The sequence below is a fragment of the Gymnogyps californianus genome, chromosome Z (genome assembly GCF_018139145.2).
Source record: "Gymnogyps californianus isolate 813 chromosome Z, ASM1813914v2, whole genome shotgun sequence".
In the NCBI taxonomy this organism is placed as follows: domain Eukaryota; kingdom Metazoa; phylum Chordata; class Aves; order Accipitriformes; family Cathartidae; genus Gymnogyps; species Gymnogyps californianus.
Genome location: NC_059500.1, coordinates 74995341 through 75067429, shown reverse-complemented (window position 1 = coordinate 75067429; position 72089 = coordinate 74995341). Strand labels below are relative to the sequence as shown.

The following is a 72089-nucleotide window of genomic DNA, read 5'->3' as shown; positions in this document are numbered from 1 at the left end:
CTGGGCAATCACCAACCATGTGAAATTTAACAAGAGCAAGTGCCGGATTCTCCACCTGGGACGGGGTAATCCTGGGTATATGTACAAATTGGGGGAGGAGAGGCTGGAGAACAGCCCCGCGGAAAGAGATCTGGGGGTTTGGGTTGATGGCAAGTTGAATATATGAGTCAACAGTGTGCTCTGGCAGCCAAAAGGGCCAACTGTGTCCTGGGGTGCACCAAGCACAGCATAGCTAGCCAGTCGAGGGAGGTGATTGTCCCACTCTACACTGCACTGGTGTGGCCCCACCTCGAGTACTGTGTGCAGTTTTGGGTGCCTCAATATAAGAAGGCCATCAAACTATTAGAGTGTGTCCAGAGGAGGGCAACCAAGATGATGAAAGGTCTCGAGGGCAAGATTTAGGAGGAGCAGCTGAGGTCACTTGGCTTGTTCAGCTTGGAGAAGAGAAGGCTGAGGGGTGACCTCATCGCAGTCTACAACTTCCTCAAGGGGGGCAGCAGAGGGGAAGGTGCTGATCTCCTCTCTCTGGTGACCAGTGATAGGACATGAGGAAATGGAATGAAGCTGTGTCAGGGGAAGTTCAGATTGGACATTAGGAAAAGGTTCTTCACTGAGAGGGTGGTTGGTCACTGGAACAGGCTCCCCAGGGAAGTGGTCATGGCACCAAGCCTGTCAGAGTTCAAGGAGCGTCTGGATGATGCTCTTAGTCATATGGTTTAGTGTTAGGTAGTCCTGCAAGGAGCAGGGAGTTGGACTCGATGATCCTTATGGGTCCCTTCCAACTTGAGATATTCTATGATTCTATGATTCTATGATATGAATTGTTCTCTTGACACATTCTGTTAATAGATGAATGATTTATCCAGTTCAAGTAAAGTACCAGAAACTGTACAGCGGACAACAATGACCAAAGTACAAATAACAAGAGACCGTATTTGTTGCTGTCATAGTTCTACATCAGTTGATTCTGATACTTCAGAGATTCTGGGCTTAACTGGGTGATGATACAAAGGAAACAGTTGCTTTTCCTCTACCAAAATACCAGTGTGAGAATGATAAAGAAAAGATGGGCAAAATATTGCTGAATATGATATTGAGCAGAATGGAGCAAATGCTACCTTATAGGTTCATACACAGCTTTATATACCTTACAAAAAGAGTGCACTTATATACAGGTTCCCTCAGCTAACAGCTACAGGAAGTTTACTGGATGTAAAACAAAGCAAGTGAACTTACAGCAGGAAGTAAAGTCATCCCAGAAAGCAATTGTCATTGCTTTGTAGTTCCAACAATGTTGCTGGCAGGAGAATTGTGTTTATACTGTAAATCCTCACAGTCTACTTTTATTTTATGTTCCTTTTTAACTTTGTGCTTTCGGATTGCTTTATTGCAGAGGGGATTATGTCATATTTTACCAACTTTGAAGGTATAAACTAATAGCTAGGAATGTGCTTAATTTAAATGTTTCTGTTTAATGCAAGGAAGCAGATATTACACATTTCAATAACGCTTCTCCTCAGTGATGCTTGCTTTCCTCACTTTTTAATGCTGAACATCCATTATTTTTTGAACCTTCAGGGTTTGGTTCAGAAGAAAAGTACTTTGCTTTATAGACTTGAACTCTACTCTTTCTACAGGCAGCCCTTTCTAAATCTGATTCAGCTCTCATTTACCTTATTTTTACAATGATTTCATTAACCTCCATATAGATGTTATAGATTTAGGCCTGAAGGCTGTCACTGCATTATGAAAACCCATTGATGACTGTTCTGGCATTGTTCACACTAAAACACCTATAAATCTTTTTTGTTTCTTTTCACATATGCATACATGCAGGGTATTATTTCATACAACAAATGACCGGAAACAAAGGCTTTCACACTTTCTGGCCTTCATCATGCAACCACACATAATTCTTCATCTTATCTGGCCTACTTAAATTAGATGATCAAAATAAAATGCTATTGCATTCAGCAAGCTGGAAAACTCTATATGATAATGCAATAAAAAGGTGACTTGATGAGGTAATATATCTGGTAATTTACCACTGAAAATCAGAAGCTGGGGTTGGGGAAGAGGAGTGATAATTGAGCCTTTCCCTCCCATTAGCCACCCCACACCTTATTACACCTCCCTCGCATAAAACCTGCCTTTTGGAACAGCTTTGAGACATGAATTAGACATTTTGTAATTTGGGAGTAAAGGACATGACTTTTTCCCTCAAAGCAGAATTTCTACTCTGTTCACATCCAAACTGCATTGCTTATTAAAACAGGAGGGAGAAGCTGAGTGAAGATGGCACTTTTTAAACACCCTTCTTTGGGGGCAATGCAATCCTGTTCTTGGTTTCATCCCAGCCTCCTTCCTTCACGCTGCCCCAGCCCCAGCAGTAATCTAGTCCCCACAGGGCTGCTGCAGGCCCAGGATTCACTCCCTGACTGCAGCAGTGACCTGGGCCCTGTGTCACTTACCCCAGTCTTGAACAGGCCTTGCAAAAACCCCTATGGAGATGCTACCTTGCTGGGAAGGTGACCTCACTTGTTTGCCCGAATCACACCATCGCTCCTGAGGGAACTCAGCACTGTTACAGCCTCTAACATCACAGCTAAAGGCACCATGGAGGGATAGTCCACACCATGATCCTGACAGGGGGGCGGGATGGGACTGGGACTGAGGCCCCAGCACAGCGAGCTCAGCCAGGGCCTCCTGAGGTCACACACAAGGGTCACACCTTGGCTGTCCCTCGTTTCAGAAACTCATGGAGTGGGTGGCCTTCTCAGAGACCCCTTGGAAAGCCAGCTGCACTGGGCAGGAAGACAACGTCAAGTATGAACCATGTTGCCTTGCTACCTTTGCTTAGCAGCCATTGACCCTGGAATCACAGAGGACTTCCAGACACCTCCATGAATTATTTGGGAAAGCAGATGTCACACCTGCACTGGAAAAATGCCTAGCATTACTTTTTTCCACACCTGTCTGTAAGGGTATGTGGAAGGAGAGTGTCTTCTCCTTTAAGGGTATCTGGTCAAGGTCCTTTTCAATGCAAAAAGGAATAATAAGAAAAGGAGGAAGACATAAACAAGAACATACAGGGACACAAACCTGATGGACAAATGATAAGGGAGGCAGTGATGAGAACCAAACCTGGTCACTCGCACTAATTGGTAAGGATATGTGGAGTGTGAGAATGTTTATTTTTCATAATATTATTTGACTAAGGACCTTGTCAAATTGGAATGATAAGGAAAGAGAGAGACAAACACACAGAGACATAAAACCTCACCAATTATCATTAACAAAGACAATAACCAGCAACAAGCCTCTCCAGTCACACTAACTGATGGGCTATCAAGAAAAGTACATAGAAAAGCCTTACACTTTTTCTGCAACTGGGGATCTGGTACATATTTTGAGGGTTTCTCCTGGGTGTTGCTGCTAAGAAATTTCCCTTTGGCGAAAGATTGAGAAGAACATTTTGCTTTGGAAAGGTGACTGCAAAGCTGCATCTTTGGCCCTGGAAGCCTCTGACATTTTAAGAAACCACACCAACATGGTAGTGGTAAAAAATTGTAGGGACACGTCCTTGTATATGAATTATTACAGAGCCCAGGCCAGCAATGGTCTTCCTGGTTTTCAAGGTGTTCCTTTGGGTGTCAGAGGGATATTCGGTAGCCTGTTTAGAAAGGCTGTCCTGCTTATGAAAAAGGGGTTGGAAATTGTTAAGCCACACGTTAAAAGCACTGGTCAAGATATTGTAAAAAAAGTGTTTGGACATGTTTCCAAGGTTGTCATGGACAAGTTGGAAACACCATCAAATCAGGAGGACTTGGGACCTGTGTATATTCAAAGAAAAAGCCTTAAAAGAAAGCAAGCCATGTCACACCCCTGGAGGGAAGGCCCCCCCCAGGCCTTTAAAAGAAAAAGGAAGGGGGGCACCAGACAACAGTCTGACCAGGACAAGAAGAAAAAGAACAACAAGCCAGGCCAAACAGTGCAAAAGAAAGAGAAAACCCAGAGAAAGAGGTCCTGTTCTACCACTAGAAAAGGAAATCTATTTTAAAAGGGATGGCTTTCGTTCATGGCTGCTCAGAAGAATGTACCAAATCTGAGCTGGATTTGTTTGAAATGTCCCCAACACAGACCGGCATTGAGAAAAGCCTGTTTATTGAGGTACCTCCACTTCCCACTATTGCACGGTTTGCACCTCTGGACTTTTTCATAGATGAGAATGGGGAAGATTCCATAGATCTGAACAACAGCCTGCTGTACCTTTGCTGCAAGATTGTAAAAGCTGACGGGTCCAACCTTGGTGCCTGTGAGGCCGTGGGCCTCATGAATTACCCACTGGCCTCTATTTCTAGCCAGCTAGACATTACGCTGGGGGACCGACTGATAAGCCAGAGCCACAACTGCTATTCCCTACCAAGCCTTCATTGAGTTGCTTCTCAAGTACAGCTGTGACACGCTGTCCACGCACTTCTCCACTGGGCTGTTCTACAAAGACACAGCTGGGCAGCAGGAAGCGGTCATGCTGGATGTTTTCTGTAATCAGAGGTTCAGGCAACGCTCAGCTCTGACAGCCCAGAGTAGCAGGATTGAACTATTAGGATGCCTCCACAGTGATCTGTTCTTTCGAGACAAGCTTTTATTGAACGGTGTGGATGTAAAAATTAAGCTGATGCACAGCAAAGACAGCTTTTGTTTTATGAGCTCCCTGGCAGCAGGAGCCTACAAATTGGTTATTACCTATGCTTTGTTGTTTGTGAAGAAAGTGTGGGTGGCACCTGGGCTGGGTTTGGGATACGCTGAGGCATTACTTATGGCCAGCACTAAATACCCAGTGGATTGAGTGTCATGGAAGTGTTCAGCATACTGGCTGGCAGCTGTGTGAGCAACCAGGAAAATTTGTTTCTGGGACAGCTACCCAAGCTTGTTGTTATCGGGTTCATAGAGAACAATGCTTTTAGTGGCATATATGCTAAGAACCCTTCAGATTTAAACATTATGAAATAAATTTTTTGGCCCTCTGTGGATGGTGAACAAATGCCAGCGAAACTGCTGCAGCCTGATTTTGAGAGTGGTTGCTGTGTGAGAGAATACATGCATTGGCAGACATATGAAAGACCATTCACTGCTGGTTGACAGGGAAAAGTTTGCCCCTGGCTGTACTCTGTTTGCCTTTGACCTGTCTCCAGGCCAAGAATGTGCTGATCGCTATTCCCTGATTAAAACAGGAAACCTGAGAGCAGAAGTATGCTTTGCAGGGGCCTTGACCACCACTGTTAATATGATCACGTACAGTGTATTTGGCAACGTGATAAACTGGTGAAGAAATGTGCTCTTCAACTACATGTGAGGATGGACACTGAACAGCTCTCTTGGGTTTTTTTCAGCAGACCCCTATACCAGGGAAATATTTCTAGACATGTACCCTGGCAACTGGCTCCCTAGGGCCCATGTTTCTCCAAGGCCAGTGAGCATAGTTGTGAATACACATACACATAACCAGCCTGGAGACCACTGGCTAGCAATTTTCCTGGCAGATCAGAAACGCACAGTTTTTGACTTGCATGCTGTGGTGGGTTGACCTTGGCTGGCCACCAGGTGCCCACCAAGCCGCTCTATCATCCCCTCTCCTCAGCAGGACAGGGGGGAGAAAATAAGATTAAAAACTCGTGGGTAGAGATAAAGGCAGTTTAATAAAGAAAAACAAAGGCCACACGTGGAAGCAAAGGAAACAAAAAAAAATTATTCTCTACTTCCCATCAGCAGGCGATGTTCAGCCACTTCCTGGGAAGTAGGGCCTCAGTACGTGTAGCAGTTGCTTCGGAAGACAAATGCCTTAATAACAAATGCCCCTACCTCCTCCTCCTTTCTCTTATTCCAAACAACGCTGTTGGGTAGGTTGGATCTCTGTCAGCATTTTCCCCCACAGAGAATTTAAACACAGTTTTGCAATTTGATGTTTGACAGGGTTTTTCTTAATATGTTCAGGCTGCAAAATGACATCTTCTTTCTGCCTGTAAACTTCAACATATTTAGCTTTTTGGTCATCATCTGTGCACCAGGCTGGGTAGCCTGAAGCTTCCTGCTTCTGGCGGAGGTGGAGCTTTATATAATCTGAGAAAAGACTGCTAGCTCTCTGTTCAAAATGCCAAACCTCATAGATTTCACAAACCCTATAGCCCTTCTCCAGAACCTTGTTCAGTTCAATGGAACACCAGGTACCCACAAGGGCTCTTTCTTCATCACTGTGGGTGCAGAGGGCCTGGCAGGTTTCAGCACAAGTGTGGCACAAGGGAAACAATAGCTTGCCATTTACCCTCACGGGAAGCACAGGGAAAAAGAGCCCATGAGGCGGGTACACCTTTACTTTGACCATCCCGAAGTAGGCCGTCAGGGTGTCAACAGTCTCAAAAATAACTTTGGGGTGCCCAAGAGGATATTGTTTTGTTTTGGTTTGTTTTGTTGATGAAGGGATAGAGGCTAGTAAAATCATAGTAATATATCTTTTCATCAGGGGCTGCTTTGTAATACAGACAAATGGCATTTGTCCTGCCACCAGAAAACGCATCTCTTTGGGGATCAGTGGCGTGGGCAGTTTGATCTTGGCTAAGAACTCTGCAAGCTCCCCATCTGATTTTGTCATAGCGACCCACTCATGCTTGATGCCTGTAAATGTGGAATTTTCCACTTACTAGAATTGTTGTGGCTGGACCAAATTGGATTTTTACTGTTTTGGGGAAGTCAGGAAGGCTCTAAGATAAGAGGCTCCTAAAGAATGTCACTAGGACAGTTCGACCTTAGAGAAAACAGTTGCGCGAAACCATAACGATAAAGAAATTTTAAAACAAGCGCCTCAACCAAAACAGACTACCCTTGAAGGACATGATATACATGATCTCAGAACTGAGTATGCGCAAAAACAGAGGTCAGCCAGCGGACACAGTGAGGAAGAGTATATCCTTCATCCAGACACCCCTGATGACCACCCAGAGACATAAACAGACATGTGCAAGAGACATTTGCATATGATAATGAGTTCCTGGAAATCTGATGAATATGTATATATAAGCTTGTGTCCTGGTTTCGGCTGGGATAGAGTTAACTTTCTTTTTAGTAGCTGGTACAGTGCTGGGTTTTGGATTTAGTGTGAGAATGATGTTGATAACACTCTGATGTTTTAGTTGTTGCTAAGTAGCACTTATCTTAAGCCAAGGACTTTTCAGTTTCCCATGCTCTGCCAGCAAGCAGGTGTGCAAGAAGCTGGGAGGGAGCATAGCCAGGGCAGCTGACCTGAACTAGCCAAAGGGGTATTCCATACCATGGAATGTCATGCCCAGTATATAAACAGGGGGGAGTTGGCCGGGAGGCGCGGATCGCGGCTCAGGAACTAACTGGGCATCGGTCAGCAGGTGGTGAGCAATTGCATTGTGCATCACTGGTTTTTTCCTTCCCCCCCCTCCTTTTTTTGTTATATTCCTTTTCATTACTATTATTATATTTCATTATTACTATTGTTAGTATTATATTTTACTTTAGTTATTAAACTGTTCTTATCTCAACCCACGAGTTTTACTTTTTTTTTCCTTTGCTTTCCTCCTCCTCACCCCACTGGGAGGGGGAGGGGGAAGCGGCTGCGTGGTGCTGAGTTGCTGACTGGGGTTAAACCACGACAGCTTGTATATAAACTATGCAATTAACCTGACCGGACACACACAATAGGAGGAGATATCCCCTGTGTGTCCAGCGCTGCAATAAAGAATACCTACTTAATAGTCCCTAGACTATTGAGTCTTTGATTTCAGCCTTTCACGGCAACAGTTCTGGCGACCCAGATGGGACCTGCTCTGCTCGGCTGCAGGACCCGCTGAGAACAGGACTCCCTAGGGTACCCCCGGGATTTCCCAGAGGGACTCCTCGCCTCAATCGGATCACTGCGGGAGCAGACAAGGACCATCTAACATCTAAAGGAGTAAAGGTATTCTTTAAATCTTTTGGTTATCTGTTTTGGAATTTGGGACCGGTCATTTGGAAGGTTCTCATAAGTCGTAGGAGACATCCTACGCTGAGCACCGTATACCAGGCTACTAGTGCCTGAGGGTATACATTTGGTATTTTGGTACGTTGGTACAGGCACGGGTTAAGCTTTGTACTTTTGCAATAACGTACTTTCGGTATTGGTGCACTTATGTAACCCGCATAAGTTTTGTACTTTTGGCAATACAGATTTATTGGTACTGAACTTGGATATTGGCTTATTGATATTGAATTTGAACATACCCGTCAGACATTGTAAAATTGGTAATTGAGTATGAATGAGCTGAGCTGAGTTAACTCTGATGCGACTGGTGAGTGAATGAGTGATTGAGGTACAGTACGGTTGCAAAGTGAGTGTGAAAAACCTGGAGAACTGTGCATTTCACCATGAAAATGAATGTGAATTTTTTTTCTTGTGAATTGTTTTATTTGTGATCAGAATTTGTGGGTAAAATTTGGATGGGATATTAATTGTGACATTTGTGGAACGTGGTCGGAGTGGGACGAAAAGGAGCGACAGGCTGAGGTTATTAAAGTAATCTGTGGGAGAATAACGGAAGTACAGAATCAGTAAGGTAGAATGGGGGGACAGCAAAGTGGTGGTATTGTAAGGAAAAGCCCCCTAGGATGCATCCTAGCACATTGGAAAGATATAGGGGGAACCACCAAGTGGGAGTGTGAATAAGAAAACATTGATCAAATATTGTAACCAGTGGTGGCCACTGGATCTTTGAATTATAATACTATATTACAGTTAATGTTGTTTTTACGGAGAGAAGGAAAATGGGATGAGGCTATATAAGCAGATATGTTTTTCACTTTGCGGAATCATCCGGAGTGGCAGAAGGATTGTGGTATTAATATCCCACCACAAGATCCCCTAGTTTTATCCTTAGAAAAGGAAAAGAGAAGTGAGGAAAAGGAACAAGGGAAAATGAGGAGGTGCTGCTCAGCGTGTAGTATTGGACAGAGGTGTTTAAAAGTGAAAGACCCCAGAAAGAAAAGAGAGGAGGTAGAGGATCAGCCTGAAGACTTGGGATTACCCCCTTCATTACAGAACCTGCCTCCTCCGCTTCCGCCATTACCATCCGAAACAGATAATAGTAGTGAGGAGGAAGGAGCGGCAAGTAATTTTACTCTGGTTACTGCACGGACTCGGAGTAAGACTCAGAAAGCTCCTCAACTCCTGGCCCCATTGCGGGAGGTAATGGGGGTGGGAGGCCCAGCTAGAGTAAAAGTTCCCTTCTCCACTGCCGATTTAGATGCTTGGAAAGAGGTAGCTAAGGGATACCGAGACGACCCCTCTAGGGTGGCAAAACGATTTGAATTAATAGTAAAGAACCAGGATCCCGATTGGACAGATGTAGATTTGATTCTAGGGGAAATGACGGAAACAGAAAAGCAATTAGTATTAAAAACTGCACAAACTCATGTGCAGGCCCAAATTACTGGGGGAACCTTACAAGGGAATGTGGATGATTACATTCCCCTGTCCGACCCACATTGGGACCCCAATGACGGGCGTGAATATAGATTATTAAGAAGATATCGAGAATGGATAAAACTGGGATTAGAGAATGCGATTCCAAAAGCTGTAAATTGGTCAGCATTATATGCTATCAAGCAGGGGCAAAGAGAGACCCCTACTGAATTTTTGGATCAATTAAGAAATGCTATGAGAAAATATACTACCCTAGATCCCTCCTCGGATGTGGGACAGCAACAGCTTGTCTCTTTATTTTTGGGACAATCATCTACGGATATAAGAAAGAAGTTACAGAAACTAAAAGAACCGGAAATAAGAAACTTAGAGAAATTGCTTGAGGAGGCATGGAGAGTTTTTAGGAATCGGGAGGATGTGGATAGGGAAAAATTGACAAAAGTAATGGCAACAGCTACGGTGGTAGCTCTGGAACAGAGAGGAATGATACATAAAAGAGGATTTAGAGGACGAGGAAGAGGACTGGGGAATGTAGTGAGAAAAAAATCAATGTGTGTATTGTCGAGAGGAAGGACATTGGAAGAACGAATGTCCAAAACTTAAAGGAACCTCGCAAACCTTGATAGTTGAAGCAGGGGCTAATTGACGAGGACCTGGGGAATCTACCCTAGCAGATCCACTGGTTAAGATAAGGCTAGGGAGACAGGAGAGAGAAGTAGAATTCTTAGTAGACACGGGAGCCTCTTTCTCTGTTTTGAATCAAGAATTGGTACCTGTGAGTAAAGACTTTGTGACTGTAGTGGGAGCTACTGGCCAACAGGAAAAGGCGTTCTTTCTAAAACCCCTCAATTTTAAATTAGGAAAACAGGTTGGTATACATCGATTTTTATACTTACCAAATTCCCCAAAACCACTGTTGGGTAGAGACCTATTGGAACGATTGGAAGCAGAAATAGTTTTTAAACAAGGAATCATGGAATTAAAGGTGAAAGAAAACCAATTGATTGAAATTCTAAGTTTAGCCCTAATGGACCCTGAATGGTCAGCCACATCTACACCAGAAAGGGAAGAGATTACTAATCAGGTATATCCAGGAGTATGGGCTACAGGAATCCCAGGAAGAGCAAAGCATGCCATTCCCATAGTAGTAGAACTTAAAGAAGGGGTAAGCTCAGTGCGACAAAGGCAATATCCCTTGAGGTTAGAAGATCAGAAAGGAATAGAAGGACCAATTAATAACTTTTTACAGCATGGACTATTAGTGGAATGTGAATCAGAATATAATACCCCCATATTACCGGTGAAAAGCCGGACGGAACTTATCAGGTACAGGATTTAAGAGAAGTCAATAAAATTGTTAAGGACCTACACCCTGTGGTAGTCAATCCTTATACTTTACTTAGTAAATTACGAGATAATCAAGTATGGTTTACGGTATTAGATTTGAAAGATGCATTCTTCTGTTTGCCTTTAGCCAAAAAAAAGTCAAAACTTATTGGCATTTGAATGGGAAAGTCCTACCGCTGGTAGGAAAACCCAGCTTACCTGGACAGTGTTACCCCAAGGTTTTAAGAATAGTCCAACAATCTTTGGAAATCAATTAGCACGAGAACTTGAAACATGGGATCCTCCCTCCGGAGATGGAATCCTTTTACAGTATGTGGATGACTTATTAATAGCAACTGAAACAAAACCTGACTGTATACAGTGGACTATCAGCTTGTTGAACTTTTGGGGACTAAATGGGTATCGAGTCTCTCAACAGAAAGCTCAGATGGTGCGGCAACGGGTAACCTACCTTGGATACGAACTATCTGGAGGACAAAGAGAATTAGGAACAGAACGAAAAGAGGCCATCTGCAGGACTCCCCTCCCTCAGACGGTAAAAGAACTCAGGACTTTTCTGGGAATGACAGGTTGGTGCCGGTTATGGATTTATAATTACGGAATAATAGTAAAACCTTTGTATGAGCTTTTGAAAAATAACCCCACTCGATTGATTTGGTCTAAAGAAGCTCAAAATGCATTTGAGACACTTAAGAAAGAACTAATGAAGGCCCCGGCCCTGGGTCTACCTGACGTTACTAAACCCTTCTGGCTGTTCTCCCATGAAAGACAAGGTATAGCTCTGGGAGTCCTGGCTCAACAACTAGGACCCTACAAAAGAGCTGTGGCCTATTTTTCTAAACAGCTTGACGAAGTAAGCAAAGGATGGCCAGGATGTCTGGGAGCTGTGGCGGCTGTGGTCTTGAATATTCAGGAAGCCTGAAAATTTACCTTGGGCCAAAAGATCACAGTGCTGGTTTCGCACACAGTATCAGCTGTACTGGAACAGAAAGGGAATTACTGGCTTTCCCTGTCCTGATTTTTGCAATATCAGGCTATTCTGATTGAACCGGATGATGTTAATATTGAAGTAACTAATGTTATGAACCCAGCTTCTTTTCTCAGTGGGGTGACTTCTGAACCGTTGACACATGATTGCTTAGAAACCATAGAGACTGTGTACTCCAGCAGACCAGATTTGAAAGAAGAACCCCTGGAAAATGCACAGGACTCCTGATTCACGGATGGAAGTAGCTTCATCTGACAAGGTATTTGAAAGGCCGGATACGCGGTGACAACAGTAAACAAAGTAATTGAATCTTAATCACTACCTGCTGGAACATCAGCTCTGATGAGGCTGAAATTATTGCCCTGACTAGGGCCCTGGAGTTAGCAAAAGGGAAAAAGATAAATATATGGACAGATTCCAAATATGCTTTTGGAGTTGTCCACGCTCATGGAATAATTTGGAAGGAACGAGGACTATTAACTGCACAAAAGAAACAGATTAAGTATGCTGAGGAAATCCTTCGTCTGTTAGAAGCAGTCCGACTACCAGCCAAAGTTGCCATCATGCACTGCCGAGGACACCTGAAGGGTAACACTGACCAGGAAAAAGGTAATAGGTTGGCCGATTATGAGGCTAAACAGGCAGCAGAGAGAATGCAAAAGATTTTAACCTTAATTCCAGATAATAGAAGTAGGAACCTAGATGACCAAGAAAATATTGAATATTCTAAGGCTGATAAAGAACTGATAGAGAAAATAGGAGGGCAGGTTCCCTCCAGAGGATGGGTCCACTCGAGTGATGGCAGAATAATAATTCCTGCCAAACAAATATGGGGAGTAGTTAAAGAAGAACACAATAGGACACATTGAGGAGCGGACTCCCTGTATAAATTTTAAATCAGAAGTTAATAGGGAAAAATTTGTATACTACAGTCCGGTAGGTGACCCAGCAATGTGAAATATGTTTAAAAAATAACCCCAATACAGGTAACCGGGTACAATTAGGAAGTATTGGGAAAGGAAGTGTACCGGGAGACCATTGGCAAATTGATTTCTCTGAACTTCCAAGACAAGGAGGGTACAGGTATTTATTGGTATTTACAGACACCTTTTCAGGATGGCCAGAAGCGTTTTCTTGTAGGACTAACAAAGCAAGAGAGGTAACTAAGGTATTATTAAATGAAATAATACCTCGATTTGGGGTACCAATAATCATTTCATCAGACAGGGGAACACATTTTTGTGCAGAAGTAGTGCAACAGGTCAGCAAACTATTAGGAATCGATTGGCAATTACATACACCCTACAGACCACAAGCCAGTGGGCAAGTAGAAAAAATGAACCACACGGTAAAACAACAGATAGCGAAAATATGTCAAGAAGCAATAATACTTGGCCTGAATTTTGGAAAAGACCAGATGGGGGATACTGTGACTACGACAATTCAAGTTATGAGACTGGATTGAGATTTGACCTACAAATACTAGATAATAACACCCAGATTCTGGTTAGCAATAATAGTTGCCTATGGAAGGCAAGATCCAACACTTGTTCGTGCCGCCTCCCCACTATACACACAAAAATTGTACCTGCAGGGATGGGTGGAATGATTATTGAATCAATAAAACCACGGTGGAAGTAGGGACCTGGGATTTGATAGGGATAAATGTGACATATATTGATTTTTGTAATAGAACTCAATTAGAAACCTATAGCTCCTCGAACTGGGATTATTTTAGGAATGTATCAACTGGCTGGGTAAACCACGGATCATTTTATGGAGCTAACCTCACGGCCACTGACGGGCCCTGCAAACTACCCGATGGGTATTGGTGGCTATGTGGCGACGGTGTTAGCAGAAAACGACTCCCTGCAGGATGGAAGGGAATGTGTACCATAGGTCATCTAGTTAGTCAGGACCAAATATATAACCAGTCCCAAATACCTAGAGGCATACTGAGAACATCATGGAAACGGGCTAAACGAGAAGATAACCCACTTGTAATTAGAGGAACAAAATTTCATAGCTTTGTCAGATGGTTCTTACCGTGGCTGGGAGTAAGTAAGTGAGCTAGAAAAGGCCATAGTAAATATTCCTGCAGTTTTAGAGAAGACGGAGAGTCTAACAATAGATATTATGAAAAATTTACAGACAGAAGTATCATCCCTTAATAAAGTCATGTTACAAAATCGAACGGCATTAGATTTATTGACTGCCAAGGAAGGAGGGGTATGTATGATCATTAATACCAGTTGCTGTGCATATATCAATAAAGATAATCAGATAGAAGCAGATTTGAATACACTCTGGGAGAAAACACAAGTATTCCATGAAATATCTTTGGCTGATACTTCTTTGGGGTTTCGAGATTTTTGGGATAAATTAACCTCTTGGCTTCCCAATTTAGGATGGTTGAAACAATTATTCGTTGGATTGATTGCTCTGATGGTTTTAGGAATATTTGTTTGTATATTTCTCAAATGTTTTCTTTGGCGTTGCTGGAATTCAGCTGAGACGTACAGTGATTGGAAAACAAACAAGGTTAGACATCAAGTGGAAACAGGAAAATATTTCACTCGGACCCTTGAAAAGGATGCGCTATTATAAATTTAGTAAACATGAAATAATTAAGGATACCTTCTCTAGGTCTGAAGAAATTTGAGAGTAATACATGACAATTCAATACTGTAACTAACTAATTATTGTAACCTGTTGCATGATACAATATATACCACTTTACAGGCATTTTACCGTGGTTTTGCATGTAAGTGTAATGATCATTAAGACATAACAACAAGATATTGTAGTGAGGATTCATAGCTTCCTAGCTACGAATCCTCAAAAGAAAAGGAGGGATTGATGCCTGTAAATGTGGAATTTTCCACTTACTAGAATTGTTGTGGCTGGACCAAATTGGATTTTTACTGTTTTGGGGAAGTCAGGAAGGCTCTAAGATAAGAGGCTCCTAAAGAATGTCACTAGGACAGTTCGACCTTAGAGAAAACAGTTGCGCGAAACCATAACGATAAAGAAATTTTAAAACAAGCGCCTCAACCAAAACAGACTACCCTTGAAGGACATGATATACATGATCTCAGAACTGAGTATGCGCAAAAACAGAGGTCAGCCAGCGGACACAGTGAGGAAGAGTATATCCTTCATCCAGACACCCCTGATGACCACCCGGAGACATAAACAGACATGCGCAAAAGACATTTGCATATGATAATGAGTTCCCGGAAATCTGGTGAATATGTATAATGAGTTCCTGGAAATCTGATGAATATGTATGTATAAGCTTGTATATAAACTATGCAATTAACCTGACTGGACACACACAATAGGAGGAGATATCCCCTGTGTGTCCAGCGCTGCAATAAAGAATACCTACTTAATAGTCCCTAGACTACTGAGTCTTTGATTTCAGCCTTTCACGGCAACAAAAGGATAGGAAAAAATTCCAATAAGACATATGTCAATGGGAAGGAACCTATGAGCAGATTTGGAACATTTTGAAGCCTCCCAGAGACTGAAGTTTTAGAATGAAAATATCTAAGTGAGACTTATTTTAAATAAGAACTATATATCTAAGTCTCAAAGGTGGGATTTGTTGGAGATATGCGAGAAACAAAAATAAAGGATGCTATTTAGTTAACGAGGCGTGACCTTGAGAAGAGAAATATGATGACACCATAAGTCAGCGGGTAAAGAAATAGCAAGATAAGCACAGGGGCAACCAAAGAGCTACTTGAACTTTGAGTGAACTATCCTAATTAACATACTAGAAACCCCACCCTTAGGTAGGGAGAGCCCCCTACCAACAGAAGCCCCTTCCTCACAGAACATGCGCAGTAAAAAAGCAGGACGCTGTGACTTTAAGTGGAGATGAGACTTGCGAGAACCAATAGGAACGAGGGTAACTAAGAGAAACTGTAAAAATAGTGATAACTGTTGCTCAAAAGGTATAAAATGCTTTACCGTGTGTTAATCAGGTGTGCTAGCTTTGTGGAGTTACCACCTAGCACCCATCTCTGCGCAGACATGAAATAAACAAATATCTCGACTCTGTGTGTTAATCGGCATTTTTTGCACACCGGGTGAAAGAATCCTGATTTTTGGGACAACGCCACCACCAACCCTCTCTGTGTGACTCTTACCTCGAAATCCAGTTTGTAGTTCATGGGCCCATTGGCCGGTTCTTCTGGTTTGCATGGTCCTTTTCAGGAATCCCTTAGGGTCTTTTTCTTGTCGTCCCCGCTCACATGTTCTTCTCAAGTTGGCATTTTGTTCTGGTTTTTAATTTTCGCAGCCAGTGTTGCCTGTGTCTTGCAGCACTGTGCAAAGCCCAAATCCTGCATGGTCATCCTGTTGGGCTGGGGCCGGATGCAGGGGCCTCTCAGTCCATCTCAAAGGATTGACCTCTTCTTTGCACGTGACAGGGTTTGTGCAGGTGGCTTCTTAGTGGGCCTCCTAGGAGGGGTCCGTAGCCCTTCCCATAGGCATGCTCCAAGTTGGCCATGCTCCCTCACTCTTTTGTCACTCCTCCACCCTCTTGAAGTTCACCCCCCCCCACCCCAGACATGTCAGGGCTTGTCCTGCAGCCTGGTAAAGTAGGGGTCTCCAAACCTGCCTTTTACTTTTGTTTAATTCCTTTCTATTCACATTTAAACTTTAATTATTCATCCCACTAGCTCTTATTAAAGAATGTTTAATCCATTTTATATGTATGCTTTTACCAGGATATATATATTTAATTTCTATAGCTTTATAAATGTATATACATATAAATATATACACACATATAGAAGTATATATAAAAATAGTGTACCAATGTATAAATAAATAAAATATATATTTATACATATTTGTACACTCCTTTATATATATTTCTATATACATATATATTGTATTGAAATGTATATAGTTTATATCTGAGCACTTCCTGGTCCAAAGGAAACAGGCAGCCAATCACAGGGCTGCCTGAGAACACATGGGTAAGATGGAGTCAAGAAATGGCCGTCAGCAAATCACAGAGCAGTATGACATTTAACAAAATGGCAGCTCCCTGCCATAAAATGGCCTGAGCCCTGTCATAAAATGGTGGCCAAAACAAAATGGTGCCCTACTGTGTATGTAGGGGAATGACCTTCCTGGTCTGATGTACTTCAGGGTAAACCAGAAGTGGGGGATGCTGTTTCCATCAGCCAATCACAACAGAGGATGTGATCGGAAGAGGGGACTTGTGGTGCAAATGGCCCCTGAGGCTTCTGGGAGGAGGTGGGACTTCCACCAGAAGCTGGGGGCATGGCATCTGTCACTTTCTATTTTGTGAATCTGTGGTGGGTTAACCTTGGCTGGCCGCCAGGTGCCCACCAAGCCACTCTATCACTCCTGCTCAGTGGGACGGGGGGAGAAAAAATACGAAGAAAAGCTTGTGGGTTGAGATAAAGGTAGTTTAATAAAGAAAAGCAAAGGCTGCGTGTAAAAGCAAAGGAAAACAAACAAAAAGATTTATTCTCTACTTCCCATCAGCAGGCAATGTCCAGCCACTTCCTGGGAAGTAAGGCCTCAGTACATGTAGCAGTTGCCTCAGAAGACAAATGCCTTAATAACGAATGCCCCCCCTCCTCCTTTCTCTTAGCTTTTATTGCTGAGCACGATGTCATATGGTATGGAATGTCCTTTTGGTCACTTTGGGTCAGCTGTCCTGGCTGTGTCCCCTCCCAACCTCTTGCCCACCCACAGCCTACTGGCCTTTGGGTGAGTGAAGGTTGGAGAGACAGCCTTATGCTGTGGGAGCACTGCTCAGCAGTAGCCAAAACATTGGTATGTTATCAACACCATTCTAGCTACAAATACAAAGCACAGCACTATGAGGGCTGCTATGGGGGAAAGTTAACTCCATCCCAGCCAGGCCCAATACAGTATCAGTGGTACCTATAATACTGCCATGCAGATTATCTCCCATACTGGCACAGTGAAGTTCTAGGGGATCACTGCGATATGGCTCCATCCACCTGATTTTTACACCGGCCATAAACTCTTGAATAGAGTCACAGATCACATGCTCCTGACATCTGCATAATGTCAAACCACAATGTTTTTGAGTACTTCTAATTTAATTTCTGGTTTGAAAACAGTGAGGAGAGACAATGCAGGGTTCTTTCTGGAGCTCAATAAGAACTGTCTAACAACAACTGGCTTAATAAAATAGTTGTTTTAATAAGACAGAATAAAAAGAGGAATATAGGTAGTGAATATATCTTATATCCCTTCAGATGCTGGAAATCCTGTGTTCGTGCTGCATCGGACAGAAACCGGATGAATTTTCCCACAGCGTGTTGCACAGATTCTGTCCGTGGAGAGGTTTTCCCTTTTTGGTCCTTCGAGGTATTATAGGATTTTCTTACAAGAAAATCAACCGTATTCATAATTTCTACTGTCAAACAGGAAGGATGTTCCCATGAGAACTTGTTGCTGCACTTTTAGATAAAGGCAAGGTCACACAGGTGGCGCAATTGCCCGTACCAAGTGGGAGCTGCCTGCAGGCTCCTCTGTTAAAACGAGCTGGCTGAGTTTATCCTGCGGCAAAGGGATATGTGCAACACAACACAGGCCTGAAGTCCACGCTGTGCTTGCACCACAGTGCAGCACAGCACAGGCCTGGGCCTCCTCAGGTTAACTGTATTGCGGATCACGAACTTCTCGATGTACAATGGTCTTCTCGTCAGGATCCTTGTATCCAAGGAAGGAAAGAGAACATCTCATCTCTCAGAGAGAAAAGAGATTATGAAGTGATATTTACATAATAGACTCTTTGTGCTCTCTTGCAGAACCACAGTTGGGTCACATTTGGCAAAGATATGGTTGTATTATATTCCAGATGTGGGGTGCTGATCACCACATTTTTGATAGGATTTTTTTCTTACTGCTTCTGGCAACCTATAGTTCACAAATAGCTAGTATTTACACATGGCATAACAATTATAATTTAACAGTTTAGTCTGTGTCCTCACTAAATTGGGTTTGGGTGGCTATCACCAATGCTGTGTAGTTTAAATTGACTGAAAGAACAACCATTACGCATCAACTGTTGCTGTTTCTTATTAAGCTTACTTTGTATTATGGTTAAGCATCATTACATACATAGAATCATAGAATGGTTTGGGTTGGAAGGGACCTTTAAAGATCATCTAGTCCAACTCCCCTGCCATGGGCCAGGGACATCTTTCACTAGATCAGGTTGCTCAGAGCCCCATCCAACCAGACCTTGAACACTTCCAATGATGGGGCATCCACAGCTTCTCTGGGCAACCTGTTCCAGTGTCTCACCACCCTCATCATAAAGAATTTCTTCCTTATATCCAATCTAAATCTACCCTCTTTCAGTTTAAAACCGTTGCCCCTTGTCCTGTCACTAGAGGCCCTGGTAAAAAGTCTCTCTCTGTCATTCTTATAAGCCCCCCTCTATATATTGAAAGGCTGCAATAAGGTCTTCCCAGAGCCTTCTCTTCTCCAGGCTAAACAACCCCAACTCTCTCAGCCTTTCTTCAGAGGAGAGGTGTTCCAGCCCTCTGACCATTTTCATGGCCCTCTGGACCCGCTCTAACAGGTCCATGTCTTTCTTGTACTGAGGGCCCCAGAACTGGACGCAGTACTCCAGGTGGGGTCTCACCAGAGCAGAGTAGAGGGAGAGAATTACCTCCCTTGACCTGCTGGCCACGCTTTTTTTTATGCAGCCCAGGATTCATACTGTGGTGCAAGAGGCCTGTAATTTTTTAGGTATTGATAAATTCTGGGATCTTGATTAGCTAATCTGCTGATGACACAAAACTGGGAGGAGTAGCTGATATGCCAGAGAGCCATGCTGCCATCCAGAGGGAACTTGACAGGCTGGAGAAATGAGCTGGTGGACACCAGGTTGAACATGAGCCAGCAATGTGCCCTTGCAGCAAAGAAGGCTAATGGTATCCTGGGCTGCATTAGGAGGAGTGTTGCCAGCAGGTCGAGGGAGGTGACCCTTCCCCTCTACTCAGCACTGGTGAGGCCACACCTGGAGTCCTGTGTCCAGTTCTGGGCTCCCCAGCATAAGCAAGACATGGATGTACTGGAGGGAGTCCAATGAAGGGCCACAAAGATGATGAAAGGACTGGAGCATCTCTCCTATGAGGAAAGGCTGAGAGAGCTGGGACTGTTTAACCTGGAGAAGAGAAGGCTCAGGGGAGATCTCATCAATGTATATAAATACCTGAAGGGAGGGTGCAAAGAAGATGGAGCCAGGCTCTTGCCAGTGGTGCCCAGTGACAGGACCAGAGGCAACTGGCACAAACTGAAACACAGGAGGTTCTTGTCTGATCATAAGGAAAGACTTTTTCACTGGGAGGGTGACTGAGCACTGGAACAGGTTGCCCAGGGAGCTTGTGGAGTCTCCCTCCTTGGAGATGTTCAAAAGGCGTCTGCACGTGGTCCCGGGCAACTGGCTCTAGGTGGCCCTGCTTGAGCAGGGGTGTTGGACCAGATAACCCCCAGAGGTCCCTTCCAACCTCAACCATTCTGTGACTCTGTGATAACTTCATCCCAGCAGATCCAGTACAATTCTTATTAAACACTAATCTTTCATTAATGGTTGGAAGTTCATATAAGCCAGTATCTCATGTATGGCAGCATTGCACAATTGAATGAATAAACCATTGACATATGATGCTAAGCAAGAGGGAAATATCTCTTCTGAAACATCAGTGATGCAAAATTGTGAGGGCCTTGAATGCCAGGGGGAAGTTGTTCTATAATGATAATAGCAAATGCATTTATTTGTCCACGTTGTCATTTGTTGCACTCACCCAGCAGTAACTGCGTCGAAAGATGAAATGGGAGCAATAGTTTAATGCTTGGTAGGTATGACAAAAGTTGCTGGGAGCTTAAAGCTTAAAATTAGATTATATTGAAAATCTGATCAATCACATTGCATTTGCCAAACTACTGAGCAAAGGTGTTGCAAAATTGTGGCATCTATCAGATACTTCTAGGTATTTATAATATAAAAAGTACTATTTCACTAAAACCCTTTTATTGATAAAGTGTCTAGCACTTCTTGTTAGCCTTCAGGCAGTGGTAGCAAATCTACATTAGGAAGAAAGAGACACAAAACTGAACTTGGTGTGCATTATAATACTAATTTTCATTTCCAGTCAAATGCTTTGAATGTTAGAAGTGATTGTTTCAAATACATTTTATAAACATTTTTGAACTAACTTGTTTTGTTTCTAGGACAGGATTCCCTGGCTTTGTGCATTGCATGATATATTGAAGAGGTAAGAGAACCTCTATCTTTAATGAGGTCTGGCTAAAGACAAAAAATCTCAAGTATTTTCCCCACTGCATTCCAAAACAGAAATGTATGTAGTAGTATAATATTCTGCAGCTAGTAAAGCCATTATGTTTTCACTAATCTAAGATATCATAATAATTGCTAAGGGTAAGCTAACCCCTGAATAATAGTGTAGGGAAAAATGCTGCAAATGATAGTTGTTTTTCTACTGTCTGTATAAAGATTATTTCAAGGATCCAGTTCAGTAATAAACCTAACATTAGCTACTTCCAGACAGCATAACCACAGAATATACTGATAATGACTACAATATAATGTTTTCTAAAATATTAGTTTCAGTAAGGTGCAGTCCAAAATGATTAGGCATTTGGTAATCATGATTGAATCTCTTTAGAAATGTTTTTTAAAAATTTAAATCAGCTGACCAACTCATCATTCAACCTTGAATTTTATTTATTACATATTTCCTAAGCTCAGATAGTTCTACTTCAACTGTTCAGACACAAGCAAAGATAATTCAAAGGAAGTTTTTTGAAACTTGAAAGTAATAGCAAAATACATAGCTTTAAACTTAAATATTTTATTTTTCACTCTGCTTTAATTTAGTACGTTATACTAAACACCTAACAAGCCTTCTCTGTAAAGAGGAATCAGAAACAAGTTTCAAAGAGCTCTAGAATGCTCAAAATGCTGAATTTGTGTTATCCATCCTTGGCCACGTCTTTTTAGATTATCTCCAATATTAGCTTTCCTCTTGATGTTTCAGTAGGGTGGGAGACAGAAGAATAGATTTTGTGAGCTTCATGTGGCAGGAATATGCTGAACTACTGGGACTCAGCCCTTGGGGGAATTTGATTTCTATTCAGAAGTGTCTAGGATTTGAAAGTCAGATAGAGAAGGGGGAAGACTGACTGACAAGATACCTACTGAAAGCCATGGAAATTGGCACTTGACACAGCTAGCTAGAACTAAGACTCATCCATGATGTTTCTCTGGTCACAACTACATTTCTGTGATGCTTCATTTCACTTGTTTGTACCTTTACTGCAAATAGAAAGAGGAGTATTACAGCCAGACACTGCCCTTTCCTTTTAGCCTGCTACAAGCATGCTGTGTCACTTCTTGGATCCTGGGATCCATTTTTGGGGGGTAGATGGAAGGGGAAGTAAACCACCTATCCTGCATACCATCAGCCACTTATCTCCCATAGTGTATGGGGCTACCCTGCTTACATAAATAATCTTAAAAGTTATTCTACCAAAACTTCATGTCTAGCCCATTGTGGTGGGTTGACCTTGGCTAGCTGCCAGGTGCCCACCAAGCTGCTCTATCACTCCCCTCCCTCAACAGGACAGGAGGAGAAAATAACATGAAAAAAAAGCTCATGGCTTGAGATAAAGACAGGGAGATCACTCACCAATTGCTGTCACGGGCAAAACAGACTTGACTTGGGGAAAATTAATTCAAATTATTGCCAATTAAAAATAGAGTAGGACAGCAAGACACAAAAACAAAACTAAAAACATCTTCCCCCCACCCCTCCCTTCTTCCCAGGCTCATTCATTCCCAACTCTTCTACCTCCCCCTCCCCGAGCAGTGCAGGGGGATGGGGAATGGGGGTTGCTGTTCATAACACTTCATCTCTGCCTCTCCTTTCTCACACTTTTTCTCCTGCTCCAGTGTGGGGTCCCTCCCACGGGAGACAGTCCTCCATGAACTTCTCCAACATGGGTCCTTCCCACAGGCTGCAGTTCTTCACGGACTGCTCCAGCATAGGTCCTTTCCACAGGGTGCAGTCCTTCAGGAACAGACTGCTTCAGCCTGGGTCCCCCACAGGGTCACAGGTCCTGACAGAAAACCTGCTCCAGCCTGGGCTCTCCATGGGGTCACAGCTTCCTTCAGGGCATATCCACCTGCTCTGGCACAGGCTCTCCACAGGCTGCAGTGTGGATATCTGCTCCAACATGGTCCTCCATGGGCTGCAGGGGGACAACCTGCTTCACCATTGGCTGCAGGGGAATCTCTGCTCTGGCACCTGGAACACCTCCTCCCCCTCCTTCTTCTCTAACCTTGGTGTCTGCAGGGTGGTTTCCTCTCACATTTTTTTCCTCATTCCTCCCTCTCACAGCTGCTGCACAGCTTTTTTTTTTTTTCTTTTTTTTTTTTTTCCCTTTTTTTAACCCTTTCTTAAACATTATCACAGAGGCACCACCAATTTCACTGATGGGCTCAGCTTTAGCCAGCAGCAGGTCCATCTTTGAGTCAGCTGAAACTGGCTCTGTTCAACACATCCAGAAGCCACCCCTGCAGCTACTACCAAAACCTTGCCCTGTAAACCCAATAGACCCAGCTTTCTCTGCGTCTCTTGCTCCCCAAAGCTCTCCTTAGTCTGGCTTCACACCACAGCTGTTGCACGTGTGCATCAGGTGATCATACCCTGGTGGAGTGTGGGTTAATTTACTGAGAAATTTAGATTGTTATGTTGGAACATGATCCATTGCTTCTTGTGACATGCCTGCCCAAGGTCACTGCCCAGCTCCAGAAACTTTGCAAAAATCAAGTATACATTAACAGTGCCTAATTACAAGGTTTAATTACTAGCACTGATAAGTAGCTGAGGTTGACATTGGCTCACCTAGATGATAACACTAATTATGACAAGTTCTCATTTCCTTGTGAACCAAAATGTGAGAAATGTGTCATGGTTTTTGAATAGGTTTATACCTAATTTTAATTTGACTACAGACATTTCTGTCACTGATTTATGATGACAACTAATTCTGGATTTGCTTTTTGGTGTAACACACACATCCACAGTTTAATGCTTTTATTTCTTTATTTTAGGAAACCTTGCCAGTAAAAAAAAATAAATATATATGCACAGGCAATTAGTTTAACTACATCCAATCCCTTGCATAACTTGAAGTGAGCACATGTGCAGTACTGCCACTGCGCAGGATTACAGCAGACATAACAAACATGACATTTAACATTACAGTTAAATCTGAAAACAGGTGTTGAAAGTACACCTTTAATAACAGAACTCTACTCTAGACAGATCAATATAATAATCTTATAGATGATGGATCAGAGTTTCTAAAGATATTCAGTTGCTGCTGTTCTCGGGAATTAAGGAAGTGCTCATGGCACTTCCTTATGCTATATTAGAATTTAATTGGAGTGAAAGAATGGTGGCTAATATAGAAACTCTCTAAGATAGAGATTTTAGCAGGAGACAGGCTAGCTTGACTTCACTTTCAAATCACATCCTTACCTGCATTATAAATTTGATTTCAAAAGTCTGTCAAAAAAAAGATACTTTTTTCCCCTGCTGTCAGTCTAGAAAAAGTCTTAATGAAATAATGCTTATTTTCTTAAGTTAATCAAAATAACTTATTTTTCACAATATTTAAATGGATTACAATATTAAGAGCTGATTTATTACTCTTAATATTTCTATCATGATTGTAAAAGGACATGTAAGATGAAATTTTCAAAAACCATCACCATTGTTTAAACACTTCTCCCTATGAGGTTAAAATTGCCATTAGTATGGGTCAAAGGGAAGCTATCTGAGCCCAGCCTGCTTTTGAAAATCCCATCAAGAGTCACACAGGAATTGAAATTCTTAGTTTTAATTTTCATTCTGTCAAACATGGAGAGGGGCACAGTGATGGAATATTTTACAGCTTTGTAAAAAGCAATATATTTCTTTTTCTACAAGTATAAAAGGCAGGAACTTGAATGATGAAGTTCTGTTCCTGACACTACTGCTGGCTCACTGACAGATTTTGAACAAGTTGTAGCTTCTGTATTTGTGTCCTTGCCAACCTCACCAGGGTGCTAAGACTTCATGAACTTTTGTTATATGCACTGAACATCAAGCTGGAAAAAGGGGGGGGGAAAAGTGGTGGTGGGGAGACAATATACAAAATACAACTCTCTGGAAAGCTCGGAGATAAAGTGTAAGGGGCATCATATTGGCTTTGAATTAGCATCTTTCACATGTAAAGCGTACCCATCGATGAAATGCAGTGGAGAGCAAATCAGCCAGTACAAGACTGATGGATATTTCCCTCTTTAAAACAAACAAACAAACAAAACCACACAAAAACCCCCACAACACAAAACAAACTCATTCTCATTCTTTTCAGAGTTGGACCTTCTCCTTTACTTCCCTTTTCTGGCTTTCTTTACTCTTCCATCTCAGCCTATACTCAGTCCAATATATGCTTATGGATAGGTTTTCATACAGCTGCTTTAAAACCTAAGATCAAACAACTTTGAATATATATTTCAACTTTTTTGTGATCAGAAAATTCTGAATATAGTCAGTTACATAACTCACAGAATTTAAGGTTAAAATCCTCTTTTCAATTGCCAAAATGTTTTGGTTTTTTAAAAGTCCTTGTTACACAAGAGATGCCTCTTTAGCTTAACTTCATGAAAACTCTGCAGATAGATAGTTTCTGTAAGATTCTACAAGTCAGACCTGAGTAGAATCATCCCCATATACAGTTACACATGGATTATTATTTTTAACGTTGCCATGCAAATTTAGTCACTATGAAAATTAAAGAAATGGCACCCTCTTGTGGTACCTTTGCTTTTAATGAAGTCTTCATATTTTCCCAGTATACCATTTTACAAGCAAAGAGCTTTTCTAATATACCCACTATTAAATGCAAATTTATGCTTACTTTTTTTCAGACACAATAAAACTAAATAATTCAGGAAACTACACAGTGATAGGAAAGCAGCTGCGTGACATATTACCAAGCAGTAATATTAAATTTCAAACCCTTATAATCAAAAATCAATTGGACATTTTCAAAAGTGAGTGCCTAAAAGGCTAGAGAGAGAGTGGCGAGAGAGTGTGCAAACAAAGATTCTATTATGCCATTAAACCAAACAAGTGTACCTTTTATTATTAAAGACAAATTTTTACCCCTACTACAAACTTTGTTCCGCCTACTGCCACTTTTAACAATTAAGGTTGTCTTCAACAAAACCAAAACCAAAATTCCTCCTACACTAAAGATGTCTCAGTGTTTTACCACTACTCAGTTACTAATTGTTATTACTAGTTGACAATAGTTACATAGTTAAATTAATTATTAATTGTACCTCAAGTAGTAAACTTAGCTCAACGGTTCATTGTACAGTTTAGGTTAAATTCTACTTTTTCTTAAATCTAACAGAATTTGACTTCAAATATTGCATCTCTGTTTTACTTACATAGGTGAACTGGATCTTGTCTCAAAAGAATGTTCATGGAGTTCAGATTCAGTGCTTTAGTATCTTAGTAAAGCTTGGCAAAAATCACTCCCCTCCCTACTTCAGCTTTGCCCTTTCCATTTGACAGTGGCCTTTTTGCAAGTTATGGATTGTATTCTTAGAAGGATATACCTTCTGAATGACTGGAGATCTCACTTTTTTAAAGCAAAGTTCCTATAAGGCATACTATAAGGTCAACTCAAATTAGTTACTTTGAAGATCCTAAGAGTAATTGTGAAAGTAATTGTGAAAAAGTAGCGATTATTCTACAGAAACTACTTGCTATCACTTCCCTATCACAGTCTCATACTCAGTGCAGTGAAAGCTACCTACCCAAAACAGAAGGCACTATGAAGGTCTAGTCCCTTGCAGGTTTACTATCTTTGGCTAGGAAACAAAAGTAATAATAATTTCCTACCGAAACTTTAAGTATTTTAAAAGGCTTTGATCATATAAAACTCAAATCACCAGGAGATTCTATTTTAATTGATTTGTTTGTTTAATACTCTATGTTGCTGTATCTATGAGACTTTGATCCAGAGGCAGAGAGGCCTGCCAACCAAGAGATTTTCTTGAACTTTACCCAGTACTGTGCATCAGAAGTATTTGATCTATTCACTTACTGCTGAAGTAAGAGACAAGATTACTGGACAGCAAAAACTTCTGAGAAGAATACAACTGTATTCTGTACAGAATACTCCCTGTAAAATCTGCATGCTTGGCTTTGCCAAGAGTTTTATTAATTTCATTGTATGTAAAAGAAAGTGTGCTCAACACCCTCCTTTATATCCCATTATAAATTTGTTTCATTTAACTTATTAACAATTTTGAGTCAAGGTTGGTAAGTTTAAATCATTTGCAAGCAACAGTTTTTAGAGCAAACTGGCTTTATATTTGTACCAAAAGAAAAGATTGTTCAGATGAAGTGTTTAATGCAATACAGGAATTAAATCAGAATGTTCACAATTACACTGACACCAAAGACCGATAAAAAGCAAATGCTATTCAGTAACACACAGCGGAATGCTTTATTTCACCACTTTCACTTTATCTAAATAGTCTTCAAGTATCGTATGACTCTTCCTCTCTGTCCTCCACTTTATACTCCAAGTATTGTTTGCTAATCTTAGCCCAAAGTCTGTAAATAGTCCCAGAGCTAACACTGAAAGGTCAGTCATCTTGAATGCTGGATAATCACCAATTGCAAACACACTGAAACAAGATGCTTAAATACTTTTTAATTCATTTATTACCTGTGCACAAGAGGTAACTACCAATAAAAACTCAAGAGATATACAGTATTTTTTTACACGGTGGTTAAAAGTAATTAGAATATCACATGACAATGGCTGAAAGTAATGCTTCCAATTACAAATCATAATGCATGTTAGAATCTCAATGGAACAAGCCAAAATGCCTTAGAAACAGTTTCAGAGCACAAGGCAGTGCTCCTTTAATTTGCACAAAAGTAATTTACAGTTAATCTGTAACAATGTTACAATGAGACAATGTTACAGTGCAAGTTTCTTTATGGCTAGATGTGAAGATATAACTAGAACAGCAATTCTAGTATATTTTAAATGAACTTGCCTAAGCATTTTTTCTGAGATGTTTACCAAAGATGCTGGAAGATTCTACACTAAAAACCATGTCTTACTACTTTTTTTTTTCCCTGGCCTTTTTTGGTTACTTATAATTTCATTCTGTTGCAATGTGTAAATTTCTAGAAATGAGCTGTCTCCATTGTATATGTTGCGTTTATACTTCATACAAATAAAAGCAAAAATAGTAGATTACTTAAGCAGTATAAATCTTACAGCATTTTGCTAGCAAAAAAATACATGCCGAAATCACCATAAGCAGCACCGGTACCCACAAATTATAGCCTTCAGTTGTTTCCTTTTAATTTGTATCCTACATAAATTACTACTGAAGGCTAATGGTTTAGTAGTAAATAAATTGGACAGTTGTAAGTCAGACAAAGCTTGCTCAACCAACTGTGAAAGCTGATATTGTTTCAAAAAAATTAAGAAATAATGAAGAACAAAAGTGATGCATGCAACAACTGAGTGAAAATGCATCAATTCCCCATTTGAAGAAAACTACTGCACTTGGCCTTAAAACGCATGACTGATTTTAGTTATAACAAGACAATCCCAAGAGTCAGAATGAAAAAAAGCAACTATTTTAAAGATTTAAGAGCTGTTATAAAAAATAAATTACATTTTTTCGAGTTAAAGAAACACTGCTATGAAGGCTGAGCGCCAAGCAGCCTTTCAATAGCTGCACTGATATCTCCTCCTGTTGCTATTAGAGCTTGTAAGTTTGCTTCATGGTTCAAAAAGCCCATTGCACTCAGCTGCTCCAGTTGTTGCTGAAATCTAACTTCTGGATTTTGTAACTGCTAAGAAGAAAAATCTCAAGCTATAAAAGCATAATACACATTTGGCAAAGTACAGGATTTAAACACAGTTAGTTCTGAATCACTTCTTGTCTTTACTAATTTCTGAATGCATCTTTTTCAAGTTCCCCAAACTAGACTATGACAAATTTCATTCACAATTGAATTATTGATCAAACAAGTCAGATTAGCCTCAAATTTTAAGTGTATCTTCACTTATGTGACATTTTTGAACTACAAGAGCAGCTGGTTTGATAAAAAAGGAACAGTTAAATCTGATAAATGTGTCCCAAGAACAGTTTCTTAAAGATGTGCATGCAGACTTTTTTTTTTTAATGAAAGAGTCTAATCTAGTAATGTGGGACAGCAGGATTTTGAGAATTTCATTGTTGGCAACAGTGAATGTGGTAGACTTTTTTTTTTTCCTTGACATAAAAGTTACCTCTTTAATGCTCCAAGTATTTGTTGACTAAATTTACCAAAATTCTAGTTGGAAAAACTTCAGCCTAAGGCAAAGTGACAGCTGTGCTTTATGAGTTGATCTTGCTCAAATAAATTGCTCATAAGCTAATGGCAAAATTCTCAATAATTTCAGTTGTATGATCTTCAACTCAGAAGCATTTTTGAAACAGAACAATTATATGAAAATAATATGCTTTAGGTATATAGGGTCAGAGTAATACTGAGAAGCCACTTTTTGAAATGAGTGAGACAGTTTACATATCAACACAAGATTTTTGCAGCTACTGCTAATTTTCCTTTTGTTCTACTTAAAGTTTCATCCATTGAGAAATTCCTATTAGTATTTAAAAACTGCATATACTTCCAAACCAATAAAATGCAAATATACTGGCTGAAATTTAAACATTCCTCCCCCCCCATCTGCTTCCCCCAAGCAAAACCAAACAGAATACTGAATTGGTAGCATAAGATCTGGCAGGATAAAAATATCTATGGGAACATGGTTTCCTATAGCTACGCCTACCACCACTTTCTCATGGTTACATAAAATAACATTTTTCTGTCAGATCAGCAAGCTGAACTGCCTTATTCTGTGGCAACAGAGGAGGTAAGAGCAGCAGGACTGTCCCTTTTACCAGCAGTCTGCCATTACACTGGATATGTACCACAGTGTAACGGTGCTGTTTAACACAGCACTCTTGAGATACCTCTCCACCGTTACAGGTGTGCCCCCTTTAAAGCCAGTCTTGCTCACCACCCTACATTTACCTGCAAAGCTGCCACCTTTGCTTGACTTCTGGAGCTCTCCAGAAAGCCTGAATCCCACTTGGTATGTTAACACAATGTACACCTGTGCAGTCTGGACCTGCAGGATGTCAGGGAAGCATGCTACAAATTCAGGCCCCAAATAACCTGAGCTGTCACAGCTACAGAGTAACAACCAGCAGCACAGATACAAAGTACAGAGATAATGATGTTCAGCACGCATAAGTTCTTTTCTTGTCTGAGCCCACATTTCACTTGCCAGGGAACCAGTCTTCCCTTTAACACCTTAATCTGCTTCTTTCCAGGCATTTCAGAAACTCAAGGGTATGAAGATAGGTGTACAACAATCAATCATTCAGAGGACACTTCTACTCAAATGTGATGTTTTTCCAGCATTTATTTGCACAGCTAGAACATCACTTTTAAGCTTCCTCTGCTCTCCTTTGACCAGAAGCATTCTGTTGGTTTACACTGGGGGGGAGGAGCCTGGATGTTTAAAAAAACAAACAAACAAAAACCCCCACCAACCACCCAAAACCACCAACCACCCCCCACACACACACACTAGAATACAGTGATCTACTTTACCTGAGCATTTGCACCAGCAAGTACCTGCAACATTTGTTGGACAAACTGCTGGTGACCAGGTTCAGCAGCCCCTGATGTTGGACTTGTATTTTCACTGGGAACAGAACTAGGTACAGTGGACCCTGTAGGAGCTCCAGTGCTTCCCAATCCACCTGAACCAGGATTGAATCTGCACAGATGACAGAGAAATACATCACTAACAGAAAATGGCTTAGTTGTAATGTCTCTTCCCATTATATGTAATTACTAAGTAAAAATTCTGTCAAATAAAAAATGGATGACAACTTAAGTAAAGCACCAAAACAAAGACCATAGCCATCATTGCTTAAAAGCGTGTTGCAGACAAAAGTGTGACAGATTCTAAAACAAGTTTAGTGAAACTAAAAAATGCAAGAGGAACAGCCTGTAAAAACTGGATAAACCTCTACGTGTTAAAAAGAAAGACAAAAAGCTGAAAAAAACCCAAACACAAGAGAAAAGTTCTTGTATAAATTTGTATGACCAATTCTTACCCTGGTATAAGTCCTGGTGCTTCCGTCACTAGTGTCTGCAAACCCTGCTGAATCTGTAGCAAAGCCTGCATTGCTCTAGGGTTTGACATAGCTGATAATGTGTCAGGATTCTGCATCTAAAAACAGGAGAGAAACTCATAATTGAATAATATACAGACATTCAAAGTTGATCTTTATCACTAGATGTTTTATAGAATCTGATATCCTTTCAGAACTTGCTGTTTCTCAACTTTGTATTTGAACGTTTACATTAAATGCTTCAGATTTTTTTTTTTTGAGAAAATTTTCACAGGAGGTGATCAACGAGCTGTCTAGACTCCTTTTAAATAAGGAGAACATAAGGAAAAGTATTTCTCATTACTTCTTCTAGTAGACTTTATCATCTTCCAAAGCCATAGGAGTATATTAGTTCAACATAATTCTAAAGTAGTCTCCTATATCATACTACTGGTAAGCAACAGTGCTGAATACAGTGAAATCTGACTAGTAGGTATCTAATACAGAAAGTTATAAAACATCTTTTTCTAGCTAAATTCAGACTACAGCTATTCAATCATGATAATTTGTGCATGTGTTCATATCTGTAGTGCCATCAACACCTACAGACATACAAATACTCTGCAAAACATACTAGCAAACATATAATATCCAAGGACCCTCATTCTACTGCAAATTCAACTAAAAACTGGCTTTTGCATCCACAGATAAAAGACATGCTTTTGATTTCTGAAATTAAATGTCTAAAAACCGGACTATTTTAGATACACAACCAAAACTAATGGCTTATGCTCACCTCTGCTTATAGATGCCACATGTAAGTGACAAGTTATTTGTTTCAGTTAGAAGTCTTGGTAGCCAGACCTGCTTCAAATAGCAGACAGGCTGATTAATCTCAGCAGCCTTCACTTGGTAACTAGACCAAATTCCTTCTGCTGCAAAAACATTTTTTGATTCAAAGAACTGCACAAATTAAGGTTAAGTTTCCTCCGGTGCAAAACAGAAGAGCAGAATAGGGCACAAAGATCAAGTGTTGATTCTGTCCAGAAATATGGGTGTGTAATGAGACTTGAGCACAGCAAGTTTTTAAACACTCTCCATTTGTCTCTTGGATTTGTATCTTCGTGATAGCTAAAAGTCAGAGGAGAATAACTAAACGTATAGCTGGTGAAGTTAATTCAAATCTTTAAAGAAGGAAAGCATTTTAGATTCACTGAAGTAAGCTGCTGTGATTACTTTGTTTAAGAAAATAACCTTTAAGCCATGACTTACTGTCTGATATTTAGAGTTATTTTACAGAAAACTGACCCAATGATCCTCTGAGCACTTAGGTGACTTGGATCTCTATTAATGTTTTTAATTCCAGCTGTAGAGTAGCAGCAATTCTGGGTAAAACGTATGTAAAAGGAGTAGAAAGAGTAGCTCACAGATGTGTTTTCCTAGTTGTGCTGAGTAACTGGCCATTTATTGCAAGTGCTTTCCATTATACAGAGGAACATTTCATAGTTTTCATCATCCAATCCCATAACATAATGACAACAGATGAGTGAGGAAGTATGGGCTGTGACACTGTCAACATTCTGAGAACATCCAGGTATTTCTCCAGTTTACTTCATCTGTTAATGTTGTTGATCATCTGACCTAACATGGAGAAGACAGCAGAGAACTAGCTGTGCAGATAAACCCCAAGGTGATACTGATAGAAAGAGATACAAAAGCATTAAGAGCATCTGGGTGAAGATTAGGGGGATGGAAAACAAAGCAGATATCGTAGTGGGTGTCTACTACCGATTGCCCAGCCAGGATGATAACACTGATGAGTGTGATGTTATTCTGTAGGCAATTCGGAGAAATCTCTGGATCGGTAGCCCTTGTCCTTATGGGAGATTTCAACTTCCCAGACATCAACTGGGAATGCCATACTGCTGTGACAAGCAAGTCTGGGAAATTCCTGAAGTTTGTGGAAGATAACTTCTTGACACAAGTACTCAGTGAGCCAATGAGGAAAGATGCCCTCCTAGACTTGTTTGTGAATAGAGAAGGACTCGTGGGAGATGTGATGGTAGGTGGCTGTCTTGGCCACAGTGATCATGAGTTTAAAATTTTTCATGTAATGAGAAAAAAGGACAGCAGAGTTGCTTCCCTATATTTCAAGAGAGTAAACTTTAAGCTACTCAGGGAGCTATTTAGCAGAGTCCCCTGGGAATCTGCTTTTGAGGGCTTAGGAGTCCATGAGTCCTGGTCATTTTTTAAGAACCACCTTTTAAAAGCACAGGAGCAGGCAATCCCATTGTGTCATAAGTCAAGCAAGCGGGTCAGAAGACCAGCTTGGCTAAACAGGGAGCTCCTCATAGAGCTCAAGAGGAAAAAGAAATTGTATGATCTCTGGAAGCAAGGTCAGGCTTCGCAGGAAGATTACAGAGCTGTGGTTCCTATGTGCAGGGAGAAGACATGAAAGGCCAAAGCTCAACTAGAGTTGAAACTGGCCAGTGTTGTGTCAGACAACAAGAAGGGCTTTTTTTAAGTATGTTAATAGCAAGAGGAGGTCCAAGGAAAACATTGGACCGATACTTGTTGAAGATGGTCACCTGACAAATAGGGATGAAGAAAAAGCGGAGGCATTCAATGCTTTTTTTGCCTCAGTCTTTAATAATACTGATAGACCTTGCGCTGCCCGGTGCCCTGAGTTGGAGGACCACGAGCGCGGGAACAGTGACTTTCCATTTGTGGACACTGAAATTGTAAGGGACCAGTTGTATCAGCTGAATGTTCACAAGTCCATGGGGCCTGATGGGATTCACCCCAGAGTACTGAAGGAGCTAGCGGATGTTACAGCAGGACCCCTCTCAATCAGCTACCAAAGGTCTTGGGAGTCTGGGGAGGTCCTTGCTGACTGGAAGCTAGCCAATGTTATTCCAATTTACAAGAAGGGTGTGAGGGAAGACCCAGGAAACCACAGACCTGTTAGTCTAACCTCAGTACCTGGAAAAATTATGGGGAAGATCATACTGGGTGCTATTGAAAGACATTTAAAGAACAATGCAATCATCAGGCACAGTCAACATGGGTTCACAAAGGGAAAGTCCTGTTTAACTAATCTGATATCCTTCTACGATAAGGTCACCCACCTAGTGGATGAAGGGAAGGCGGTGGATGTAGTTTTTCTGGATTTTAGGAAGGCTTTTGATACTGTCCCTCACACCATCCTTCTGGACAAGTTGTCCAACTGTGAGATGAGCAGGTACGCAGTGTGCTGGGTGAAGAACTGGCTAAAGGGCAGGGCTCAAAGGGTTGTAGAGAATGGGGCTGCATCTGGCTGGCAACCGGTCACCAGCGGTGTTCCTCAGGGCTCAATTCTAGGGCCAGATCTGTTCAATATATTTATCAAAGATCTGAATGCAGGAGTTGAATGCACCATTAGCAAGTTTGCTGATGATACTAAAGTGGGAGGTGCTGTTGACTCTCTCGAGGGACAAGAGGCCTTGCAGAGGGATCTAGATAGACTGGAGCATTGGGCAATCATGAATGGCAAGAAATTCACGTTGTTATTCATTTTACTCATAACACTGCCTACATGCAATGAGATCCTGGCAACACACATTTACTTTGATTTGCAAGGACTGCCTAATGATGGAACTCATGCACTGGATTAAATTTTTAATTCCTAAAAATTTTGCTTAGTCCTATTTAAAGGACACAATCCTAGTATACACTGTGACAGTTAAGATAAAGCAAATACTGGGGCTGCAACCACAATGGTGTAAGAGGGAAAGCTGGTGGTAAGGCAATCTTTACAGGCAAATATCTTCAGAATCCACTCCACTTCTTTTGAATTAGCTTATGACTTGCCTCTTTCAAGGCATGCTGTAAGGTCTCTTTACCCCAAATAATCAGGGCAGGGTGGAGGAGGTATGAGAAAAGTACCATAAAAGCTTATCTTAGTAGCGGGAAAAGTAATAATCTTTTTTCTTTAATTTGCAAAAGAAATCATGTAGGAAACAGGTTTTCTCTGGCTGGTGCGCAGTAAGAACAAGTAATTTCTTCTAAGCAAAGACACAACAGCAAATCAAAGCAGTTGTGCTAGTCATAGACAAAAACATCCACTAAAAGCCAGATTTAACTTTTGAAAGGGATAGAGAGATAAATCAAGCATTTAATTATCAAGGGATAATGCAACTCAGTGTCTAAAGCTAATGAGAATACACGTAACAGAATCTAGCTTTAAGTGAAATCAAGGAAAGGCACCAGTTTATTGCAAAAATTGCTCACTGAATTTCAGACATTTATTAACAACGCTTAGTATCTCATCTTACTTGTTGAAGGAAAGTAGGAAGCTGTTGTCTCATTTGCTCCTGAAGTTGAGGATTTCCAGCAAATAAAGGATTATTCAACATCATCTATGGGACAAAAATATTTAACATCATAGATCAAGCAGTAGATCAAAAAGTAAATACTAGAGTAGATTTTAAGACAACTATTTACCACATATGAATCAGATAACAAGATAATAGTCTATGATAACCTCAGAGTAATTATCTCCCACTTCTCCTTTGGCCAAAACTTGTTCTGAAACAATGAATCATCAGCCTGAGAATTGACTGAAATAATTGGTGGTGTAGAGATTTTTTTTTTTGTTTGGTATTTTTGGGTGTGTTTTTGTTGTGGGGTTTGGGGGGGGGCGGGTTGGGGTGTTAAACTTTTGAAGTGAATCCTTGCCAGATCCTTGCCAAAGCAACCGCATTTATGTAACAAGAAAAGCCTTTTCTGGTCAGCCTCCACTACAGATGCGATGGTTTCCCTGTAAACATCGTCTGCAAAAAGCCTGGGATATTTTCCAATTAAGTGTTTAATATACAAAAGATAATATTATTATCTCAGTTCAAGATTTGACTTTGGATATTATTGCTGTAAGTAAAATTGGAAAGCACTTCTACAATACCATTCATAAAACAGCAGTAAGTATCAGCACTTTTATTGTTAGCAAGGATCACAGGTGAGAAATGAAAACCAGAATAACAGCTAGATATGGCACCAACTCCTTCCCCTCCACTTCTGTCCTCCCAAGCTAGGGTGAGTATTTATTTGCTAGCAGATCTACCTTAATTTATAATCAAAGCATTTGTTTTGTTTAACTGGTTCTTATGCTAGGCCACAAAATTATAGGGCTGTATGAAACATACACAAACTTACAAGTTGTTACAAAAGAATGCCTGACATGATGTCCAACTACAAATTGAAGAAACTTACTGCAACAGATTGCTAAAGGTAACTAGGTAATAATTTCAATAAGTCAGGCATTAACATACTTTAAAAACTGGACCATTCACAACAGACAAGTTATTGTTGAGAAGTTGGCACAATTACTCTGTATTGAAAATATAACTGTATCATAAATTCAACTCCTTTTTTCACTTCAGTACACACAACACAATGCTACACCAAAAGCATTTACCTGTACTGCAAGATCAGGATTCTGGCTCAATGACTGCATCATGCTTCTCATATAGGGTGCAGACAACATATTTTGCATAAGTTGTGGATTTTCCGTTATCTGCTGTAACAAGCTCTGCATTCCTGGTGTGTTGAACATACCAACTTTAAAAAAAAAAAAAAGTAAAAGGTCACTTTAGTAAAAATCTTGACTACAATCAAATTAATTAGACTGCCTAGAACTGGGACACACAACTGTGTGGTTTTGGGTTTGTTTGGGGTTTTTTTGTTTTTTGGGTTTTTTTTAAATGAGCTTTAGCCCCTTAAATACATCTCAACATGGTTCTGCTTACATAGATGCATCTGCCCTAGAAACAAGTTAAGCCAGAGGTTGTATCCAACAAGCAGTCCCACTAAGTATCTACATTATTAGCTGTTTTCCTGTTTGTCTCCAAACAGAAAAAAAATTATAATTCATCTACAGATTCCCTACTTTTGTTATTTTAAGGCAGTACACAAGTATTGTTAGTACTCTTGGTTTACTTTTCATGTTTGTTTTTCTGCAGAGGACTTTGATACTAGTGAAATGTTCTATGGAAATAAACAGCAATACAAACTTTGAATCAAAACATCTCTTTCTAATAACAGAATCATTTCAGCAAACTCCTGAATATTTGCAAATATATACAATTGCAATAACAGACACACCTCCTAGTCCAGGTCCCAAATTTGGTATAGTTGAGCTCTGTCCCGTACTAGCAGAGGTGCTATTTCCGACATTACTACTGCCACTGCTCTCACCACTGGTGCTGGTACTTGTGGAACTCTGAGAGCTGGACTGAGGAGCCCAGGGATTTGGTAAAGGATCTCTATTTTCTGTACGAGATGGCTGGCTGTCCCCTCCTGATGATGCATTGCTTACTAAGGAAGCAAATGGGTTACTTCCAAACTACAGAAGGAGAAACAAACACATATCATCTATTAGTTGACTATTTTTAAGTCTGCTAGAAATGGCAAGTTACCTGTCTAAAATTACACATGAAGATAAATGTTGATGGCTCTTAATCAATTATAATCACTGTCCTAAAATAAGCCATTGTAAATATTCTGAAAAGATACCAATGTTGAAAGATATTATCTCCAAAAAAAATTTTTTTTTTTTTAAATTAATCACACCATTTTAAATGCAGCATTTGCTACTACACTAGTACTTTGATCACAGTAAGATTATATTTTGCATAGTGGTTTCCAACTTAGAAAAATTTCAAAGCTTTTTTTCTTCCCACCTTAGGTTCCAAGTTACTAAACACACTCTTAATTTTTCCTGGACCTCAGGAATTTTATAAGTCCAAGAATTAAAAATAAATAAATTTAGAATATATATAACAAAAATTTATTAACATTAAAATAGCTTATCAAACTCACAAAACAATCTTTATTCCTTCAAGTTTAAAAGAGCATAGGAACAAGCCACACATTGACTTCAATCTTCAAGAAATTAAGTTTTGTCAAGTACACATTTGAAAAGTTATGTTATTTATCTTCTTTCATTTTTGGAAAAAAAAAAAAAACCCAACCCAAAAAACAAAAAAAAAACCACCCAAAAAACCCCAACCAAACAAAAAACCCCAACAAACCACAACCCCCCCCCCAAAAAAACCCCAACCAAACCAAAAACCAACCAAACAAAAAAAACAACCAACCAAGAAACATTTACTTTCAGTGGCCCCTACAATCATTTCTCACCTGTTCCTGTGCTGCATTCAACATTGGCTCCTGAATATCTGTGTACATACGTCGCAAGGCATTGTAGCCACCTGGTATACTTTCAAGGTTGCTCAAGGCTCGGTCTTGGTTTCGCATCATTTCCTGCATCATTGCAGGGTTTCTAGCAAGTTCTAGTGTCTAATGAAGTAGAACATTTAATTTGTATTAATAAAAAAATTCATTCTAAAGTGAAAACATCAGCATTTAACAGTATCTCAGTTACTAATGTCTAACTCCATTTGAAAGGATTAAGCCAAATCAAGATGTCAGCTTAGTGAGAGGGGAGTCAACAGAATTTGACATTCTGCCACAACTGTCAGTATGCTGGCTGAGTCAGAAAGCACTGACTAAACAGAAGAAAAAACCCTTGAATGTACCATCCTGTTCTTTCTTGTCTCTTCTCAACACAATGTATTTCTACCATTTCTAACATCAGTACAGCATGCAGCTTATAACATGAACTTGAAAAATAAATACCTTAATTTTCCAAAGCCTCCATTTGTTTCTTGATGCCTTCTGCCACATAAGGCATACCTTACATAACACATAACTTTAGAAGCAATCAGAAGTACCCACAGTTACATAAACAGGAAATAAGCAGTATTTTGGAGAATTATTACTTTATAGTAAACTCACTGTTGACTAGACAACAGAAGATTTCAAGTGGCATCCAACTCTAAGCTCGGAAGATATGATTATACAGTCTTCAGCATCTTTCAAAACTATGCTGCATTTTTTTTTTTAATTATCAGCTTATTTCAGACACCAGCAGCTAGAAATAAAAACATCAGTTTCCTACAGTGACCTTTTACAGATTGTCTAACAAGCCTAAATTCCTCAACAATATTTCGGCACTCATCTAAGCATGTCCAATTCTTGCTCTTCTGTTCACAGTTACAGTATAATCAAAGGTCATGAACTTAGAGATCTTTCTACATACCTGTCTCATTATATCTGGATTATTCAGCATGTGACTGATTTCTGGATTTCTCTGTATCAGTTGCTGCATTTGAGGGTTTGCCATAATTAACTGCCTCATCAGGTCAGGATTTGAAAGCATGCTCTGAACAAATGGATTTTCCATTATCTGAACCATCATTTCTGGGTTGGACATAAGTTGTCGTTGCATCTGACTTTGTAACTCTGAAAAGTTTGATGCATTTAAGCCCAGGCTACTCAGGCCTGCCAAACCTCCAAGGCCACCTTTAAGAGGAAAGAAAAAAAAATTAAACTTTCAGCTTCTAGTATATTTCTAAACACATCCAGGTTCTTTCTAAGTACAAAATACATAAACATAACCCACAGTTCAAAATAATGAAAGTCAACGGAAGTTCTATCTTTGCAAGGCTGTTAAGTCATCCACTAAGAGTTTGCTTCTTTACATAAAGAGACACCTAGAAATCCAAACTGCATCTGAAATATAACTTGTTACAATTCTAACAGCTTTTCTTCTACTTTACTATAGCTAAGGTACAATGGTTGTTTGAGTTTTGGGGCCTCAGGTTAATTCCAAATACTTTCCAATACTTTTTTAATAATCATTTATAGACAGACCACCACCACGAGGCATCTCTTAATACGATGCATACTCCCTATTCTAAACAAAAAGTAGAGCTCTTCTTTTTGCTGATGCAACAAGAACTAAAAATGCTTTAAATTCTCCTCCTTTGCAGAGTTCAGCAAACACAAAAGTTTCACATTTTTAGAAGGAACTAGTCAGTCTGGAGAACTGTTTACAACTAAAAAAACCAATTGCTTAACAGAGTTTTTCTGGGTTTGTTTTGTTTTTTAAAAAGAAAGCAAACAATGAAAGAGCATGAATAACAAAACCCAGTAACTATGGAAAGAGATAATATTTTTAAATCAATAGACTTCTGTCTCTATTCCTGAAAGAGAAGACTGATAATGCAATCAGACTCAGAACCTGAGAAATACTGGTTTGTAGGATAGAAGTAACTTTGTTACTTCTGTTCCAAGTCATGATGTTATGAGTCCAACTTCAATAATCTCTTCAGGCCAATTCAAATGCACTGTTAAGGAGGAGGAGAAGACTGGAAGGAGTTTAATTACCTATAGTGCCAGAATATGAGATCAGTGGCACCTTACTACTGAAGATGAAAAAGCACAAGCCTGAAGTTCTCTACATAAAAATTAAGGAAACAACTTACCTCTGAGAACTTACTGATCAGAAACTTATTACAACCAATACCACAGATTTTTGTAATCAGTAATTTTATATATTTTTTTTAAGTCCCGTTTACATTAGAATAAAGCTCCAGGGATACTTACCTGAAACCAAGATACCTAAGATACCCACCATGTTACCTAACAAATATTCTTACCCAAGCCAAAAGAGTTGCTATTTGTTGAAGTTGGTGTTGAGGTATTACTGCTTGATATTGATGTGGTAGCAATACTGCCAGTGGTGTGTGTTTGTTGACCTGGATGGTCTTGTGATCTATAAAAAGCAAGTTAAAAAAATTACAAGTTGAACAAGGTGTGGTAGGTTGACCCCAGCCAGTTAAATCCCCACCCAGTTACAACAATTTTCCCCCCACCCCAGGCAGGATGGGGGAGAGAACTGGAAGGGCAAAAGTTGGAAAAACTCATGGGTTGAGATAAAGACAATTTAATAAGCGAAGAAAAAAAAAAACCACAAAAAAACCCAAAACACAACAGAGAAGTGATGCGAAGGCAATCACTCACCACCTCCCACCAGCAGACCAATGTCCAGCCAGTCTCCGAGCAACAGCTACTTTGGAAAAGTTCCCCCCCAGTTTTATTGCTTAGCATGACATTCTATGGTATGCAATATCTTTGGTCAGCTTGGTTCAACTGTCCCAGCTGTGTCCCCTTCCCAACCCTAGCCTACTCACTGGGGGGGGGGGAGCAGGCACAGAGCAAGAAAGAGAGAAGGAAGGCCTTGATGCTGTGCGAGCACTGTTCAGCAATAGTTAAAACATCAGTGTGTTATCAACACTGTTAGGTCAAAAATCCAAAACACCGCACCATACAGGCTGCTATGCAGAAAGTAAAACTCCATCCGAGCCAGACCCAGTACACAAGGTCTGGCATTTAATATAATGTAATAATGGCATTTAATATAATGTAATAATGACATTTAATATAATGTAATAATGACATTTAATACAGGAACAGTATCATACTTGAGAATCTTAATTTACATTTTTATTATTTAAAAAAAAAAAAACCAACTAACCCCCCCCCCCAAAAAAAAACCAACAAAAAACCCTATTATCTCTAGATGTCTTCCTGGCCAAACTCAAACAGGAATTATACAGAACGTGGAAACAAAGATGGGTAACCTAGGAGGAATACAAAGACATTGTCCGAGTCTCTCTTTCTTATACAGAGTTCGGAAAGACAAAGCCCAAATGGAATTGAATTTGGCCAGAGATGTCAAAGACAACAAGAAGGGCTTCTATAAGTACATAGGAGACAAAAGGAGGACTAGGGAAAATGTGGGCCCATTGCTCAATGAGACAGGGGACCTGGTTACACAGGACACAGAAAAGGCTGAGGTACTGAATGCCGCCTTTGCCTCAGTCTTTACTAGCAAGACTGGCCTTCAGGAATCCCACGCCCCTGAGACCAGGGGGAAAGGCTGGAGCAAGTAAGATGTACCCTTGGTGGAAGAGGATCAAGTCAGGGAATACTTATGCAAACTGGACATACATAAGTCCATGGTCCCTGATGGGATGCACCCACGAGGGCTGAGGGAGATGGCTGATGTCATTGCAAGGCCACTCTTGATAATCTTTGATCAATCATGGCAATTGGGAGAAGTGCCCGAGGACCGGAGGAAAGAAAATGTCACTCCTATCTTCAAGAAGGGCAAGAAGGAGGACCCAGGGAACTACAGGCCAGCCAGCCTCACCTCGATCCCTTGGAAGGTGATGGAGCAGCTAATGCTGGAAACCATTTCCAGTCACACGAAGGACAAGAAAGTCATCAGGAGTAGACAGCATGGATTCACCAAGGTGAAGTCATGCTTGACCAACTTGATAACCTTCTATGACAAAATGACTGGCCCTGTAGATGAGGGGAGAGCAGTGGATAATTTCTACTTGGACTTCAGGAAGGCCTTTGACACTGTCTCTCAAAAGATCCTCATAGACAAACAGTTGATGTATATAGGCTGGATAAACAGATGGTGAGGTGGATTGAAAGTTGGCTGAATGACCAGATCCAGAGGGTGTTGATCAGTGGAACAAAGTCTAGTTGGAGGCCAGGAGCTAGCAGTGTACCCTAGGGGTCAATACTGGGTCCAATCCTGTTTAACATCTTCATTAATGATCTGGATGATAGGACAGAGCGTACCCTCAGCAAGCTTGCTGATGACTCAGAACTGGGAGGAGTAGCTGATATGCCAGAGAGCCATGCTGCCATCCAGAGGGAACTTGACAGGCTGGAGAAATGAGCTGGTGGACACCAGGTTGAACATGAGCCAGCAATGTGCCCTTGCAGCAAAGAAGGCTAATGGTATCCTGGGCTGCATTAGGAGGAGTGTTGCCAGCAGGTCGAGGGAGGTGACCCTTCCCCTCTACTCAGCACTGGTGAGGCCACACCTGGAGTCCTGTGTCCAGTTCTGGGCTCCCCAGCATAAGCAAGACATGGATGTACTGGAGGGAGTCCAATGAAGGGCCACAAAGATGATGAAAGGACTGGAGCATCTCTCCTATGAGGAAAGGCTGAGAGAGCTGGGACTGTTTAACCTGGAGAAGAGAAGGCTCAGGGGAGATCTCATCAATGTATATAAATACCTGAAGGGAGGGTGCAAAGAAGATGGAGCCAGGCTCTTGCCAGTGGTGCCCAGTGACAGGACCAGAGGCAACTGGCACAAACTGAAACACAGGAGGTTCTTGTCTGATCATAAGGAAAGACTTTTTCACTGGGAGGGTGACTGAGCACTGGAACAGGTTGCCCAGGGAGCTTGTGGAGTCTCCCTCCTTGGAGATGTTCAAAAGGCGTCTGCACGTGGTCCCGGGCAACTGGCTCTAGGTGGCCCTGCTTGAGCAGGGGTGTTGGACCAGATAACCCCCAGAGGTCCCTTCCAACCTCAACCATACTGTGATTCTCAGACATCTATAATCTCATCACTTCTTCAGAACAGTAGTTTCTAACATTAAGAAAATGGATGAGCATCACTGCAACTGTTATCACCTTTTCATCCTATCCCTGGGATGTCTGTCAATGAATTGCTTCCTCAGTCCTTACCTTGCTTTAGGGATCCTGATGTACTCCTACCCCCTCAAATAGCACTAATTTCATGTCCAGGGCTTAAAGAAGAGAAGGCTAGCAAGATCTATAATACAGGATTTATTCCATACCACACCTTTAGTAGGACGCCCCACTGAACGTCAAATTAAGTTAAAGTCTTATTTCATCACAAGACTAATATCAGAATATCAATATTCTTTAAGACTGTAAGAGCATGGTAACAACGTAGTTACACAAAGTTAATGCCATCATAAACTAGCATAAGCACTAAAGGCTGCTTGCCCGATTCGTATGCTCAGCACACCTGCCTACTGCAGGGGCATAAGCATGGGTGCTACCACGCAGTGAAACAGATCAAGGACTGTTCAGATTGTCTTCAGACTGTTATTCTGCACCAACTGTAACTAAGGAGCTGATTCAAGTGATTTAATAGTAATGGCTCAGTTTAGAAGATAACATTAACTTTCAAAAGGTGTATGTATGATATCTAGGGACACAACCTTACAAAATTTGAGTTGCTTCTCTTGTTCAATAGCAGGAGTATTTGTACTGCTTTTGAATGCATTTTAGTCAAACCTAGGTTTGCCCAACAGAAAGCTATCACACTAGGAATTAAGAATATTTTTACTACTTAGAGGTAAAAAGAAGATTGCTCATCAGTCAGGTTACCTGTTTTGCGTTTTGATGACCAGGTGAACAGTGAGTCCATCGTGAATCCCATGCTGAATCAAAGTATCTTGATCTTTTAAAATTTTTCCAGCAAATATCAAAACAAGCTGATCAGTCTGGGACTTGAAATGCTTAGAGATTTCTTCCTTGAACTAAACAGAAGTTAATATTATATAGTTATGTAATTGAATACTGAACTATTAATTTTTTAATAATTTAAGGAAGAACTATTTTGCTCACATTTATTATATTAATCCACTTGCACGGTATGTGCAACATATACAACCCAGAAACACTTCACTAAGTTATCTCAACTTTCTTTTTCTCCAAAGGAAGATGGGAAATCAAGTCATTCTTTTTCCATACAATTAAAGTGTTTCATATCTAGATCACTAAATATATAGCTAGCAATAACAAAAATTGGATTCCACTTTATCATGGTTTGACCCCAGCCAGCAACTAAGCACCATGCAGCCGCTCACCCCTCCCCCCAACCAGTGGGATGGGAAGGAGGATCAGGAAAAAAAGTAAAACTCGAGGGTTGAGATAAGAACAGTTTAATAACTAAAGTAAAATAAAATATAATACTAACTAATAATAATATAATAATAATTTTAATGAAAAGGAATATAACAAAAAAAAAAAGAAAGAAAGAAATAAAACACAAGAAAAGACAAGTGATGCACAATGCAATTGCTCACCACCCGCTGACCGATGCCAGAGCAGCGATCTGCCCCTCCCGGCCAACTCCCCCCTGTTTATATACTGGGCATGACGTTCCATGGTATGGAATATCCCTTTGGCTAGTTCAGGTCAGCTGCCCTGGCCATGCTCCCTCCCAGCTTCTTGCACACCTGCTTGCTGGCACAGCATGGGAGACTGAAAAGTCCTTGGCTTAAGATAAGCGCTACTTAGCAACAACTAACACATCAGAGTGTTATCAACATCATTCTCACACTAAATCCAAAACACAGCACTGTACCAGCTACTAAGAAGAAAATTAACTCTATCCCAGCTGAAACCAGGACACACTTAAAGACTATACTGTCATTTCAGTCAGGCATGTACCCATGACACAATAAATATATAGTAGTACACATGCCATTGAAACCATCCATTGCTGACATGCTGAGGATGCAACAACACATTATGTTAATTCAGTCCACATTTGTGCAGGCACTGAAAGGAGCAGTATCCTTTCTTCTTGGACATATTACTGCTACCTTTCATGTGTCAAAACTAGCAATCCTTTCCATACAGTCAAAAATTATTTCTTAGGTGGCTCTGCTCTCTCATCCAACTCATGACAGCTACATGAAATGTGCTTTCAGCCCAGGGCATGGTGAATAGCCACATATTTCAGCTGACCGTGAAATCATACCTTCATTAAAAATACTGAACCTGGAAAAGCAATTGTATTGCTTCCTGCCTTCTTAACCAATAACAACCGTGTTATGCTGACTGACTTCTGTCTGAGATTCATTATTCTACAGAAAAGTACTCTCGCAGAAAAAGCAATTAGTTCACAAAATGTAAAAAGGCAAATATAAGAAAACCAAATCAATTTATAAAACATGACCAGGCAGTAGACTAAATGTTTCTGAAAGAATCTTAGGCAGTTAGGAAGCCCTCCAGAAGTTCACAATATTTAACATTTTTCAAGTAGTATGGTGTGCTGGGTTTGTGTGGCAGGGGTTTGTGTAGCAGGGGAGGGACTACAGGGATGGCTCCTGTGAGAAGCTGCTAGAAGCTTCCCCGGCTCCAAGGTGGACCCGCCTCTGGCCAAGGCCGAGCCAATCAGCGATGGTGGTAGCGCCTCTCTGATAACATATTTAAGAAGGGGAAAGACTGCTAAAAGAGATGATGAGCTACAGCGAAGAGAGGAGTGGGATGTGAGAGAAACAACCATGCAGACACCAAGGTCAGTGAAGAAGGAAAAGGAGGAGGTGCACCGGAGCAGAGATTCCCCTGCAGCCCGTGAAGGACCCCACGCCAGAGCAGGTGGCTGGGCCCAAAGAAGGCCATGACTCCGTGGGAAAGCCCACGCTGGAGCAGTTCACAGAGGACTGCAGCCCATGGGAAGGACTCATGTTGGAGAAGCTCATGGAGGGCTGACCCCCATGAGATGGACCCCACGCTAGAGCAGGGGAAGAGTGTGAGGAGTCCTCTCCCTGAGGAGGAAGGAGCAGCAGAAACCACATGTGATAAACTGACCACAACCCCCATTCCCATCCCCCTGCGCCACTGGTGGGGGAGGAGGTAGAGGAATCGGGAGCAAAGCTGAGGCCAGGAAGAAGGGAGGGGTGGGGGGAAGGTGTGTTTCTAAGATATGGTTCTATTTCTCATTATCTTACTCTGATTTGATTGTTAACAAGTTAAATTGATTTTTTTTTTTTTTCTTTCCCCAAGTCGAGTCTGTTTTTTGCCTGTGACCATAATTGGTGAGTGATCCCTCCCTGTCCTGGTCTCGACTCATGAGCCTTTTCGTTATATTTTCTCCTCCCCATCCCGCCAGGGTGGAGGAGTGAGCAAGCAGCTGCGTGGTGCTTTGTCGCCGGCTGGGCCTAAACCACAACATATGGTCAACTTGATTTTTAAAAGAATCCTATTCCAAACATCTTAGTGAACTCTCATACAGGAACTCCAAATATTGATCTTGCAATGACTTATTATTAAATAATTATATTTTAAGAGGCAGGGCTAAAAAAAGGAAAACCCCACTGTATTATACTCTGAAGGTGAGTCCCTAATTGAAAAAGTTTATGGTATAGGAAGAGATAAAACAGATCCCAAAAAAATGAGCCTGAGACACAACAGAGGTAAGAAATCTCTGTGCCTGGGTAGCAGGTAGCATTTGGTCAGTTAGAAGTCTGCTCACAGAGAGTTGGTTCCAGTTCTTCGAGAAACATCTTTTAAGTCAACCTTTATACTGGTAATATTTAGACTTGCAAGCATTCTAGGAAGCCATTTAATCCATTCCTGCCTGAAGTGGATTACTTACCTAAATTATTCAGACATTGTGGTGGGTTGACATTGGTTAGCCACCAGGTGCCCACCAAGCCGCTCTATCACTTCCCCTCCTCAAATGGACAGGGGAAGAGAGAAAATATGACAAAAGGCTCATGGGTCAATATAAGGACAGAGAGATCACCCAGCAATTACCATCACAGGCAAAACAGACTCGACTTGGGCTAATTAATTTAATTTATTGCCAATCAAATCAGAGTAGGATAGTAAGAAATAAGAACAAATCTAAAAAACACCTTCCCCCCACCCCTCCCTTCTTCCCGGGCTCAACTTCACTCCCAGATTCTCTACCTCCTCCCCCTGAGTGGCACAGGGGGAATGTGGGTTGCGGTCAGTTCATCACATGTTGCCTCTGCCGCTCCTTCTTCCTTGTAGTGGTTTAACCCCAGTCAGCAGCCAAACACCACGCAGCAGCTCCCTCCCTCCCTCCCCGTCCCGCCCCCCCCCGGTGGGATGGGGAGGAGAATCAGGAAAGAAGGCAGAACTCGTGGGTTGAGATAAGAACAGTTTAATAACTAAAGTAAAATATAATAATAATGAAACATAATAATAATAATTGTAATGAAAAGGAATATAACAAAAAAAAAAAGAAATAACACCCAAGAAAAGACAAGTGATGCACAATGCAATTGCTCACCACCCGCTGACCGATGCCAGAGCCACGATCCGCCCCTCCCGGCCAACTCCCCCCTGTTTATATACTGGGCATGACGTTCCATGGTATGGAATATCCCTTTGGCTAGTTCAGGTCAGCTGCCCTGGCCATGCTCCCTCCCAGCTTCTTGCACACCTGCTTGCTGGCAGAGCACAGGAAGCTGAAAAGTCCTTGGCTTAAGATAAGCCCTACTTAGCAACAACTAAAACATCAGAGTGTTATCAACATTATTCTCACACTAAATCCAAAACCCAGCACTGTACCAGCTACTAAGAAGAGAGTTAACTCTGTCCCAGCCAAAACCAGGACACTCCTCACACTCTTCCCCTGCTCCAGCGTGGGGTCTCTCCCACAGGATACAGTCCTTCATGAACTTCTCCAATGTGGGCCCTTCCCATGGGCTACAGTTCTTCACGGACTGCTCCAGCATGGGTCCTTTCCACAGGGTGCAGTCCTTCAGGAACAGACTGCTCCAGCGTGGGTCCCCCATGGGGCCATAGGTCCTGCCAGGAGCCTGCTCCAGCACGGGCTCTCCATGGGGTCACAGCTTCCTTCAGGACACATCCACCTGCTCCGACATGGGGTCCTCCACAGGGTGCAGGTGGATATCTGCTCCACCATTAACCTCCATGGGCTGCAGAGGGACAACCTGCCTCACCATGGTCTTCTCCACAGGCTGCAGGGGAATCTCTGCTCTGGTGCCTGGAGCACCTCCCCCCCCTCCTTCTTCCCTGGCCTTGGTGTCTGCAGAGTTGTTTCTCTCACATATTCTCACTCCTCTCTCTTATGGCTGCTGTTGTGCAGCAGTTTTTCCCCCTTCTTAAATATGTTATCACAGAGGCGCTACCACTGTCACCGATTGGCTCAGCTTTGGCCAGCGGTGGGTCCATCTTGCAGCCGGCTGTCATTGGCTGTATCAGACATAGGGGAATCTTCTGGCATCTTCTCACAGAAGCCACCCCCACAGGCCCCCCCCCGCCACCAAAACCTTGCTACGCAAACCCAATACAGACATGTTTATCCATCCTGTTCTCAGAGGTCCCCAGTGATAGAGACTCCATAGCTTTCTTCTAAGAAATCTATTTCAGTGCTTCACTATCCTATTCTTCATTGTCCTGTCCACCATGGACATGGCAAACAGATTGTTTTTCTCCTCAGAATAAAGGGTTGCGGTACAGCTAATCTTTCTTTGAGGGTTGTTTTTTCTAATCTAATCATTCCCACCACTCTCTGGATTTTCAAATCCAACCATATCTTTCTGTAAGTGTAGGGCTCAAAACCGGCCGCAATATTCCATATGAATTCTTATCCATACTTAGAACAAAAGGATAAATACCACATCTTGCAAGCTATATTCCCATTTATAAGTTAGAAAATCCATACGGGAAAATATCAGTTTAACAGTGTTGACTCATTTAACAGCTATAACCTCTAGACCCTTTTCTGCAGAGGAATTATGTAGGCAGTTGCTTCCCACTCTGCATTTTTCTGGTTAATTATTCTTAAGAATACTGTCATGGTTTCACCCCAGTTGGCAGCTAAGCCCCACACAGCTGCTCGCTCAATCCCCCCCGGTGGGATGGGGGAGAGAATCAGAAGGGTAAAAGTGAGAAAACTCGTGGGTTGAGATAAAGACAGTTTAACAGGTAAAGCAAAAGCTGTGCACGCAAACAAAGCAAAACAAGGAATTCATTCACTGCTTCCCATTGTCAGGCAGGTGTTCAGCCATCTCCAGGAAAGCAGGGCTCCATCATGCCTAACGGTTACTTGGGAAGACAAACGCCATCACTCCAAATATCCCCCCTTCCTCCCCCCAGCTTTATATGCTGAGCATGATGTCATATGGTATGGAATATCCCTTTGGTCAGTTGGGGTCAGCTGTCCCAGCTGTATCCCCTCCCAACTTCTTGTGCACCCCCAGCCTACTCACTGGTGGGGTGGGGTGAGAAGCAGAAAAGGCCTTGACTCTGTGTAAGCACTGCTCAGCAATAACTAAAACATGGGTGTGTTATCAACACTGTTTCCAGCACAAATCCAAAACATAGTCACATACAAGCTACTAAGAAGAAATTTAACTCTATTGCAGCCAAAACCAGTACAAATACACATTCCATTGCAACATAAAAACAGCAGAAATCCTCATAATTTGGTACAAAGTAAATGCATAAGAATAAAGAACTACCATACTGTGCCAGACCAATGACGTTTATCCGAACTCATTTACTATCGTATTTTCCACAATAGGTTGTTACAGTGAATTCCACAACTTAGTTGTCTTCAGAATGCTGATGCAGCAGTATAATCAACATTGTTTACTTTATCCTAAACCTTGTTACACGTTTTTAGAAGCAGCTATTTATCCATGCAGTTAAGGAAACAAGACACTTATAGAGCTTAACCACACAGTATCTAATATTGCCAGTATGCAGGTATCAAAGCATATTCACTTCCCTTTCTGTACTAACATGCAGCCATGGTAATTAGATGATCTGTAAAAACAGCACTACAGTAAGAAATGAATACAACAGCCTGTGTACCAGGACCACAAAAGAACTCCTACAATAATGAATGTGGATGATCCACATATGCTGGCTGGAAAGAGATCCCTTGCACAAGATGACTATTATGAATACCAAGCCACACTTTTGTCTAACTGAAGCATATCTACATTAAAAGCCCAACAGAGCTGCAAAAAAAGTGTCAGGTCTCTTCATCAGCATCACTTGCATTCAGTACAACCTCGAGACTTCTGAATGAGAAGGTATGAACAGAACCAGCCCTTCTGTTTGATGTTTCATCCACAACAGAAGACCATACAAAACCTAGGTTACCATCTAAGATATTTTGCAAATGAGTCTCCTGATTACTGTTAACAAAGATACCATCAATAACAGATTAGCACATCTACAGCACACTTTACTTTTTGCTGAGGCAGAGGTTAGAGAATCATTTATGTATCTGTCCAAAAGAATTCTGAAAACCATTTTCAATACAAGTGTGGGGTTTTTTGTTTTAAATTGTCAATACCTAATATGTTGCTTCTGAAAAAAGAAAATATCAAAAGATTAATACAATTCAGTCTTCAGCATCACCCAATCTCTGCCAATACTGGAAGAAGATTAGCCCTAGGCTGAAGTTCGACACAAACCACTACTGGTTGTATTGCAAAATAAAGTTCGGGAGGGTGGAAGAGAGGACTTTTTACCATCCTCTGTGGGCAAAGATTCCTCTTCATTATTCTTCATCTCTCACTGTTAACCGTAACTAAACTGCAAGACCATTCCCCCATAGCAAATGGAAAAAAAAAAAAGTTTCTTTAAATTCAAACAGTGAAAGGACAAGAGTAATGACTAGCAATTGTATTCTTAATCCCACAGGTCTTATCTGTGTAGCTTTCATAGGACTCCACCACTCTTACTGGCAACAAAGAGTTCAGGGAATTAGGTGCTCCAGTGCCATGGTAATGAAAACAGCATAAACTCTGGAAACTGTTAGATGTGAGCAGTAAAGACAACTAGCTCAATTTTCTTTACCCTAAATGGAACTTTAAGTGTCAATCCAGTATGCATCATCTCAGTGTCTCAAATTAAATGTATGCAATTGACAGCAAATGGAGGAAGGGAAAGGAGACAACAATGGGAATTCATACATATTAAGGCAGTTGTAAGAAAAGAATCTTTGGAGTAGTTAAATCTTCAATTTGTACAACTGAACTAGATAACACTATCAGTAAATTAGAGATAATGCTTTATAATAGTTTGGCACTTAGGGAAACCAGAAGCAGGTAAAGTTCAAAGTCTTGCCAGCTGGCTGGGAATGATGAACATTTCCATCTAATTCTCTTGCTGCACTAACTCTTCCCTTTTTATTAATATGTAGATACTACAAACAATGGTTTTAGCCAATTTGTTTTACTGTTCAAAAATTCAAGCTTGACTTCATTGCAATAGTACTAGCCATTACAATATCACAAACGTGTTCAGTTTTATCCAAACATAAAAAAGGGCTTGAAACTGTAGAAAAGTAATGTTTCTCCATACCTAGCACCTAACATGTTCACAGAAACTAGTTGACTGTACTGCTCTAGTAACTGAATACAATAACAATAATGTAAAAAGTGATATCAATTTTAGACATAATAGTTAGGTGCATCAGTGGGAAGAAAACACGGGGGCATTAAGACAGAAACACAAGATTATCATGTAGATGGACAGAGGCCTAGTTTCCCTAAGAAAGAAAGAAAAAAAAAAAAGCATTAACTTAAGTGAATTAATTCAAGGTCATAGCCTCCTAAAAGCATAAAAACTTGTCAATTTGACATGAATTAGAGCAGATCTGAAGCTAGTCTTGAAGTGCCTTGCCTGCATTACTGCTTCACCTTAAGTTAACTTCTTTCTATTATGAACTCCCCCCTCCTTTTTTGGGTTTGGGGTTTTTTTTGTTGGGTTTTTTTTTTTTAAGGACAGGAACAGTATAGTTTTTTTACCCTGAGAATGTTTTTAGCAGCACTCTACCACTTCTTGTTTACACACTGAATGATTTCCATACCAAATATCCTCAAATTCACATGATCTTAAAACCCAATACTCTTAACAACAGAACTCTGCTCTTTTGTTCCACAGTAACAGAAGAGAACAGGCTCCACAAGTCAAGTTAGAACTTATTACACCTGCTCAACTTGATTGCCTCTGAAGGTTTTTGACATGCATAGGTGATGCAGCCTGTTGATGCACAGTTCGGGGGGGGGGGGGGGGGGGGGGGGGGGAAGCAAAGAGAATCCAACTTGCACTCGTAGCTGAGCTAATTCTAGTAAACAGTTTGTCACTAAACAAAGCCAATGTCTTTGTATACACATGAAGTAGAACAGCTGACTAAAAAGGAGACACTTCTATACAGTCACTTTGCAGAGCAGATCCATACTTTAAACATTAGAATAGAACAGTTCAGTTGGAAGGGACCTCCAACAATCATCTAGTCCAACTGCCTGACCCCTTCAGGGCTGACCAAAAGTTAAAGCATGTTGTTAAGGGCATTGTCCAAAGGCCTCTTAAACACTGACAGGCTTAGGGCATCGACCACCTCTCTAGGAAGCCTGTTCCAGGGTTTGACCACCCTCCTGGTAAAGAAGTGTTTCCTAATGTCAAGTCTGAACCTCCCCTGGTACAGCTTTGAACCATTCCCATGCGTCCTGTCACTGGATCCCAGGGAGAAGAGATCAGCACCTCCCTCTCCACTTCCCCTCCTCAGGAAGCTGTAGAGAGCAATGAGGTTGCCCCTCAGCCTCCTTTTCTCCAAACTAGACAAACCCAGAGTCCTTAGCCGCTCCTCATAGGACATGCCTTCCAGTTAGTTAACGTTAACTTATTAACATCTGATAAGTTGGCCCAGGAAGGTCCCATTTAAAAAAAAAAAAAAAGTTATCCTAGGTAAAGTAGAAAATCTTAAAACCCAAATTGTCATCTTTTTATGTTACCACCATATGATTCAAAAGCTTTTTGCTGACTCAAAGTATGACATCAAAAACAGCAACTATAGTAGCATTAATGCCCATTCACATGACAAAGTGCTGTGAAAGAAAACAAAAATGAGAGATACTTTCCCAATTCCTCTCAACCTTGGTTTAATATGACACATTTAAAAAAATTTTTTTAAAAATTACATTAACAGTCCTAAAGAGGCCTCAAGGAATTAAACATTCAACTCCCACTGAAAACCAATGTAAAACAGGCTCCTAAAATTGTGACTGCTTTGAAAATATTATCTAGATGACAACAAAAAAAGCAACAAAATTGCTGACTCTTCCCAAACCAAACTCTGTTTTAAACACAGGATAGGACTTTTGACACTGCCTATGGTTTACAGCAGATGAAGCGTAGCTAGAAAGCTCACCCAAATAAGGCTTCTATAGAAGCCTTTTCAGTCTTTCATGACTTGTCAGAGTTACTATCTTCCTGTGCCTAAAGTTAGCCTTTTGCCAATTATGCATGCTAGTTACGCAACCAATTTGTTTCCTCAAATCTCCACAATCAAACCAAACCTATAAAAAAGTTATTTCAAGAAACAAATTCCAATTCTTGATGAGTTTACAAAGCTAGCAGTCCAGAAAAGAAAACTGAGGTAGTGCTATCTAGTGGAAAGAGGACTCATGTTCTAGCCAGTTCTATTCCTTCCAGACAACCTTCAGCAAACCACTCCAGTCCTCTATACTTCAACTTAGGAGGAGGGATTAGCAACACTTCCTTTCTCTGTAAAAGCACTTCACAAACTACAGATGGAAACAGAGCAAGTCTGATCTGGAACAATTCACTTGGATTAGAAAGGGATATAAAAAGGATTATGTGTAAATAGTGATTCTTGCAGTAGAGCTGTGTTTTGATAACCTACTGTACTGGGTTTGTGTGGCAAGGTTTTGGTAGTGGAGGGGGGGCTGCAGGGGTGGCTTCTATGAGAAGATGCCAGAAGCTTCCCCCATGTCCGATAGAGCCAATGCCAGCCAGCTCCAAGACGGACCCGCCGCTGGCCAAAGCTGAGCCAATCAGCGACAGTGGTAGCACCTCTGTGATAACATATTTAAGAAGGGGGAAAAACCGCTGCACAACAGCAGCCAGGAGAGAGGAGTGAGAATAAGTGAGAAACACAACTATGCAGGCACCAAGGTCAGGGAAGAAGGAGGGGGAGGAGGTGCTCCAGGCACCGGAGCAGAGATTCCCCTGCAGCCTGTGGAGAAGACCATGGTGAGGCAGGCTGTCCCCCTGCAGCCCATGGAGGTTAATGGTGGAGCAGATATCCACCTGCAGCCTGTGGAAGACCCCATGCCGGAGCAGGTGGATGCACCCAAAGGAGGCTGTGACCCCATGGAGAGCCCGCGCTGGAGCAGGCTCCTGGCAGGACTTGTGACCCCATGGGGGACCCACACTGGAGCAGTCTGTTCCTGAAGGACTGCACCCCATGGAAGGGACCCATGCTGGAGCAGTCCGTGAAGAACTGTAGCCCATGGGAAGGGCCCACATTGGAGAAGCTCGTGGAAGACTGTCTCCCATGGGAGAGACCCCACGCTGGAGCAGGGGAAGAGTGTGAGGAGGAAGGAGCAGCAGAGGCAACACATGATGAACTGACCACAATCCCCATTCCCTGTCCCCCTGTGCCGCTCAGGGGGAGGAGGTAGAGAATCTGGGCGTGAAGTTGAGCCCAGGAAGAAGAGAGGGGTGGGGGGAAGGTGTTTTTTAGATTTGGTTTTATTTCTCATTATCATACTCTGATTTGATTGGTAATAAATTAATTTCCCCAAGTCGAGTCTGTTTTGCCTGTGATGGTAATTGCTGAGTGATCTCCCTGTCCTTATCTCAACCCACGAGCCTTTCGTTATATTTTCTCTCCCCTGTCCTGTTGAGGAGGGGAGTGATAGAGCGGCTTAGTGGACACCTGGCGGCCAGCCAAGGTTAACGCACCACACCTACCCTTATACTGAAACAACAAAATGAAACTCACTCTGCATAAAAGTATCTGCAAACAAGAGACTTTAGAGTATTATTTTAATAGGTATTCATATTTTATTATACCTGCCAGTCAGAAAACATTTGCCAAGTACCTTGGTTAGATAGATGCATCTTAAAAATATCTGTTAAGTCTACTGTCAGGGAAGTCAATATACTTTCTTCTAAAGGTTTCTATGCTATCAAACAGCAAGTTACCATTGTTCTAAATCACTTTTAATAGTTTCCAAACTCTAAGAAAAATAAAATTACTTAAGTGCTGAATAGTTAATCAAACAGGGTTTCTTTATTTCAAAGAAATGTGAATAATCAGAGCATATTACAAGGCTGACTCCATAAACAGTCACACAGATGTATCAGTGATGTGCTTCAGTGCACTGAGACATAAGATGGTGAAAAAAAACAATATTTTAACTTTGGTGCTAAACAATTCACGCACTCAAGTTCCTTTAGTGCCAACAGAAAGCTAGATCGTAATACTGAAAAAGAAGAACAGATTGGACTATATTAGTTCCAACCTCTTTTGGTCATACCATTCAATAATCCCTGGACTACAGGGAAGACAGAACTGGTTATGTTAAAAGAACTGAAATTAAGCTGTCCTTATGAAATAAAGCATTATAAGAAATATTAAAAGCATATAGAAGTTAGGAAAGATGTTCCACTATCAAATCACCCAATGCTTCCCTTAACATGTACACGTGATCTTTATATGCCAAACATGGCCAACTTGTGATTGTGAAAACCAGGCACAAATCTGAAACACTGGATTTATGGATTTAAAGTTTCAACAATAATATTTATTCAAATTTTAAACAGAGAATACAACTCTAACTAGATCTCCACTTCTCAATGAACAGAGTCCCAACACAATGTATACATTTACACATATAGTTCAGTAGGTGAGTTTATTTATAATTCAGTGTAGTACAGAAAGCACAATTTTCAGGTATATAATTAGTTTAAAAATATACTACACACTGATAATAATCTATTACTACTGAAAACTATATTCCTCACTGAAGAAAAGTTGATGTTAAATAAAAATAGAGGAAAAAAATAATTTAAACTGTTTTCTATGGTTATATGAACTAAATTTGATTTGACTAACTTTTCCAAACAGACATTACCCTGAAATTTTCAGATAATCATAGGATTGACAATAATTCTCTGCAAGAACTGCAGACTTTTAAAATTAATAGCGCACATTTGCTATATCCAAACTCTGTTAGCTGAATCAATTACAATAACATATTGAACTTTGCCAATGTTGCTATGTTGACATTCCAAGAATGCCTACAGGGTAAACAGACTAAATGAAGAAAGTAAAATTGCTTTTAATGGAACTGGTTCCAACACCTCATCACTCAAAGAATTCAAGTCATTCACTAAGAAGAGACAGTAATGCATGAGTAGTCTGTAACATGACTGCTTACTCTCTCTGTGTATATGAGTTTTACCAAAACACACTGTTAAGTCAAGCCCACAGAACCCACAAAATAAAACAAAGGAAAGAAATGAAAGACAAACAGAGCTAACTGAGCTAAAGTCTCCTGTGTATTGGGATTTCAAATCAGCAGGCTTATAGGTATTCATCTTTACCTACCATGAATAGAAGTCTTTGTACAGAGCAGTGTATGGGCCTGCAAGTTCAGTATCATACCAAGTCAAGAAAGCAAATATTTGGTCCTTGTCCTAATACTGAGCCAAGCTGTGCTCAGCATAATCAAGTAAGTTCCGTGGAAAATAAAGACAGATGGGTGACACTTATAATCAACTGACCTCCCAGAGCAGTTTGGTACGTGAGGGTTATTTTCCATTCTAACCTACATACTGCCTGTTCTTAGAGGCACATCATAGGATCAGCAATAACAAACCCTATGTTACTGAAGTCTTCTAACATCAGAAAATCTTCCTCAACTTTGAACCATTGCAAACCTGACTTACATCAATGGAGCAACATAAAATACACTTTGTGTAGCCCTAAATTTAGCCCCAATAACCCAAAATATTTATCTAAAAGTCTTAGGGTTTTGTTTTGGCTGTATTCTGAAGTGACTGTAAACAAAACCAAGTCACTAAGTCATAATATTAGCTACAGGAACACACAGCAAAATAAAAGCTATTCAGTTGTCCGAGTTTAGGCCTTTCCCCCCCCCCCCAAATAGGGCAGACATTGCAGGCTTGCCTATACCAACAGAACAACCCACTTGCTGATCCCATATGCATTTGAACAGATGCTCAATTTGTTTATTTGAGGCTAACCTATTTTCAGGGCTGGCTCTAGAAATATCACATCTATTGTTATTATGCTAATATATTGTTATTATGCTATATAACACTTATTATTAACAACTTATTTTGACAGTTTAAGAAAAACAGCCAATACTAGTCACACTACAGTCTTGCATTTTTTTTGTGCTAGCTGTAACTGTGTCCAGGAATCAAAGCAAATGGCGGACCTACAGGGGCAGCAGCAGTCTTACTTCACAGGAAGATTCAACTGCAAATCTAATCTGTTAATATCAGCTCAAAGGGATACCAAGACAATATTTAAAGTTTAAGATATCTATAGACGATAAAGACATTTTAAAGCAATATGTTCTATTAATCACTTAAATTTGATTGTTTTCAGTAAAAATTTACTGAAAATTTACAAGCTATTTGTTAGCTTGTATAACTATTTCAGTTTTTAAGACAACCGTCTACTAGAAAAAACTGATATTCCCATTGGGACTCACATTTCAAATCATGTTGTTAAAGTCAGATATATTACAAATTCACATCTAAAATGAGTTTGTTTATAATTCCTGAAGTCCTCAATATTATTGCAATCAAACTGCTTTTCAGGACAAATGTGATCCTTAAATTAGAATCAGCATGTTTTATAAAAAACAAAACGCAACTACAAAGAATTTTACAACTAGGTGGCGCAAGAGTCTGTAAAATGTATAGAGCCAGCACCCTGGCTAGAAGATCACTCAGAGCTTTTTAACTCACGTTTTGCATTTCCCCTCTGAAAACAACATGTGTCTTCTGACTCATCAGCAACTAATGATTTAAAGCTCCATTTCTATACATCAGTTGTACTCTTACATATGTAACCGTTTTTTTGGTGAGGTTTGCAGTTACCAACTGCACAAAAAAATAACATGATGTCAAGTTGCATACATTGAATTTCAGAGAAGTTTTATAGAAAATGAAGTAAGCTCTGAATCTCCTTCAGGGAACTTCACCTTTTCAAGTATTTTAGCATAGCAATATCTACATCCTTCACAAGGAGGAGAGACCGGCTTTATAGATATCTGCCTTATGCTTTGACCACACCTTTCCTATGATTTGTAGCTTCTTAATCTAAACAAATTAAGTCCTGGTAAATACTCACATGGAAGGCTTCCAAAAAACTGAAGTGCTGCAGGAAATAGTGTCAATGATTCAGTAGGTGCCACTGTTTCTCTTGAACCAAAGGCACAATGAGATACTAACTTTCATAAAAACTTAGAACAAAGACCCTAACAATTCAGTTATCAGACACTAGTACACTGAAGCACAGCAGAAGCTGTGCTTTATTTGTAGTGGATGTTTTGTACAGTCTAAAGACGTGGCTTTTCTAAAATTAAGAGATCTTTGCCATAGCCTAATCGCTGTTTCTAAAGCCAATTTTAGATCAAGATAATTATTGGCACTATAGCACTGCCACGTAGGTGACTGCATATGTTTTCTACAGTTGTACTAGTTAGCCAGCGAGCCTCCTACTGCCAGACTGAGTCAGCTCGGCAGGGCAACTCAGAATTACGAAACGAGCTACGTCCACCTCCCGGGCCGGCTCTCAGCATCGCAACAGGGAGGAGCCGTGGAGGAGACGACGCAGGTTTCTTCACCACTCCCGATAGCCTGTTAGCAGCGGCCCTCCACAAGGCCGGGCCAGCCCCGATACTCGCCCAGCAGCACCGAGAACAGCTCGGATAAGCAGAAGCTGCTTTGTCATCGCGAAGGGCCCTTACTCTCCAGCGTGGGAGGCGGAAACCACAGGCCAGGGCTCTTCCCCCTGGCTGCTCTCCCCACCCACCGCCCCCAACCCCTCACCTGCTGGATGCTGCTGGTCTCGGGCACAGCGAACTCTTCCTTCTCCTTGGGAGTCTTCACCGTGATTTTGATGATCCGCGGCTCGGCAGCAGCAAAGCCCTGAGCGGAGGACTCAGAGGAACTGCGGGCCCCCGCGGACCTCTCCGCGCTCTCCGACATGGCGGGTAGGGCCTGACTTGCTCCAACCGCACAGTTCCAGACGAGTCCTCTGCGCCGCGGCCTCACTCTCAAAGCGACAGACAGAAACACCCCAGCTCACCCGCGGCGCGCACTGATGACGCTCCGAACCGGGGAAGTTACTAGAAAGGAAGAGCTGTCTCCCCGGGCGTAGGTTCGTCATTGGCGCGCTTGCGCGCTAGGGGCGGTAGTTTGAAGATTTTAAAACTTAAAAAGAGACAGTGACAAATAGTTCCTTAAACTGCCATATGGAAGTTTTACATTTATTTTCGGATATAGTCAGGTGACTTCAGTACTCTGAAGTTCCAAGTAAATACATTAAAAATGTTATTATGAGTTTTACAATATTACAGTGTTGATGTCCTACATATAATTACACTGTTACTTGCCTATAATATAATGCACAATGATATTGTATGAAGTAACAAAGCCGTGCCATGACCTATATGACTTTCATGTTAAAAAGAGAGGGAGAAAAATTATATACAGCTTCTGAGTCTATGTAAAGAGAGATCATAACATTGCCTTTTGCTTCTAGGTTACTTGTTTAGCATCAGCTTAAGGGTAAAACTTAATATCTCAAATAACAACCTTTTACTACTTTAAAAATAGAATTACTATGGAAGCATTCCATAGCTGGGAATCAGATTTTCCTCAAATTTGGACAAAAAAAAGACACAAAAAAAAACCCCATACCACCCCCCTTAATCCATACTTAAATTTAGTATCACCAAATTAGGTCCTTTCCCAAAACATTAGTGATTTTCCTATCCATCAGATAGGAAATTCCAGATTCCTATCCCTGTTTTAATATAAAATATATGGATGGCTTCGAATTCTATTGTCAAATGTCCTTTCTTCCTTATCCTTAAGTTATCCTGGAATTACCTTTTCCTACAATAGTCTGATTCATCAAGTGATTTGTTGGCTTGGTCTACTATTGGAATAATTTCTCAGAAACTATTTAAATTGGTTCAGTAAATTTTTACTAAACCAATTAAAAACCTGTTAAAAGGTTTTAAAACTGGAACAGCGAAAAATGGCTAAAGCCTATCCCAAGTTTTGTCTGTCCTAGAGCTTCAATTTGTTACAGTAAAAATTATTTCAGGCATATTTAACCACTGAGCCTTTCCTTGGTCATGCTGTTGTCCCAAAAATCAGGATTCTTTCACCCGGTGTGCAAAAAAGCCGATTAACACACAGAGCCGAGATATTTGTTTATTTCATGTCTGCGCAGAGATGGGTGCTAGGTGGTAACTCCACAAAGCTAGCACCCCTGGTTAACACACGGTAAAGCATTTTATACCTTTCGAGCAACAGTTATCAGTATTTTTACAGTTTTGCTTAGTTACTCTCGTTCCTATTGGTTCTCGCAAGCCTCATCTCCACTTAAAGTCACAGCGTCCTGCTTTTTTACTGCGCATGTTCTGTGAGGAAGGGGCTTCTGTTGGTAGGGGGCTCTCCCTACTCAAGGGTGGGTTTTCTAGTATGTTAATTAGGATAGTTCACTCGCAGTTCAAGTAGCTCTTTGATTGCCCCTGTGCTTATCTTGGTATTTCTTTACCCGCTGACTTATGGTGTCATCTTGTTTCTCTTCTCAAGGTCACGCCTCGTTAACTAAATAGCATCCTTTGGTTTTGTTTCTCGCATATCTCCAACAATGCTGTTTCCTTTTCCACACATTAGAACTTGACCCTACAAAGTGTTGAATTCTGATCCAGCAGAGCACTTTGACACATGCTAGTGATACATTGTCCTATTGACTGGCAGAATGAGGGCCATTATGAAATAACATTTTGCACTGCAATCAAGTAGTGATTCAAGCAGAAATCAAACAGATCAAAGGACAAGGAGATGTTCCTCATCCATGGCTCTTAGTTTATATGCTAGCTTATGCTGACTATATCATTTTACACTGCTGTATGGTATTATTACTTGGAGTACAGTTTGTACTGAAATAGCACAAATGCTACCTGCTTTAACTTAGTGGAGATTTACAAATTTTCATGTTTACAAGTCAGATGAGAGAATTAATCATCTGTGTTATTTACTGAGAATACCTGAGGGACAAAGAATACAAATTCATATAAAAGAATAACTTGCAAATCATAAAAAGCCCTTAATTAAGCAAAGAGGAAGTTTTAATGGCAGTTTCGTCATCTTAATTTTGGTACAGATAAAATGGAAAAGGGAGTTTATTTGCCTATACTGAAAGTGTCAAGGTAGAAAATATACCCTGAAACATGACAACATGCTTGTGTGTTCAAATTGAGATAGTTCAGAATACAGCTTATACACAATGCATAGAAAATGAAAATGATCCAGCAAAGGATTTTGAGTTCTTACCCCTCCATAGGCTGTTTGTATTTTGAACAAGATCTTTTCACTTTTCATTTCTTTACTCTTGGTTTTACTTTTTTTCCCCGCTTCCTTCCTTCCTCCTGTGCTTTTATTTCCTCTTTCTATAATCATCTATTATGATAGACGGGGACGGGGTAATCCTGGTTATACGTACAAATTGGGGGAGGAGAGGCTGGAGAACAGCCCCGCGGAAAGAGATCTGGGGGTTTGGGTTGATGGCAAGTTGAATATATGAGTCAACAGTGTGCTCTGGCAGCCAAAAGGGCCAACTGTGTCCTGGGGTGCACCAAGCACAGCATAGCTAGCCAGTCGAGGGAGGTGATTGTCCCACTCTACACTGCACTGGTGTGGCCCCACCTCGAGTACTGTGTGCAGTTTTGGGTGCCTCAATATAAGAAGGCCATCAAACTATTAGAGTGTGTCCAGAGGAGGGTGACCAAGATGATGAAAGGTCTCGAGGGCAAGACTTAGGAGGAGCGGCTGAGGTCACTTGGCTTGTTCAGCTTGGAGAAGAGAAGGCTGAGGGGTGACCTCATCGCAGTCTACAACTTCCTCAAGGGGGGCAGCAGAGGGGAAGGTGCTGATCTCCTCTCTCTGGTGACCAGTGATAGGACATGAGGAAATGGAATGAAGCTGTGTCAGGGGAAGTTCAGATTGGACATTAGGAAAAGGTTCTTCACTGAGAGGGTGGTTGGTCACTGGAACAGGCTCCCCAGGGAAGCGGTCATGGCACCAAGCCTGTCAGAGTTCAAGGAGCATCTGGACGATGCTCTTAGTCATACAGTTTAGTCCTTATGGGTCCCTTCCAACTTGAGATATTCTATGATTCTATGATCTGCACAACTTTTCTGCATCAACTTCTGATCCTAAAGAATATAATTCAGAATAAGTTTGATATTAGAGACAGCAGTTTAATTTTTATACCATTCCTTTTTCCTCACCTACAATTACAGCATTTACTGCAGCAGTTCAGCTTCTTTATGTACAGATGAATAACTTTATACAGTACAAAGTGCTTATTAATAAACAGATCAAGACTCAAGCCAGACAGAAATCTTGCACAACTCTCCTTCCAGTGAAGTGTCTAAACTTCAACAGCCAGGTCAGAACACTAATGTGAACTCTACCAGGTGCTGTAAATGTTCATCAGAAGTAAAATTCTGAGCATTCTTCCATATAATTTAAAATACTTTATACTCCTAATAATTCCAAATAATGTAATTTTCAAAATTGTTTCCTTTAATTGTTTCTTGTTAATAGGTATCCGAGAAGAAGAAAATTCTGCCTTCTATCTAATAGACCTGATTTACTTCGAGTCAAGCATCTTACCAGTTTTCATTTCACCTTAATTCCCAACTCTGACTAGACATCTCCAGTTTGTGATTTTTTTCCACAGGTAGTTGATTTAATCAAATGTAGTCATTTAAATTTGCAAAAAAACCCCACAAACCAAACCAAACAAAAAACCCACACCCCATACACAACTGAAAATGAACTTGCAGTGACCAGAGAATATTTTGCATCAAAATCAAAATACTGGCTCAAGCCAAGTTGAATCAAATTGAGAATATCAGTAAAAGGTTTTGAACCAGTTTAGCTAAACTTAGTTTAAAGTTATACCTTAAGTTAAAATGATGCAATTCTGAGTTTAGACAAGGCCTCAGGTGGTATAATTACATTAAAACTTACAACCAAGATCTCCAAAGTTTTGCTATAAACTAGACATAACATTCCTTATATTTCTGAACATTAAAACCAGAAGATAACACATTCACCTTTCATGTTTTTCATGCATAGGGGAAGAAAGAAAAAAAAGTATTAACTTCTACTTTCATATGTCCAAAAGGAAAAAAGAAAAATAAAAGAAAAAAAGAAAGAAAAAAAAAGAAAAAAAACCCGACACAAGATGTGTATTAAGTTTCCCTTCCCATTCCTGAGTTGAGGTTAGGACTCTTGTTTTAGATTCAATTAAAAAGGTTAAATTGAAAATGCTGCATGCTGAAGTGTAACTGGATAGACAACAGTTATCTTCTACTGTTGTTATGGGGCTCACTTTGTGAATACCCTGCCTTTAATATAGCAAACCACACCCAACCTTGCTCTAGTTTCCCCATAGTTAACCCTGTAGGCAGCATGGATTTGAGAGACATCCATTGTGAACAAAATCCATTGGAAAACTGAATCTTGGCCATGGGTCAAGATTTTGGGACTGTAAACTTCATGTATGAGTTCAGACATAGCTATGGAAACTTATAGTAGTATTAAATATTAACTAAAATAAGGGTGTTTAAACTTTTTATTTAGTTAACATCTATGAAATATCTATGGATAACTTAAAATTCTCAATATGCAGAAACTAAGGTTTTTCAAGGCTCAGGTCTGCCATGAACTGTCTTTCCCCCAAATAGAGAATATTTCTAAATCTGTAGAAGATTAGACTTGGTAAAACCACAGAATTACTATTTTATAGTACATTACTATTCCACAAACATAGAGGAGGGGAACCCAAAAAAACCCAACCTTAAGCAAGAACTTCACCTCTTTCCTTTCAAGATGAAAATATTTCATCTTGGCTCAGAGATTGACCTGAAGTAATAGTTCCAACAGGTTAAAATTTGCAGTGCTCAATGACATTGTGAACATTTGGACTGGCTTAGCCATAGCTTGTTTGTAAACATATTTTAAACAACAAAAATTCAACTCTTTTTTTAGTTCAAAAATTTAGTCCAGAGAAGAAACTACATTTAAGAGCTAAATTAAAAACTTGAAAACCAAAGGCAATTTTATAAATGCATTTAGTGTGCCTGGTCTCATAGACAACTTCATCATGCAAGATGAGGAATATTAAAGGATAACTACGGGTAACAAGTATAAAGATACCAGGAAATTAACTTATATATTATGTATTCAATCTTTGAACACCAAGCTCTGAATTATAAAAACTATGAATAGTATTGCAACAAAAGAAAGTTATCACACAGTTACATATATAATATTCTTTGAATATTAGCTTAGTTGGCCCTATTCATTGTATGGCAAAAGACTTGCTTAGGTGTAGTATTACATTTCCAACACTTCAAAGCACAGCTTTGAACTAAACAGCTTCCTCAAGGGTCTGAACAGAGATTATGGTAAGATGAGTCCAGAAGAAATCAAGTCACTAGTAAAGGAAAGTCTACTTCAACTGCTCAGTCATGTTTTAGGCACAATGATTATTGGAATTAATCATTTGCATTTTAATATCATTCTTTGAAAGTTAATTATATAATAACAGAAATGCAGTATTGTGTGGTCCAAATTGCATATTTCACTAGAGTCACTGCATATTAATAACTTCCTAGTTCTTTATATTTGTCACTGTATTAACTTATTTTTAAAAAGCTGCTTTGAAAGTGCTTTCCAGCTTTTTAAAAGAACTTTCAAGTTTGCCTGACAAAACTCTACTTACTTTTGCCTTCTTGTAGCATCTTCAGAAGTTGTGCATTTCTTGCTTTTACTTCTTTATACTTTGTCTGGTATTAAAGAGATTGAATTATTAGATATATACCCTATAAAATAAGTATTCTATAAAATGAGCATGACTGAAATGTTACAAAGTTGAAAATTATTACTTCTGCAGAGAATCTGATGTCTGTGTCTTAAACCACAACCAAAGAAATGAATGTATCACAGGAGAAATGGGTTAATAATGGAGAGTCTAGAAATTAATGCAAGCATAAGGCTTAGAGCAAGCTTAAAAAATATATAGAGATATATATAAAAATAAAAAATGTCAGTGCCTTGATAGTGCAGGAACCGCCATTCAGGTTTGCCTACTACATCAAGGGCTTTACGATTTCTCCTCTGAAAAAATATTCAGACAGCACACAATGATTTTAATGCACTTTCTGAATACTGTGATAATTTAAATGGTTTATATTGCTTGGCAACTAGTAGAAGTCCCCCACTTTCTTTCCTTTTAGACTCTTTACAGTTTTCTACTCAGGAACCTATTTTTGTTTGGGTTTTTTCCAACCTATCTGCTATCTACATACTTTCTTCATAAGGCAGCCTTTTCCTTAATTAGCCATCAATGTCAATTCTAGCCATGTATCTTAACTGTATACTTATTTTTCCTGTCACAAGTCTCTTCGTGTATAGTTTGCTCTTGTTGGTTCTTGAAAGAGCTTTTTTCATAATAAAGAAGCTGCCACCTTTCACTTATATCACCCCAGTCCCTAATTAATTTTTACTCCATTCAGAAAGTTAAACAGTTATTGTTTACCCTCCAACCCACTGTAAACAGGAAAAGGCTATAGTACAGATCAGTGGAATGCCCAGTTTCTTAATGTCATGGAACCATGCACACATATGCATACACATGCATCACATTTTGCCGCTCCCCCCCCAAAAGAATCTTTAAAAACAGAGCAACTTTCCAACTCCAGTGTACCAAAACACCGTATCACTGCCACAAACAATAAATGTCAATATTTACAGGAACTAGAAGGAAATTAAATTGCATTTTAATAGATGCAGTATTTAATACTTTAAAAAAATTACATTTTAGCAAGGCCTTTGATGGCCACCTAGAACTGTATTGGGCTCTCTGGAAAAGTTTATAAAGTCAAACAGCTATATAAAAAATCATCACCTTGCCAATATCTTTATGCATTATGTTTATTCTGCCAAGTGCAATCAAGTGCTAATTGCGGTAAATATAAATGATTTTATATTTCAAAAATTTCATTTGGGGAGTCCAACTCTAGTACATAGTAAAGATAGCTGTTAACAAAGTTCACGTCTCTATATAGCAACACTGTGATATTTATTAATGAGCAAATCTATTTCCTGGTGTGTTTGAGCATATGTTGAATCTGATCTCCAGCCTTGCTTGTATGTAATAGGAGAAGGTAAAACAAAACACAGGGTTCCATTACTTTTACACTGCAGCTTTAAAGGACTCCTCTTAAATCTGACAAAACATACATTGTTCTCTTTAAGCACTTCAAATAGTGGACCAAATATACAAAATCCCCCCAACGAGATATCATTCTTAAATGCAAGAAAAGCTTCTTAGAATCTTAGGAAAAAAATAGGCTGGAGAAGACCCATGGAGGTCCAAGTTCCTGCTCAAAGCAGAGCTAATTTACAAGTCAGATCAGGTTGTTCAAGGTCTTGCCAAGTCCTAGATCAAGTCTTTGCTTTTCCTGACAGTGAACAAAATAGCAACACTAGGAAACAACTAGTGGGTGGATATGCCAGATACAAAGTTTATTCCTGGATGTTTTGTCTTGATACTTTAATTACTTTTAGATGCTTAACTTACCAAGAAAGACCACTTCATGTGGTACTGCAGGAATAACTTTGTTCTGCAGGAATAACTTTGTTCTAGAAAGGAAATAATCTGTAGCCAGTCTAAAGCATCCCTACAGATTATTCACATTTTAATAAATACTTTGTTCCAAATGTATAAAAAGGTTAAATTTACTACTTGAAGGTATTATCAGCTACATACTTCCCACTGAGTTATTATATTTTTTAATTGCTGAATTTCTACATCTTTCTTTTCAAGTTCGCACTTTAGCCGTTCTGTTTTTCCATCTTTCAAAACACTCTCCTATAAACAAGCAAGTATAATTTCTTAATAACTCAGTCATGTGAATTTTATTCTCGGGAAAGGAAACTTCTTCTTTGTTATAAAAAAAAAAGTATTGGCATGTTCTATGGAGCAAAAAATATTTCAATCAATCATCACAAGTGTTTTCTGTTTAAAAAAAAACAAAAATCCAAAACCACTAAGTGGTTTAAATACCTCTTCCAGTAAAAGAAGAATACAAAAATTTTTTTAAAATGCTCTTTTAAGATTATCATGCTTTTGATTCGTGATATCTTCTAATCAGATGCTGTCTTCTAATCATTAAAGAAGTTTCATTAGGCAACTTTCTTCACTTCAAAGTGACTCCCATCATACATGCCTGGTTGCGTTCATGAGATGTACAGTTATCCATTCCACTGTAATTGGTGAGCTGATCTCTCCTTTTTTCTTTTAAGTATTTTGTGAGCATCATCTTCCAGCCTACTGAAAAACCCTCCATCATGTAACCAAGTCTGAAATGAGTTCAGTTCCTGTCAAAAATAAAAAAAAAAATTATTATAACTTATCTCCCTTTACACATAAGTTAATATTGAGCTAAAAAAAATGTTTAAAAAAATAGCTTAAGTCACAGAAAAGCACAAAAACCAGACTATTATAACCAGACTACTATAACCAGACTATTATCCACTGCTGTTGTTTCATGTGGGCACCAGGGATACAGCCAGGAGCAGCCTGAGGAGTATCAAGAAGGATTACAGAGCCCTGGGAGTGGCGGGTAAGGGACTCTGGAGCGCAGGTAGTTTTTTCATCAATCCTCCCGGTCAAAGGCAGGGTTTGAAAGGGCCAGTTGAATCTGGCAAATCAACAAATGGTTATGGGACTGGTGCCACAGCCAGGGGTTCGGCTACTTAGACCGTGGGACTCGCTTTGAGAAACCTGGTCTACTGGAGGCTGATGGGGTCCATCTGTCAGAGAAGGGGAAGAGCATCTTCGGTCATAGGCTTGCCAAGCTGGTGAAGAGGGCTTTAAAATAAAGTTGCCGGGGGAGGGGAACCTCAGTCCATCCCACTCCTACCAGTTTGATGCCAGTGCCAGCAATAGGTGCCCAGAGCCTGGAGAGGAATCACAGGTCAGCAGGAGAGCACCTGAAGAGCAGCACAAAGGAATTCCAGCCACTCCAGCCAGTAAGTCAGCTTCATCGGGGGCCCAACTTAAATGCCTCTATGCAAACACACGTAGCATGGGGAATAAACAAGAGGAGTTGGAGACGTGCGTGCGCCTGCAGGGCTATGATCTTATTGGCGTCACGGAGACGTGGTGGGATGGCTCCTATGACTGGAGTGTTGGAATGGAAGGATACAGGCTCTTTAGGAAGGACAGGCAGGGGAGACGAGGAGGGGGTATCGCCCTCTATGTCAATGACCAGCTGGAGTGCATGGAGCTCTGCCTGGGGATGGATGAGGAGCCGACCGAGAGCTTGTGGGTCAGGATTAAAGGGAGGGCAGGGACAGGTGTGTCCCGTCCCGCTCGGCGGGTTTAGGGAAAGGTAGTTTGATATGCTCTGGGCGGTGCACGGGAGAAACAACAAAGTTCTCAGGAGGTTTAATCAAAGCAATTTTACTTCCAAACTTTAAAACTTTTGGACCAAATAAGGCACTTGGCAAAACTCTGACTGGATTTCTTGGTTAGGCTTACAATATATTTCAAGAAGAGGAAGGGGGGAGAGAGAGAGAGAGGGGGGGGGGGGGAGAGAGGGGGGGGGGGGGGAGGGGGGGGGGAAGAGGGGGGGGGGGGGAGAGGGAGGGAGAGGGAGAGGGAGAGAGGGGGGGAGAGAGAGAGAGAGAGAGAGAGAGATCACCAGTCCGGGTTCCAGCGTTGGTCCAGCCAACGGGGGGGGGGTGTCTCCGGTCTGTGGGCATCTTCTTTTCCTCTTAGTTCCCCCTTTTTTGGCACTTGCCTTCTCCTTATATTCTTATCCTTCAATGTGGACTGCCTCTTATTTTAATTAGCCTCGCTTGCTATGTAAATTAGCACGCATGCTTCTTGCAGGTGTGGGGGGGCAAGACTTTTTGGTCTCAAATTGAGTCGGTGATTGCGATCTCCCCCTGCCACATTTACCTTTCCCCTAGTTACTGCTGGCTTCGCCGCTTCTTGGTCAATTACTGCTGGCCTCACAGCTTCTTGGGCAATTCATCCAGCCTTTGACAGGCTACTCCCTCTTATCAGTCTTTAGCTCCTCTTCAAGGATCGTAAATTGCGAGTGTTTGACATTCTTTGGACAGGCTCAGGGGATCTAACATCCTCTCCTGCACCCTTATCAAGTTTTGTCTCCTGCCGTTATCCTTCGGAACAACTAGCTCTTTGTTCCAGGGGGCTACAAGCTTGTTTTTTTCAGTTGGTCTCCTACAAGGTGACATTATAGTGGGGGTCTGCTACAGGCCACCCGACCAGGAAGACTGAGTGGACGAGGCCCTCTATAGACAGATAGGAGCAGCCTCACGTTCACAAGCCCTCGTCCTCATGGGGGACTTCAACCACCCCGATATCTGTTGGAGGGACAACACAGCAGGGCATAAGCAATCCAGGAGGTTCCTGGAATGCGTTGATGATGACAACTTCCTTCTCCAAGTGATAGAGGGGCCAATGAGGAGAGGTGCTATGCTGGACCTTGTTCTCACCAACAAGGAGGGGCTGGTGGGGAATGTGAAGCTCAAGGGCAGCCTTGGCTGCAGTGACCATGAAATGGTGGAGTTCAAGATCCTGAGGGCAGGGAGGAGGGCACACAGCAAGCTTGCTACCCTGGACTTCAGGAGAGCAGACTTTGGCCTCTTCAGGGATCTGCTTGGTAGAGTACCATGGGATACAGCCCTGGAGGGAAGAGGGGCCCAAGAAAGCTGCTTAATAGTCAAGGATCACCTCCTCCAAGCTCAGGAGCAATGCATCCCAACAAAGAGGAAGTAAGTCAGGCAAAAACGCCAGGAGGCCTGCATGGATGAACAAGGAGCTCCTGGACAAACTCAAACACAAAAAGGAAGCCTACAGAGGGTGGAAGCAAGGACAGGTAGCCTGGGAGGAATACAGAGAAATTGTCCGAGCAGCCAGGGATCAGGTTAGGAAAGCCAAAGCCCTGATAGAATTAAATCTGGCCAGGGATGTCAAGGGCAACAAGAAAAGCTTCTATAGGTACGTCGATGCCTAGGGAAGACTACCTACGGTAGTCGGTGCCTATGAAGACTAGGGAAAATGTGGGCCCTCTCTGGAAGGAAACGGGAGACCTGGTTACCCGGGACATGGAGAAGGCTGAGGTACTCAATGACTTTTTTGCCTCAGTCTTCACCGGCAAGTGCTCTAGCCACACTGCCCAAGTCGCAGAAGGCAAAGGCAGGGACTGGGAGAATGAAGAACCGCCCACGGTAGGAGAAGATCAGGTTCGAGACCATCTAAGGAACCTGAAGGTGCACAGGTCCATGGGACCTGATGAGATGCTTCCGCGGGTCCTGAGGGAACTGGTGGATGAAGTGGCTAAGCCACTATCCATCATATTTGAGAAGTCGTGGCAGACTGGTGAAGTTCCCACTGACTGGAAAAGGGGAAACATAACCCCCATTTTTAAAAAGGGAAAAAAGGAAGACCCGGGGAACTACAGGCCAGTCAGTCTCACCTCTGTGCCCAGCAAGATCATGGAGTGGATCCTCCTGGAAACTATGCTAAGGCACATGGAAAATAAGGGGGTGATTGGTGACAGCCAACATGGCTTCACTAAGGGCAAATCATGCCTGACAAATTTGGTGGCCTTCCACGATGGGGTTACAGCGTTGGTGGACAAGGGAAGAGCGGCTGACGTCGTCTACCTGGACTTGTGCAAAGCATTTGGCACTGTCCTGCACGACATCCTTGTCTCTAAATTGGAGAGACATGGATTTGACAGATGGACCACTCGGTGGATAAGGCTGGATGGTCGCACTCAAAGAGTTGCGGTCAACTGCTCAATGTCCGGATGGAGACCAGTGACGAGTGGCATTCCTCAGGGGTCCGTATTGGGACCAGTATTATTTAACATCTTTGTCGGCGACATGGACAGTGGGATTGAGTGCACCCTCAGCAAGTTTGTCGACGACACCAAGCTGTGTGGTGCAGTCAACATGCTGGAGGGAAGGGATGCCATCCAGAGGGACCTTAACAAGCTTGAGAGGTGGGCCCGTGCGAACCTCATGAAGTTCCACAAGGCCAAGTGCAAGGTCCTGCACGTGGGTCGGGGCAATCCCAAGCACAAACACAGGCTGGGCGAAGAGTGGATTGAGAGCAGCCCTGTGGAGAAGGACTTGGGGGTGTTGGTTGACGAGAAGCTCAACTTGACCCAGCAATGTGCGCTTGCAGCCCAGAAAGCCAACCATATCCTGGGCTGCATCAAAAGAAGCATGGCCAGCAGGTCAAGGGAGGTGATTCTCCCCCTCTACTC

General features: G+C 41.1%; 1 protein-coding gene across 3 annotated transcripts; it reads right to left on the bottom strand.

Annotated features, from left to right (window-relative positions):
- Positions 1–27639: 27639 nt before the first annotated feature.
- On the bottom strand, positions 27640–59749 carry LOC127027457 (ubiquilin-1-like). 3 transcript variants are annotated; one of them, XM_050913203.1, is made up of 11 exons: positions 59515–59749; positions 44254–44405; positions 40686–40801; positions 39284–39546; positions 38323–38481; positions 37285–37525; positions 36599–36741; positions 35460–35543; positions 31150–31265; positions 30638–30806; positions 27640–28825 (listed from the first exon to the last, which is right to left on the bottom strand). In XM_050913203.1, exons 1-11 carry the CDS (start codon positions 59671–59673, stop codon positions 28670–28672), a joined length of 1758 nt encoding a protein of 585 aa, XP_050769160.1. In that variant the 5' UTR covers positions 59674–59749; the 3' UTR covers positions 27640–28669. The 3 variants fall into 3 exon arrangements, with proteins under 3 accessions (XP_050769160.1, XP_050769161.1, XP_050769163.1); XM_050913204.1 differs by having other exon boundaries at positions 27640–28822; XM_050913206.1 differs by lacking the exon at positions 35460–35543 and having other exon boundaries at positions 27640–28822.
- Positions 59750–72089: the final 12340 nt, after the last annotated feature.

Bases quoted from the DNA above. Each gene is read 5' to 3' on its own strand.
- LOC127027457 (XM_050913203.1), bottom strand. From the start codon at position 59,673: ATGTCGGAGAGCGCGGAGAGGTCCGCGGGGGCCCGCAGTTCCTCTGAG. The intron at 37,526-38,322 runs GTGAGAAATGAT...CTCCTTCTGTAG, and splicing joins TGAATGCAGCACAGGAACAG to TTTGGAAGTAACCCATTTGC. The intron at 28,826-30,637 runs GTAAAGTAGATC...TTTTCTTCTTAG, and splicing joins TTGCTGGTGCAAATGCTCAG to CAGTTACAAAATCCAGAAGT.